This window comes from Carya illinoinensis, chromosome 3 (genome assembly GCF_018687715.1).
Source record: "Carya illinoinensis cultivar Pawnee chromosome 3, C.illinoinensisPawnee_v1, whole genome shotgun sequence".
Classification (NCBI taxonomy): Eukaryota; Viridiplantae; Streptophyta; class Magnoliopsida; order Fagales; family Juglandaceae; genus Carya; species Carya illinoinensis.
Genome location: NC_056754.1, coordinates 5592107 through 5664195, shown reverse-complemented (window position 1 = coordinate 5664195; position 72089 = coordinate 5592107). Strand labels below are relative to the sequence as shown.

The 72089-nt window shown below is 35.3% G+C and overlaps 4 protein-coding genes across 7 annotated transcripts; 2 read left to right on the top strand and 2 right to left on the bottom strand.

The window, feature by feature from the left end:
- Window positions 1-7665: 7665 nt before the first annotated feature.
- Window positions 7666-8870, bottom strand: LOC122302812 (ribulose bisphosphate carboxylase small subunit, chloroplastic). Its single transcript, XM_043114240.1, has 3 exons — window positions 8612-8870; window positions 8266-8400; window positions 7666-8151 (listed from the first exon to the last, which is right to left on the bottom strand). Exons 1-3 carry the CDS (start codon window positions 8792-8794, stop codon window positions 7918-7920), a joined length of 552 nt encoding a protein of 183 aa, XP_042970174.1. The 5' UTR covers window positions 8795-8870; the 3' UTR covers window positions 7666-7917.
- A 15785-nt stretch (window positions 8871-24655) lies between these two features.
- LOC122302811 (LOB domain-containing protein 41-like) lies at window positions 24656-26332 on the top strand. The gene is made up of 2 exons (XM_043114239.1): window positions 24656-25105; window positions 25301-26332. The coding sequence occupies exons 1-2, from the start codon at window positions 24916-24918 to the stop codon at window positions 26041-26043; spliced, it is 933 nt and encodes a 310-aa protein (XP_042970173.1). The 5' UTR covers window positions 24656-24915; the 3' UTR covers window positions 26044-26332.
- A 3249-nt stretch (window positions 26333-29581) lies between these two features.
- LOC122302810 (KH domain-containing protein At4g18375-like) lies at window positions 29582-44554 on the top strand. Of its 4 annotated transcripts, none has more exons than XM_043114234.1 (8): window positions 29582-29731; window positions 31376-32055; window positions 39780-40253; window positions 40418-40663; window positions 40796-41008; window positions 42928-42998; window positions 43082-43163; window positions 43920-44554. In XM_043114234.1, exons 2-8 carry the CDS (start codon window positions 31429-31431, stop codon window positions 44268-44270), a joined length of 2064 nt encoding a protein of 687 aa, XP_042970168.1. In that variant the 5' UTR covers window positions 29582-29731; window positions 31376-31428; the 3' UTR covers window positions 44271-44554. The 4 variants fall into 4 exon arrangements, with proteins under 4 accessions (XP_042970168.1, XP_042970172.1, XP_042970171.1 ...); XM_043114238.1 differs by having other exon boundaries at window positions 29583-29731; window positions 42943-42998; XM_043114237.1 differs by lacking the exon at window positions 29582-29731 and adding an exon at window positions 29750-29955.
- A 14816-nt stretch (window positions 44555-59370) lies between these two features.
- Window positions 59371-62709, bottom strand: LOC122303588 (cytokinin hydroxylase). The gene is made up of 5 exons (XM_043115427.1): window positions 62231-62709; window positions 61852-62078; window positions 61415-61656; window positions 60802-61180; window positions 59371-59952 (listed from the first exon to the last, which is right to left on the bottom strand). The coding sequence occupies exons 1-5, from the start codon at window positions 62508-62510 to the stop codon at window positions 59533-59535; spliced, it is 1548 nt and encodes a 515-aa protein (XP_042971361.1). The 5' UTR covers window positions 62511-62709; the 3' UTR covers window positions 59371-59532.
- Window positions 62710-72089: the final 9380 nt, after the last annotated feature.

Genomic DNA, 72089 nt, shown 5'->3' with positions numbered 1-72089 from the left:
AATTATGATAATAAGATGAAAATTTTAAATTTAAAATAAGAATCCTGCCCAATCCTTTCCTCCATCGGATCAATCTGCCAATTAGCAGAACGTGCAGTTCGGTACTTTCTGAATATCATGAACGACGTCGTTTGCAGAGCTAGTTACTTAATTCCTAAGTCCATGTTCATCCTTAATCATTTCCAAGGAAAAACAAAAATGAAAAGCAGTAACAGAAATTATCATCAGTGTTACTTTCTTAAATATATATTAAAGGAATTATAATTAAGGCTATATATAGTACAGTACCAAGTCAGGATTTGAACGATCTAGTAGTGATCACTTAATTATCTTTTTTTTAATTAATCGAACTTAAATAAAACTTTAAACTATTCTTTAGCTAGTCAGCTGGTACAAGCTTTCGTTGGAGTTAAATCATGTAATCTTCCTTAATTTAATTTTAATACTCTTGATATATAGTATTTTTAATTTCATAACGAGAGACCTGCATCATTTGTAAAGATGAAAAGTGTGGGCCGGGATGTCGACGTGGCAGTCATGAGGCCCACTACAAAGCAATTCACTCTTATGCATAAATTGTGATGTCTCAATAGAAGTTTTAAATTATATGACCTGTTATGAACTGAATGAAAAGAGAGAGTTTCAAGAGATTGAGAGAGATCGAGAAAGAAGATTCTCTTATTGATCTGTATCTCTTATAATATAAATATACCCGTATATATAGAGTTACAAAAGAGACTATGCTTTTGACGACTAGTACTGTGCGTTTGACGGCTAGTTAAATGTAGTTATACAATTCAAGATGGTTTATAACACTTCCCCTTTGGATGACCATATTTAAAGAATATGGTTCGTTAAAACATTGCCAAGGAAAAACCCTGTGGGAAAAAACTAATGGCGAAGGAAAAAGAGTACAGTATTCATGTGTATCGTCGAGTGCTTTAGGATTGCCTCATTAAAACCTTGCAAATGAAAACCCAGTGGGATAAAACCTTAGCGAAGGAAAAAGAGTACAATCAGCACAAGTCTTCAAGACATTACTTCCCCTGAAAAGTGCATGATAACAGGTCTTCAAATCTCCGCATTCCAATGTTCTGCATAATCTTCTTAAATGTTGCAGTTGGTAATGCTTTAGTGAATAAATCTGTCAGATTTTTACTTGACCGTATCTTTTTTATATCAATTTCAACTTTCTTCTCATGAATTGCAATGATCTTTTTGTGTGTATCTGAAAGATAACTCGCATCTATACATCCAACTAACTGTGGACTTGATCTATGTTGATAAAATAATCACAACTGGATCTTTCTGCTCATCACTACTCTTCTGGAGTTATACTCTTTTGGAGTTCTTGTAAATAACACAGTTAGTGGATAATTTATCAACATTAAACCGCTAACCTCATTTTTCAATAAAAAAAACGGTGGCCAGCCTTTTAAGATCAGACAAGTACATCGGATTTTCAACTCTTCTATAGGTGTCAGGCGTGCTGTCAGGCACCGCAGATGTCAGGTGTACTGTTAGACGCCGCAGAGCTATGAAGCTATATTCCATCTCTTTTCTCTTGCTTCACGAGAGATGCTGTATCATAATTTTCTCTATAAAAGAGATATTCAGCTCATCTTCATCCGCATCTCATCTTCTTCACTTTTCTGTAATCATACTACATTTTTACTCTGCAATCTCTTTCTGCATTCTTATCCTGCAATCTCTCTCTGTAATGGCTCAGCAATCTTCTCAGGGTCAATATATGAGGTATTCTGCACCTCGTTCATCAGCTGTTCCTGCTTCTACCACAGGTGCTATCATGCAATATAATGATCTGACTTGTAGGTCAGATAATGAAGCTATCTATGAGCTTGTGAGTCTCGGTACCCGATACTCATCATCCATTGTCGCATTTTCTCAGCGACTACAATCCAGAACTTGTGGAGTTGACAATCTCCACGAGAATATTGCTATACTTCAGCGACTTCTTCTGGAGTCCAACATGAAGATAGAATCAATAAAGAAAGAGAATATGAATTTAAAATCCTTACTTAAATCTTCTTTTCGATTGCCTACTCATTTAGATAGGGATGCCATGCAGATTCTTAAAGAACAAGAGCGTTTGAAGAATGAGGCAAAGTGCCTCAAATTTCTGTAATTTTTACTTCAAGATAATAAAATAATATTTCACAAATATTCATATTTGTGTTTCTATCTTTTGGTAGATGTTCTGTGTGCTCCCTTTTATTTCTTCTTTAATAATGCACACTTCATATCAAACCCATAATATGAATCTGAAATACTAATTGTATTAAAAGATGGCATTTCATGACTAATAACATCATCCATCTTCCCCTTGAAGCCGCAAGGGTTTCAGATTTATATTTCAAATATGTGCAGTTTTCATGAGCTCTTCTGGAGGCTCAATGATATTTAAATCATATATATAAACTGCAATAATAGCTTGTTTCCATTTGCGTTTGGATTGCTTTAGATCATATAAGGATCTCTGAAACTTGATAGAATACATATTTCCAGATGTATTCATATTAGAAGTTTCAGACATTTTCTATCCTTCAGAGATTTTCATATATATATATATATATATATATATATATATCATGATCCAATGATCCATATAAATATGCAGTTAATCATGCATATTCAAACTCTCGATAACTTTCAAGCTAATAAAAATCTCAATATGATTTCAACCACTTTAAAATCATATCAATATTGTTTCTTCGAGAAACTAACTTGTGATTTCTATATCATATTTTCATATTAAAAGTTTCAGGCTTTTTATATCATGTATATAAATATCTACTGATATTTAACAAAAATCACATCTTTAGGTGTTTGGACTTCAAGTCCATATTTATCACATTTTATTTAGTGATATCAATTCTGCAGGAATTGAGACACTGACTCGTGATTTATATATCACATTTTTATTTCTTTTCCATAAATACCCACTGACATTCAACAAGCATCACCTCTTTAGGTGTTTGGACTATAAGTCCCGATGCATCATATTTTACTAGTGAATCAATTCTGCAGGAATTGTTTCTTTCAAATTTGGCCAATATTTTACGTCGTATTCTTCGACGGTTCTTGATTCACTTTCTCCATTACTTCTGGTAATGTCAATTGCCATCTCATATGGATATACGTTGTCGACAACGATTTTATTTCTATCCATAATTTCTCCATTATTCATGAAATGTAACGAGATCTCGTTATTTTCAGGTACATGTTCCTCTTCAAGGGAAGACATTTTCATGAAAAACTTCTTCAGGAGGCACTCTTCAAGAGTTTATATAGGAGAATTTTATACAGAGAATTTGGATGAACTTTATTACTTGTTTTGTGGGAATGGCCTCTTTAGGAGTACCAAATTATTTGTGCCTTTTTCTTTTGAGATACTCTATCTTTTGTATCGATAAATCTCACATGCCTTTATACATGTCTTTAGACTGCTGAATTTCTTAATTGTCCTACAGGGACTTCAATCCTTGTTGGGATTTCAACAGCTAGAATATGAGACATTTTTATCTTATTGTATCCAAAATTTAATTATCATATGAACTTCTGGTTCAGATATGATAATCAAGATAACATCGAATAATTTCATCTTATTTATTTCAAGCAAATTTTTCTTTCCACTTCTGGTGGTAAAACTTTATAGTAAAAGAATCTTCTGGTTCTTTTATGGACGTCCATATGAAAATCATTCGACTTATCGTAATTGATTTTGGATGATCAAGATAACCATGAAAAGATACAAATATTTTGAATCATATCACCTTTTGATGCATCATAATATTTGATTCAATAATTTGTATAATATCATCTCAAAGAGAAAGCTTATAGCTTTTCCAATACGAGCTTCTGACTCGAAAATATATTCATTATCACGTCCAATCTCTTAGTTTCTTTGAATGAAACGCATCATTTTTTTCACTTCAGGGAATAGAATGATATAAATTCATTATCATTCACTTCAGGGAATGATGTAGATCTAGTAAGACGTGACTAATGATTCTTATCAAAAACTTATTATTTTGCCCAGTCACTGAAAGACCAGATTTAAATTTAGAATATATTGTGAACGTTTGCATTTCATATTGCAGGAGCATACTCGATATTGCTACTTCAGGAGCATATTCGAGACGTTCATTTAAATATATATTCTTTCCACAATTTCAATTATGCAACTTCAGGTGCATAAATCATAATGAGTTTTTGGTACACGTATCACTCATTTAAACTATGAGGTAATCAATAAAATTATTGATTTAGAGCGATCCTTCAGGGATGCTCCATTTTCATTCTAAGATAAATTATATCATCAATAATTCATAACAAGTACAAAAAGAATAAATAAAACTTGTATCTGAACTATGTGAATAAACATAGAATTTATCAAATAATAATAATGAATATAACCATAAATATTCACCTCAGCAATTATAAATAATATATTAAAAACTTATTTGAAGTTGAAGATTACTAATTTCAGAAATTTGAGTAGAAGATCATTTAATCATATCGTGATACCTGTGATCTCGGTCTTTAAATGCTCCAACGTAACCAAATGCTGAGGTGATACCTGTGATCTCGGATTCAATAATTTATCAAATAATACCTGTGATAGCTGTTGACTTTAATCCTCCAACGTAACCAAATGCTTTACTCCTCCCACCTGCTTTCTATTCCTCGCAAGTTGTTTGAATAAAAACAAAAAAAAAAACAAAAATAGTAAGGGTCCCATGTGTTTCTAAAAGTAAATCCATCCAAAATGAAAAATAAAGAAAAAAAAAAAAAACTTTGCCTTTTAATTTGAAAAACTCTAAATATTTTTTCTTCAGGATCACGTGAATATGTCTCCCATGGTGCCAAGCCCATCCTCGAGCTTTTATTATATTAGCCAAATCATTGGCCGCATTGACCAAATCATGAAGTGGTTCTAGGCCTTCTATCTCAACTAATCTCCCATGGTTTCTTAAATCCACAAGCACCCCCCACGCTTATTCTGTCTTTCCCTTCTAGGAAAATTCAACGGATCTGAACATCAACAGCGTAGCTTATAACCACGCTTGACCATTTTTCCTGGAAGCAAGCTTGAGTAATCCGAGTCCGAAGCTACAAAAAGTATATCGAGAAATGAAAAATTAATTCGCAGTAACGGAGGAAACTGCTTCACTTCTGGGAAATCCCAGCCGGAAGAGAAAAATCGTTCTGGGGCCGACGAAATGAACTTCGTCCCAAAGATCTCACAATTCTCTTCATCTGCGTGCTGTCAAATCTGAAATCCGGAGCTGCTGCGGGTACAAGACGGTGGCTATGCTTCTGCATCAGGCTGTTGACCTCTCCGGCTCGAACAACGGCATTTTTTTCTCGAACTCCGTGAGGCCAGCATCAATGGCCGAAGACCTCAAATCCACGTCTTCTGGTTTCTCGGCCATGAGTTCCTTCAGCTCCACCACGTTGGGGTGTCTGAAGGTCGACCGGCGGATTGGATAGACAACGAGGAATAGTCGCAGAGGCACGTTGCGTATCTCTCTCTCTCATGACAGCTTGAAATAAATCCTGACGGAAATGGTTCTATTTCCCAGGAGATTGATCGGGCAGAAGAAGGTCATGTGGATAAATAGGCTTCAGAGTCTACAGAATTCTCCAATATAGAGATCCAACCTGAGAAGAGGGAATTACTACACCCAGAGTCTGCGGAGGCGGCTTCAGATGCGGTTTGGATGCAGCAGAGGAAGGGAGAGAGAAGAACCGGTGGATTGGGAAGCCGAGATTGGTCCAGAGCTTCCGACCCTGGGAGAAGGCACGTATCCGGCCATCCTTCACCAGCAGTGGGTCTCATGGAGTCGATGTTCAAGCATGGCAGCCTGAACTTCCTCCTCAGTCACCTATTTTGAAGGTGCCGGAGGAGTTTGAAAGTGGGTTTTCTCTATTTGCAACCCAAACAACCGTTTTATCATGGATGTCTCTGTACCATATTCCCAAGTACCACTTTTTGTTGCCTGGATCGAAGAAACCCAGCTCAAAAACTTGGCCGGCGGACAAAAAGTTTTTGTCTTTTGAGAATGAGGCAGTGGCGAGAGAGATGGGAGCTGGGGGATGGAAAATTCTTCTGAATCAGAATACGGGTCTGGGTACGGGCGTTTATGCCCAGATCGTAGGTCAGCACCACCACCGAGCTCTCATGGTTGAAAAATTGGACGTTGGATTTTTATTTTTATTTTTTTTCACGCTTTTGATTTAGAGATATCGTGCTGATAACGTGTTATGAACTGAATGAAAAGAGAGAGTTTCAAGAGATCGAGAGAGAGCGAGAGAGGAGATTCTCTTATTGATTTGTATCTCTTATAACATAAATATACCCCTATATATAGGGTTACAAAAGAGACTATGCTTTTGACGACTAACACTGTGCGTTTGACGGCTAGTTAAATGTGGTCATACAATTCAAGATGGTTTATAACATGACCTATATTTTAAAAGGATTAATTAATGATATAATTGAAACTTCATTAAAATTTTATAAAGAATAAGAATTTTTCATTCTTAAGAAATATGGAATCTTATTCACTACCTATCCTTATTCAAATATAGGATATTACACAAGCTAGAGGCAAGCCTGTCTATATATATACATTGCCTTTAATTTCTTCTGTTACTATCATGATTATGCAAATCTTGCCTTGTGTCGACCATCCAGTTACTTTGATATGGTCTGATTTGATGCAAATCAACATAGAAATATTTTAATAATAATCTTATAATAAAAGTAAATCTATAAAGTAAAGTGATTTAATATGATACGTTAGATTATAAAATTATTTTTATCGATGTAAAGTAGATTAAACGTATTAATATATAAATACATATTAATTTATTAGTTTACTTTTATGTGATTTTTTTGTGATAGTAAAACTTCTCAAATTAATAAATTGAGGAAGAATCAGCTGCATGCTTAAACCGACTGCATGAATATTAATGCTTACAATAATGCCGTGGGGACAAGGAAGAAAGAAAACTTCTTATCACTATCTGTACTTTATCTGATACGAAAGCATGTCCACAACTGTACCTATCAAGGGTCCACCTTCGATTTTAACTATCATTAATGATGAGGGGGTTAGTTAGAAATTTGGCATGTAATTGCCATATATCTGCATGTCTGATATCGATCTGTTGCTAAAGGTAGTCCTCACATGGCTGATATCGATCTGTTGCTAAAGGTAGTCCTCATATGAATATAAAGAATCCTCTCTGCATTACTGATGTAGCACGGATCAAATAATTGAAATCAGATTATACCAAGTCAAACAATGCTAAAAACGATAATTAAAAATATTATAAGTAACATTATTATGTCGACAAAAAAACTTATTGCCGCGAGAAAGCGTACTTTTGAATTGTCAAAAGGTCTTTTTATTTTTTTTAAAGTGGGGAGTTACTCTTTAATATGCATGCCAAATATATATGAAGAGACTCTACGGGCCGGCTAGTTGCGGTTGGCTCACCATTTTGGAATATATTTATATAGTCATTAAACTAACTAATGAATCTAGTAGAGGATGAGAATTATATGGTCCTAAAATTCACAGATAAAAGTCATTGATCTATTCCTGCATGCAAGGGATTTAATTCACAGCAAAATTAAAGGTTCCACATGGAACTGAGAAGAAAATACCCTTTAATTTATTCATTGGTTCTCTCACCATTACATCAGACATCCGAGAAACGTAAATTCAAAACAAAACAAATTGTCTCGAAAATGATAAAAATAAAATAAAAAAAAATTGGGGGGGGGGGGGGGGGGGGGGGGGTCTAATAAAGCTTAAGGTACATGATTTAATGAAACCGACCCGGATCACTAAAAAGGGTACATTTAGAGAGAATTCACTAATATTAATTAAAGCCAGGAGGCTTGTAGGCAATGAAACTGATGCACTGCACTTGGCGCTTGTTATCGAATCCAATGATTCTGATAAAGGCATTGGGATAAGCCTTCTTGCATTCCTCAAGCTCCTTCAAAACCTGGGATGAGTCTGTGCATCCAAACATGGGGAGCTTCCACATGACCCAGTATCGCCCATCGTAGTATCCTGGCGACCTGTGGTTCTCACGGTACACAAATCCGTGCTATATATATAAACACAAATTTAAATTATTTAACCATCATCAGTACCACAGGAAATATCATCCTAATTATAAACTTATAAACAGTAAAGAAGGGGATGAAGGAGCGAAAATGACCTCCAACTCGAACTCCAAGCAAGGAATCCATCCCTTTCGAATAAGGTAATCTACTTCCTTGGCCAATGATGCGGTACTCAAGGGTGGAAGGTAGGAAAGAGTCTCAAACTTCTTCTTCCCAAGCGGAGGCCATACCTGCACTTGCAAAATTTTATCTGAGTAAACATTTGATCTGCAGATCACAATTTTATTAGCATTTTCGAATCTTGCTAGAAGTACAAATTAAGTGCACCTTGTTTGTACGAACATAATTAGTACATATGAGTCATATGACATGCAAATTAAGTTTGATGTAGTTTTCAAACCATGTACTTATATAATTCTAGCTTCATCACTAGCTTGGTACCTGCATGCATTGAACTCTTCCGCCGTTGCTTGCGATGGAGGTAATATCGTTGTTGGCCCTTTGGGTGACCGGGAAAGCTGCGGCAGACTTGAGGCCGGTGAAAGGTGCAACCATGCTGGCTTGAGCCGGGGTGGCACGGTTAACGGTGGCGACGGTGGCCGATGAAATCATTGAGGAAGCCATTACTTTCACCTTTATCTTTCTCCTCTAAAAGTACTCTCTTTTGCTAGAGCTGAAAACCTTGATCAGTTGATCTACTCCCACTCCATATATATAATGGTATAAACTGGATATTTCGTATCCTGTGGTTGAAGATTAATGGATTTGATTTCAAACAGCGTTGGACCGTTGGATCAGATAAATGATGACATTACGCCATACTGGCCACAGGAGGGATGCAAGTTTTTTGAACCTAGCCTTATCGTGAAGCACCACGATGACGGTGCCACGTGGAGGAGCTCCATAATCTTATCTCATCCAAGAGGGCATGCATGAATGAGTGATTGTGTGGTTAAAGAGTAACTTCTCAGTTCTCTGGTCAGTCTTTTCCTTTGCCATTTCTCTTTCAAATTTTGCCCCCTAACTGAAGCACTGCCCTTTGAGACCATTCCTTCTTCGGACTTACTCCAAGAAGAGAATTAAATATCACCAGTACTGGTCCCTTAGCTGAAGAAGTCCATTTTTATCTTGGAGAGTGCATGTTGGGGCTTAGGATTCCCAACTTACAAAGGAAGATGGGGGTAAAATATTACCAGTAAAATTAAAAACACTCTGGAAATGCCACTAAATTCCACGAATATTTCTACAAACACGTCCTGCCAAACTCATCTCACGCCACATGAGTACTACTCCCTCAACACCATTGCCACTATCTTTTAGTATTATTCTAGGCCTCACAAATCCTTTTCCCATTGTAATTAATTGTGCTAAGCAGCTGATCCGATCATCTTATTCCCCATATGCGTATGATCAGACATACTGCATGCATGGACAGTTATTCTTCCTGTTTATAAGTTCACTATTTATGGGGAATGCTTTGTTCAGAATTCAGATCATTTCACTCTTGATTTGGATACATTACCTTCACAAACTTCTTTCAATTTATGTGTGTGTGGTATGATTACTTTTCAATTTTTACATTGATAGCTTAGTGTACGTCTTCTGGGATCTAATCTAATTGCTTGTAGGCTAGAAGTAGTACTGAATTTAATTAGGAAGAATTACAACAAGTACCATAAGGATATATACGCAACAAAGAGAATTAACCTACAAACTACTGTGTGTTTCGGTACTTAGTAATATGGCTCAACAACCGAGCTTTTACATTAATTTGATCTTCTCGATGGCATTTCCTTGTTCTTCAATTTTCAAATCACATCAATCCACTCATGCATTTGACTGTACTTCTAAACTTCCAGATCGAGCACTACCATCCCACTTCCATGAATTTTACCAACAAGAATCTCGGCTACTTATGAAGTATATCTATCTATCTATCATAGACAATCGTGAAAATAAACACACGTGTACTGAATACGCAAACCAGAGCATGCTTGGCAAGGAAGCGCTATGTAAAGACCGCCCTCAAGGAATACAGTACTACTGCATGCTGACTGCCCCCTCCACCCACTTTTATAAACCCCCGTCTTCTAATTTGGGCTATATATGTAATAGCTTGAGACTACTTCTTATTTGTGACATGAATAACTCTATTTTAAGGCTTTTATATCGCACATTATTTACTTGGTATATATAATTTGATCTCGATGATAAATTTTAAAATTTAAATATTACAAATCAAATTATGTCATGCAGATAGCGTGTGATGTAAATGTTTTCAAATAGCACTACTTGCGATGATGTCCTCCTATAATATTATTGGTGATAGAATTTCTTTTAAACCGTATCACGAGAAATCATAAGATTTATTGCTAAAATCTTAGATAGGACATGTTCATAAATCTCTTTCCAATCCAATGCAATCCCATTTCAGATACCACATTTGTTGCTAAAATCTCTTCGCTTTCCACACTCGTCTTTTTTAACAACTTAATTCTTCCCAGCTCTTTGCTTTCTTCGTGGGCTGAAAATCGAAGTATTCCATGGTGGGCACTCTTGCAGGGCCCTTTGTTGGACTTTAGATGGTAGGGCGATGGGAAGACAGATTGACATATGTGGGGTAGGTGATGGAGGACAAATTGAAAAATGAGCCCATAAAGTCCTTGAAGCCCATGAGAACTAACCCGGCCCATCATATGGTTTTGTACCTACATAACATTAGATCGATCGGTGTTGAGCCCCCAAATAAATAAATAAAAGATCAATTCTTCACTCCTTTTGTCCTTCTAGTTATATACTTTTATCCTACTAATTTTGATTAGATCCTTCAATTATCTAGGCCCCATTAAAAATTATTATCAGAATTGGAATATAATCAGAATTAAGGAAATTAGGAAATATATGACTCGAATGGCGGTTTCTATATATATATATATATAAAATATGTTTTCCCTATTAATTAGCGATTCAATTTATAATGCCATGATACAGATAGAATTGTTATCCAAACTTCATCCCGATCAATCTACTGCGACTGATTAAGATAGCTAGCTGGTACTTTTTCTTTTTACTATTTAATATTTATTCTTGGTCTTATTCCCAACTTGTCTGGAATATACTACAAGAGTAATTAATTACCGTGTAACCCAAGGTTAGACCGAATATTTTGTACGTCGAAAAGTTAATTTATTGAAGCAATTCTCAACACTTCTCAATATATTCTACTATTATTTATTATTTTATTATTATTTTTTATTTATTTTTTACTACTATTCATTACTTGTTACTACTATTCAATATTATATTATTACTTTTTACATATTTTTTCATTATTATTTACAACATATTTTAACATTTCTCAACACCTAAACCCAACCTTAATCTTCAGTACGTTACTGAAAACAATGCTTATTTGTGATCAATTGTTTGTCACAAAAATGATTATTTCTAATCAAATGAACTCATTTTGTCACATATATTAAGTTTTCACAAGTGTATATACATCGGTACTTTTTCTTTAAAGGATTTGAGTATGATCGGCTCTAATTAATCTCCAGCACGTCACTACCAAAAAAAAAAACTTATTTGAGATCAATTGTTTGCTATAAAAATGATTTTTTATTTATTAAAATGAACTCATTTTTGTCACAAATAATTATTTTCATTCCAAATCATTTGTTGTAAATATGTATTTTTCTTGTAATTCATCTATCAAACAGCATATCTACGTCAGAGATCATATAAATATCATGACCTTTAATTAAGACCAAACATGAATGAATGAACTACGTAACAAGATATGCACATCTCTCTCATCTCGTTTTCTCTCCAGGCAAAAAATACCTCCCCCACCGTTTCGGTATAACCTATTCTCCTTCGGCCAGAGGGGAGTGGAGAGTTGGCTCCACCCTCCCTCCTCTTGTTTGGCTTTTGCCGAAGTTGTCCTTAGTCTTTTTTTTTTACAATTTTTTTCTAGTTTTTTGCTTATAGCACCAAAATGTGCCAAAATGCCATTCACCAGCCACCAACAAGTGCCATCTCCCCACTATCAAATCCTCTAGCCTCCGATCTTCTAGAAAGTTATAGAAAACTTTCCAAAAGAGTGCAGCTCATATCATGCGTGAGATTCATTCGCCGCCACGCCATCGGTGTCAGTGGCCTTGGATCCAATCTTGTTGGATTTGGGTAGTGAGAAGTATTAAGAAATGTTGTGAATAATAGTGAAAAAATATATGAAAAGTAATAATAAATATTGAATAATAATAATAATAAAGTATACAAAAAGTAATAATAAAGTAATGAATAGTAGTATACTATACTGAGAATACCTGAGATACTTTTAGTACCCAAACATAATTGCAAACAGTGGCACGTGAGCTACATGTGCCTCCACAGTCAGTAGTGGTCATTCCCTAGTGATTTAATCCATTTTTCGGTTATTACTTCAACCAAAGATCAAAATAAAATGGTCGTGAAAATCTACTTCAACCAGTCAAACCCAGCAAACTTCAGCACACATTTTACTACAGCTTCTAATTGTAGTTTTATAATCTGTTTATTAAATTATGTTAAAACCACTTTCCTTTATAGGAAATGGGTGAAGCCAAACTTTTGACTCCAAAGCCATCTTTTTTTATTTCATAAATATTGTATTTATTGATTTTATGATAATTGTTGAGGACTTTCACCCATTTAATCCCGTATCTAACCTTTAGTTTATTTATAAAATGCATTCTTAAAAAAATAAAATTGAAAGAAAGAAATACATTGCCCAGCTAACGTTGTATTAATGAAAGTTTTCTTTCGTTTAATGACTACGTATATTGATATTGTCTTGTATAAATATATATGTGTATATATATATATATATATATATATAACTGCTGATCAGCTAGCCCCATGTAAGTTGGATTCGACTGTTTTGAGGATTAGTATATAAGAATATTATATATAAGTGTATACTTTAAGTAATAGGACAAGCGCTCGTAGGTTAGGTCGAAGAAAAATGATGATAATCAGGTTGGAATTAGGTCTGTGCTCACAGCATAGATCCCCTAAACCATTGGCGCCGAGCTCTTTAGAATCTCGGAGTCAATATGCACAGGGGGAATGAACCAAAGAACAGACTATTAAAAGAATGCATGTTGAAACAAAAGGGATTAATTTATTTATAAAAGGAAAAAAGATAAAAAAGAAAAGAGTACGAAGGCAGTTTGGATTTTAGTAAGTGATTCTGCAAGTTGGTGAGGTAAAAGAATATTGAGTACTGGTTTTGATGGGAAAGAAAAAACGAATTTTAAGAAACAGTGCCGCCAAATTAAAAATAATTGAAAAATAGACAAATTATATATGGACCTACTCCTGTCCATAATTAATGCTGCATGCATGAATATTGAATGCATTCGTGTACGAATAATTGATATTTGAGGTGCGACATACTGATCAAATTGAAGCTAGCTACCATGGATTAAATTACTAGCTAGTGAAACCAAAAATATATTACTAACTATTTGAAAAATGGATTTTTATAAGGAAAAATCTAATTGTAAGTATAATTGTGTACTAATCTGTGTAATAATATGATGTGATTGGTCAAAAAGTAGATTTTATTAAAAACAGTGTTAATTTAAATTTTAAGTATAAATAAATCAGTATTGGTATACAGATTAGTGCACAACTATAATTGTATGTAGCAAAACTCTTTTTATAAACACTCATTTGAAAAATTGAGTAGGGATAAGTTACCACCTAGCAATGATCATAGCTGGATGTACCGTTTGGCACAAATGTACTTGTTTATTTTTTTTGTCTTTTTGTTTTCTATTTTTTTGTATATTTAAATATTTTAAAAAATAAAAAAATATCAATGCATTAAAATTACTTTTTTAATTAATAAATAAAAAAAATTAAATTGATAAGCAATCAAATGCGTATGATTGAGACGGCACGATAGTTTTATTTTTGAAAAATTATACCCTGCGGTTCGTACGCGGTACGTACTACTTTTCAGGCAATAACCTGAAATCAAATGAATTACGACTTTTCCACAAATTATATATAACTGAAAATTAGGCTAAATAGTAAGAAATTCTCACCCCTACAAAAATAATATATAAGGCTATTTAGCTTTGTTTGTTTTCGTAATCCATTTTTAACTTATTTTATTTTATTTTATTTTATTATTATTTTTTTTTAATTTTTACATAAAATAAAATAAATTATTATAAGTACTTTTTTAAATTTTAAAATAAAAATATTCTAGTAATATCTATTCAATTTTTAATTTTAATTTTAACCTATCTTATCTTATTTGTAAAACTAAATAAGTATATTATTACTATTCATGATGATCTGGCATGTTTGTTACTTTGTTTTACCGTAATATTTTGATGAAAAAGTGGAGTGTAGTGAATGCATGATGAAAATGTGTTTGACTACCGAAAATATTTCACTTATTCTCAATATATTTATTATTATTTATTATTTTATTATTTTTTATATATATTTTTACTATTATTTAATATTATATAATTAGTCAATATTTTATAATAAAAAAATATTATAAAAAAACCAGCGACCGATACATGTCTGTTTTTTTTTTTTTTTTTTTTTTTTATCCAATGACGTAAAGACGAGAATGGTACAAGTTTTAGCTCTCCGTTGTCTAAAGTGGTAAGTGGGCACTTTAGATTCCGGGAGGAACTGTGTACACACACACACATATATATATATATTATATAGTTTTATTCAAGTGGCGGTGGGAGTCGAGACAAAAAAACCTAGCTAGGAACGAACGCATAAAACAATAATTGGAAGTATCACGTTGGATTCTTTCCCAAAGTTGACCGCATAAGAGAGAATTAATTTATGGGTGAGTGTGTGTGTGTATATATATATATATATATATATGATGCACATTGAACCTAGATTTTAGAAAGCGAGCGAACCCTACACTATTAAATATAGGAAAATGCTATGGGTCTCAATAATGGATTTCGACAGATTTTTTTATTTAATAATTAAATATTTAAGGAGATTAAAAAAAATGCACGTGTCGGGAGGATTAATCCTTGGTAGCTGCATGTAGTGCTACGTACCCTTAAATATTCTTCAATTACCTGTAACAGTAAGTCAAAGGTCAATAATAAAAAATAACGTGAACTTTAATAGCTAGCTATATGGTAAAACCCAATAGAGGTATTGCATGTGGCTTCCAAATTCTAAACGACCGACCTGGTATTCTTATATGGCGTAAACCATGTTCTTTAGAAAAATAGCATGTGCATGAAATTCTAAAATGATATTCACACGATTTCATGTGTGCATGCATCTATATGATCAGTACGCGCGTATGTATCTCCACTTGCTTATAGAAAACCAATAATCCGTACGTACTTGGTGCTTTTATTAATTAACCTTTTACCATATTTCCTGTACAAGCAGGAGTCAGGCTAGCCAGGAGACAGATTGGCGTACAAGTTTGAAAAGCATATAGTATATACAATGACACGGTTTCCATCATGATCGACCGACCATCCTAGCTACTCAATTAACGTCTTTAATTTTAAGACCAGATAATTCAAGCAAGTTGATCAAGAAGTAAACAATTACTGTAACAATCTGATAAATATGAAGATTACCGTACGTACTCCCATCTTGACCAACATATTTACTGGGGTGTGTACGTACGTAGTCATGATAAATTAAAGACTCCAGCGGGCACTGCGCCCTAGCTAGCTCTGCTTAATTAAAGGTTTAAGCCGTATATCCATTGTTTTATTTTGTTAGCAACGAATGAAGAGAATTAAAACGGCCACTTACATGATCCATCGCACCAAACATGTTAATATTTACCTTAACTTGCAAATTAATTAAGAGAGTGATGCTTAATTAGTATTGTAGATCCCACCAACAATCGCCTTGCCCCTGGCTAGAATATCATGAGGTGTTTAATTTATTTGTGGTTAATCTCTAGATAATTTTTATTTTTTTATTTATTTTTGATACATTTGGAGATGAGATTTCAAACTTCAAACTTTTAGTTTAGAGGTTGAGATTAATGTCAATCAAGTCACAGGCTTTTGACAATCACTAACTTTTTTTTTTTTTTTAAAAGAATACCTCCAATTATCATCTCATTCCTTGATCAATTGGTTACAAGCTTTATCAATTACAACTTTTTGTATAATGTCAGGTGGAACACATTCCATTCAAACTAATTCATTATCAACAAGTAATCCCTTCTTTGCTAAACTATGTGCAACAATATTTTCTTCTTTATGAATAAACTATAAACTCCACCCACGGCAGCCCCTATAGCAAACCTCAAATCCCCCACCAACTGCCCTTTCCATGAAGCATCCTCTGTATTAGCCATCACTGCATCCACCAACAACTTTGCATCCCCCTCAAAGCAAGCACTTCTAACTCCCAATTCCTTACAAAGTTCTACAGCTCTCCATAAAGCATGGTATTCAGCAACAAAAGGGTGAAACAATAGAATTTTATACCCACTCAAAGAAACTAGAACATTCCCCCATGAAGTCCCTAATCACCACTCCAACTCCCATCCTTTGAGCTGTTTGGTCTAAAGCAGCATCAAAGTTAACTTTAACTTGGCTCTCATTTGGTGTTCTCCATTTAGTCTTTTGCAGGACTTGTCCAACTCTTCTCCTCTCATGGCCCTCTTTTTTATTCACTTCATGAAAATTACTCAAGCCAACCAAAGCTCTCTAGATTATATTAGCTGGACTTAGAATTTTTCCTCAAAGACCACTAAATTCCTTCTACCCCATATCGAATGCAGAATTGCAACCACACTCTCAACCTCTGCTTCTACTAAATTACTCAGGAACCTCTTCTATAATGCTTCAAAATCTTCTATACCTGAGTTTCACTTCTGCACTGGGCTATTTTCTACAGTCCATACGTCTGAAGCTGCTGGACAGTTTCATAAGACATAGATAACAGACTCCTCCTGCTGCAGACATATAGGACATATGGCCTCTTTAACAATTTTTCTCCTCTTTAAATTCTCCCTAGTTGGAAGGATATTATTTAAAATCCTCCAAACCATATGCTTCCATGCTCCTGGAATGTTTAGTTTCTACAACTTCTTCCAACAAATTTTTTCATCTTTTACCGAAGAGTACTATCCCAACTTTTATATACTCTTCTTATTTTCTGCATGGACAATCCCTAACTAGTTATGCGATATTCAATCTCTTACTTTAATTACTCATCCATATGGCGAATATATATATTATATAAGAATCTTCTCTTTAAAAGGTTATAAAATCCTGTTTCAATTAACTTGCCGATAAGATTTGTAATTATATATATATATATATATATATATGAAGCTATATTAATTTTATCTTTAAAGAAACAATTAGGTTTAAACGAATACGCTGGTTTCTTAATATATTAATTTGGTGATCATAGGGTATTTTATATTCAAAGCTAGAGCCCATGACCAGAATTATTTTGTTTAATAAAATATTTAATTACTTATCAATCATAGTCCCTTGAGCTGAAAACAACGTTTAACCAAAAATTGGAGATTAAATGGTGGGTCCAAATTAATGACTAATAAGAGAAAGTGGATAATATATTTAATTTGGAATGCCATCATTTTTCTAAAATGGGGGGCTATTGGAATCTTAGGCAGTTGGTGTCAATCTAGACTCCCTAGAATCGGATTTGGTTCATTCTATTTAAATCATAATTATAATATGGATAGATAAATTTTATGCATTTTTCTTAAAATAAATAGATAAATTTAAGATTTAAATGATATTTTTAACGATGGATTTATTTTTATTTTTTAAAGAAAGTGCAAGAGACTTACATACTCAATAACCGGCAATAATATGATGTCTTTTCTTTTAAATTCTAGTCGAAAAAATATAAATTAAACTTTATCAACTATCCACAACTCTTTATTTAATATTCAAATTATCAAGGTTAATAAATTGTGCCTTAAGTTTTAAAAAGTAATGTTTTATATAATAGACAAGTATCTAAATATCATATCGTTATTTAAAAAAAAAAAGTTTTATTATCAAAAAATAATTTCTTTTTATAAATTTATATCTATTTAATTTTTTTAAAATAAGTACATGTCACTAGACAGCGTTTGGTTATCAGGCTGAGTTCAATTCAATCCAACTCATCTCATCTAATCATTATAACTTTCCTAACTTCCAATAGAAAATATAATAAATAATTTAACTTTTTAAAATCTCGAAATAATAATAATATTAAAAAATAATATTTTTTATAATATTTTATTCAACTTTCAACTTATCTCAACTCAACTCAACTTATCATCCAAACCAAACAGAATTAGTATAATTTCTTCTCATTTTAATAATTAAAGATGCGTGTGAAGGAGCTTATCATTTGAACAAGAAAGTATAACCCAATCACCCCCCGTTTTCTTCTCTCAAAAGCGGTATTCCCAGCAGTAATACGACTTCCCGAAAAACAGGAGCTCGGTTTTTGTTTTTGTTATTATTTATTTATTTATTTTAATAAAAAATAATATTTATAATCGTAATTATGTAATTATGTAATTATATAAATATTAGTATATTCTATTTAAAAAAATAAATTCATATAAAATTCATATGAAAAATAAAATTAATTTTTAATTATAAATCTATTTTTTAAAAATAATTATGCAATATTTGAATCGTCTACTAACATTACTCTTTATTGAGAAATAATATTTATAGTCGTAGTTATGTAAGTGACATGCAACCGTTTTGAAAAAATAAATTAATATAAGACTCATATAAAAAAATTAATTTTTTAATTATAAATTTTATTATTTTTTAAAATAATTATGTAATATTTGTAATTTTATGATTATATATAACGTTATTCCTCTTTATTTATTGTTTTGAAAGTGGTGGGGTTTCCGTGATATGTGGCAGCTGAATAGTTCAATAATACTCTGAGATGTCAGGATGTGACCGCCACGCGCTTCCTTGGCCTAACTCATGACTATTTTGGATGCTTTTGCATGGCACATCATCTCGTTTCTTCTCATCCCAGCCACTTGGTGCAATCTCAAACTCCCCCACCTGAAACATCCTTGTCGTTTACCAAAGCACTAAATCCAAGGACTAGCACGTAATTGACCTAACAGCTTGACCCATTCGAAAACACGAAAAATTAAAAAAAAAAAAAATACAAGCAAACGTATTTTGGAGTCGAATTCAGAGGGGAAAAAAACATCTTAAACAGGTGGTATTCTTTTAAATGAATTGAGTGTGTGTTAAATATAAGCAATCCCCCAACCTTTTAAAACCGGGATTCCTTTTCTATAAGGCAGGCTTTAGAGTAGAGATGAGAGTTTTAAATTTAAGATAAAAATTTAAAATATTATTTTTAGTCATATTATTATTTTAAAATTTAAAAAAATTATATTAAGATTTAAAAAAGTTAAATTATTTATTATATTTTGTATAGAAATTTGAAAAAGATATAATAATGAGATGAGAATTTTAAATTTGAGATGAGAATTCTTTAATCCCAAACCTGCACTGCTCGATAGTTTTTGCATATCGTGTGGGATAAAATAAGTTAAAAAGATAAAAATTAAAAGTTAAATAAAATATTATTAGAATATATTTTTTTAATATTATTTTTATTTTAAAATATAAAATAGTTGAATTATTTATTTTATTTTATGTGAAATTTTTAAAAAATATAATAATTAAATAATATGAGATAAAATAAGAATAGTTACGAAAATAAATAATGCCTAAATGAAAAGATTTAAATAGTGAGTTGAGTTGAATTTAGATGTGATAAGATGAAAGTTGAATATAATATTATTAAAATATAGTTTTTCAACATTATTTTTATTTTGAAATTTGAAAATCTTGAATTGTTTGTTATATTTTATTTGAAAGTTTTAAAATATTATAATAATTGTATGAGATAAATTGAGATCAACTCATTATCCAAACAACCACTAAGAGCTAGTTTATCTCATCTCATCTCATATAATCATTATAATTTTTTTAAATTTTCGCTAAAATATAATAAACAATTTAATTTTTTCAATAAAAAACAAAACTAATATTAAAAAATTATATTATAACATTATTTTATACAATTTTTAATAAAACATTTAATCTCATCTATACTGCATAAACAAACGAGTAGGGTGTAACCGGTTCCGTTTTAAATAAAATTTAGGACTGAACTGGCATGAACCGGTTTTGCATTCTCAAGAACCGATTTCACACCTATTATTTCCCTAGACCAATTCTCTTGATTTTACCAGTTCAGTCTGGTCTTAATATACTAATATTATAATATATATATATATATAATATAGTATATTATAATATATAGTGAAATATTTTTTTTAATACATTTGGAGATGTGATTTCGAACTCTAGACCCCCATTTTGAAGGCTGGAGGTAATGTTAATCAGGCCAGAAGTCTTTGCAGTGATATAGTATTAGTATAATTATTAATATGCACTATATAATATTAATATAATTATTAATACAATAAACTATAGTGATATCAAATTTGATATTATATTAATTAGTAATTTATAATATAATACAAAATTAGTTTATATAAAATTATATGTTATATATAAAAATTATATACAATATTAAAAATTAATACATATATATATATATATATATAAACTGATCCAGTTCGGGTTTAGAAAAAGAAAATTCAGAATCAGATCGTTTTTGACCAGTTTTAAGAAAAATAAAATCGGTACCAAACCAAATCCAACAGTTCGACCATCTGGTCCGATCCAATTTACTAGTTTACTATTTTATTTTTTTTACACCCCTTCAAACGAGGCCTGAATATCGCACTTGAGTTACACTACACAACCACCCACTGTTCACTCAACCTCCGCACTCCAGCCTACGTGGCTTTTAAAAAAATAATAATAATAATTAAAAACGCGCATTTTGATCAGAACATTTCAGTTTCTCCCCCCTCCCCCAGTTCGTCTTCACTTTCTTCATAACTCTTCCCCTCGTTTTCTCCTCCACGCGCCCAGCTCGTGTCCTTCCCTGGCTTGACCCTCTCCCCGCCCCCGCATCACTACGAAACTGTGTGGGTTCATCACTCCGTCACGGTAGAACAAAATTTTCCCTTTGGGTGCACCATTTCTGTACGGATTCTCTAGCCTCACGGTTTTGGCACGGTTTCAATCCTCTAACCTCATGGTTTTGACACGGTTTTAATCCTCGACCGGGCAAATTTATGTCATTCTCGGATGAGAATATACCCAAACTCAACAACCATTAAAAGACAAAACATAAATCTAACAAACACAAAACTAATGAAGGAAAGAGACATTTTGGAAGGTAGAAATTAAAAATAAAAATAAAAATAAAGTATCTTCGGGAATGGCAAGAAGAGGTTGAAGGAAGGGAGTTAGATGGTCTTGGAATCCATCAAGGACGAATTCTTCTAGGGTTCGAGATTGAAGGGGGTGAGAGAGATGGGTCTTCGTTCAAGGGAGAGAGACGTGAAAGGCGATGGGTGAGAGAGAAGAGTCTCACGGTAATGGTGAAGGGTAGCTGCAATTAGGGGAGATGAAGAAGGGGGAGAAGAGTCTGAGGTGAGGGCGTCAAATTAAGGGGTAATGGAGGAGAGAGTGCGTAAGGAGAAGAGTAAAGGGTAATCCGATTTATTTTAATAATAAACCGTGACGTAGAAAGAGTGTAGCGTGCATTAGATGAACCGGAGACTGGATAGCTTATTTGGTGAATTTCTCGTTTCGTGTAGAAACCCAGTTGACTAATTTTGGAATTAAAATCCAAACTTAAACAAGCAAAGTCTATGGAATCAAACATTGAATGCTTGAGAGCGACCTAAACCAACAAATTTCATTTCAACAAGCGAATGATTGAGTAAGACGGAAAAAAAAGAAATCAATGGAAGAATAGTGCATAAATAAATTGGGAAAAAAAAAAAAACAATATTTGTTAGTTTCGGGTTAGATTCAGAAACGTGGACCTTGGTTCATGTATATAATAATATATCACCGACAGAGACAAATGAATCGAGTTAAGAATATAAATACTGAAAAATACGACTAATAATTATATATGAACATTAATAATATTTCTTTTGACAGCAGAATATTAATTAAGAAAAATTAAGTTTGGCTTAATTAATGCTAGCTCCTGGGAAATGGACTAACAGTATATAATTAAATCATTAGAGAGTTAATGAATTGTAATATTAATGTTGGGAAATTAGTGGGGGTCGTTTTCTTCTTCCAAATTATGAGCGGCCAACCATTGCATCAAATATTGTGGGAATCCTTAGTTTTAGGGAAATAGAACTGATGTGCCGTAGGGTGTGTAAGTACTGCATATTTTTTTTTAAATAAAATGAATAAATATAATATTTATATAACAAAATAAATTTTTAATACTAAATTCTATTTTTTTCAAAAATAATGCGCGGCACTTGCACAATATATAATTATATATAATATTACAAATAATTTCACATAAAAAAAAAATCATATTATCGAACGAGTTGAACTATCCTCACAGACTAGTTGCACTTGTAACAAAATCATTTATGTACAAAAATATAAAAGAATACAAATAAAAAATAAAAAAACATCTCTACATATCCTTATCAAAAATAAAATAATCTCAAACTTGCAAGGTTATTAGTATATTTATATTCGAGAAATTCTATACATCAACAATTGTTCATTATACACCACACACTTGATGTGGTTTTTATGAAACACACCTTTAAGGTTTGCATCTAGAAGATGGCCATTTTGAATTTGAGGACATCTTCCACCCCGCGTTCGCCTCTCCACTCCTTTGCCCTGAGTTTCCCCCTCCCTCTGATAATTGCTAGTGAAACTTCTTGTTTTTACATCCCCTATATCACATACTTCTTATTAGTCAAATTGATAAAAGGTTGTATAATTATCAACACAGAGTATGATAAAACACAAACATAGTACTATATCATATATTTAAAATTATTGTATAAACAATTTGAAGAAGATTATGTGGTTAGGAAAATTAATCTTGCCTTCGGGAGATGCGGATCTGGATGCAAGGGGACGTGTTCTCAGTCTTCAAATGTATGTGTTTATCCTAGAATTACAGAGAATAAAAAAAGGAGGGTGATAGAGTAAGGATCAGGTAGAATCAACTCTTTCATTTCAGTTATTGTGCATTGGCTCTTTCACTTTTGGCTGCTGTGCACAATGGAGTCCAACCCGGATGACATATACATACATATATATATATATATCTCAAAAATTTTCATAGAGAGAAGAGTGGAGGAGATTTTGGGACACAGGTCGAGTTTTGGGAAGTCTATACTTTGATTGTCTTATGAAGCGAGGAGAAGAGATTCGTAGCGGAGATGGGACTTCAATTCCTTGCGGGAGGAATAACTATGAATGAAAAATGGAAGATATTGAATTGAGGGAGAGGAGCCGATTCATTTGATAGAATCCGATTGTCACATAACGGGGGGCTGGAGTGTAAATTAAATATACCGTCATAAGTTAAAAAATTTCTCTTTATATATGGACATGTGAATGTTAAGTCCACACAATTAAAAAATAATGATCTGGTTTGAAGACATTTTTGACATTCTAGTAGATGCGCATATATCGGGGCCACGGTTAGTGATTGACATTTGACAGTAGTTGTTTTTTTAAGAAGGTAACCTACGGGGTAATTGCAGGTAGTTTTCACGTGGGTCTTGTTTGTTTAACCCCACGTAGGATAATCCTCAAGTTTGACCTCAAAGTAGGAGATAAGCATGAAATTAGAGAGGACGTTGATGAGAGAGAAAGCAAAACCGTTGGCTTAAATAGGTCTTCTACTGCGCCCGCCCACAGTCCCACAACCAAAACCTGAAACCGGTCACAGGTTTTGCTTACAATAGCAGTTTTAGACCCAATACGACTTCCCGGAAACCAGGAGCTTTTTTATGTTTTTATTAAAAAATACTGCTTGGAGCTCCAGGTGGGGCCAGGTCCCCCACGATATGTGGCGATTCGACCGCACCCTGACACCATAACGTGTCTGCCACGCGCCGCTCTCTTCCTTCCTAAATTTTTGTACCCACTTGCATGCCGCCCTCCACGACATCGCTCCAGCTACCCCCTTCCACTTTCGTCTTCTTTCCAGCCAAGTTACTATCTTACCCTCCTCAACCGTTACTCTCTCTCCCCTTGGTAAGGATTGCAATTAAAGTATCCAGCCAAGGTCAATCTTCGAGCACAAAGCCAAAAGTTGCTGTCATAAAAGTTTTGTTGCCAACTCCACTGGGTTTACGTCCCAATGGGGACATTGTTCAGGTTCCCATGATTGGGGGTTTGGATGTACGCGCCAAGAGTGAGAGCGGTACTATGAGTCATATGTTTTGTTTTTTATTAATTTTCTTATACTTCGTTTTTTTAAAGTGGTTCAATGCCCAACCTCCTTGAATGTGGAAACCAGTGTTTCAGGAAACCTAAAAACAACTGCGTATCCTGGCCAGGTCCTGAAAACCCAGCGGCCCCCCTACCACAACAATAATCTTAGAATCTTCGTTCTTTTGGCAACCCTACAATCGCTTCGCTTATATACCCACACATCCTTCTTGTTATTCTCCTCCAGATTCCCAAAACCCACAACTCTCTCTCTCTCTCTCTCTCTCTCCAGTTTCTATATATCCCTTCTGTGTTGTGCTTTAATCGGTTTGTACAAAAATGCGTATGAGCTGCAATGGGTGCCGGGTCCTACGCAAGGGATGCAGCGAAAATTGCAGTATCAGGCCTTGTTTGATGTGGATCAAGAGCCCCGAGTCCCAAGCCAACGCTACAGTGTTCCTTGCTAAGTTCTACGGCCGCGCTGGCCTTATGAACCTCATCAACGCTGGCCCCGAACACCTTCGCCCTGGTTAGCCCCCATGCCCCATTATCACTTCCTTTTCTTGTACGATCCAAAAAAAGATGCTTCAGAGTTGAACCTGTCATATTATTTTCTGGTCCATTATGTTTATGCATTTTTATTTTCCTAGAAACTATAGGGATTCATATATTCCCAATCACATTCGGAGAAGTAAAGATTAATAATATTTTTTTGGGGTTACAGCGATTTTCAGGTCCTTGCTATATGAGGCATGTGGGAGGATAGTGAACCCGATTTATGGGTCAGTCGGGTTGTTATGGTCGGGGAGTTGGCAGCTCTGCCAATCCGCGGTGGAAGCCGTGCTAAAGGGTGCGCCGATCACCCCTATCACCTCCGAAGCTGCGGCGAGCGACCATGGACCACCCCTCAAGGCCTATGACATTCGTCATGTGTCGAAGGACGAGAATTCGGCCGCGTCCAACGATCTCCACCGGGTCAAGACGAGGTGCCGTTTCAAGCGCTCCGTGATCAAGCCGAGGGCGAGCAAGGTTGGGCTTGGTGCCGCTGAAGACTCGTCTCTGGACGTGAAGCCCAAATGGGATGGTGGGTGCTGTACGCAGGAGTTGAACAGGTCGACCAGCCACGAGTCGTCGCTGAGCCACCAGTCCGAGCTGGCCGCTAACGTGGAGGGCGAGAGCAAAGAAACCGAGAGTATAATCTCCGTTGAGACCGCCGAGGCTTCGGTGTTGTTTCTTTCGGAGCCGGAGTCCGGCCCAAAGGCTAACGAGCAAGGTCAGGACAGTGAGATAGGCCTGGAATTGACCCTTGGACTCGAGCCAGTGTCGCGTGCCAATCACGTGGTTCCAGTGAAGAAGAGAAAGGTTGAGGCCTGTGTTGGTGGCTCCAGTACCGGTTTCGGCACATGTAAGATGGAGCTGGGGCTTGATTATCCGGTTTTAGGGTTGAAGCCAAAGCAAACAAATTAACGAGTCAAAAATTCCAGTTTTGACGGCTCAGATTGGCAATATTGTCCATTTACATAGAAGAGATCATGACCCTTCCTTTCCTTTTAATTTCTCTCAAATTATTGGGGGACTTTCTTTAGAGTGTAGTACTCTTTTCTTCTCTTTTCGGCCTGTCCTTTTACCCTTTGCATTGAGGTGTACAAATGTTGTTGCAAATATAGGAGCGGTAAATGAACAGATTGGAAAAAAATCCTTTGCTGTTGGTGAGCTTTTACATCACTTCTTAAATTTATCTGGCATTTAGGATCCCTATCTGGATTGATACCAAATCTTCAATGCATGTTGTTTCAGATTTTGGCTTTTTTTTTTTTTTTTTTTGGGTTGTTCTTCGGAGCGTAATACCATGCACACGCCTGTTCAGCAAAAAGTACTGTTGGAAAAAAGGTGTGCAGTAAATACTAGTACAAATTAACTGGATTGCGCATTCAAAGAGTTTTGTTTGTACTTGGTGCGTCGGTTCTGCACTCCCAAGGCAAGGTGACGAATGCATGTCTTTTGAGGGTGGCCGTATGGTTGTTGCCTGTTGACGAATGCATGCTTTACATTTGTAATTGTTCTTCATCTTCCTGCTGTCTTGGCAGCTGCAGATAGTTTTGGGAACCATCCCATTACTTTTTTGTTTTTCAGTATTTGTGCTTGTCTCTTGTTCAAGGTAAAAACGTCTTGAAATTTGAGTACCAGTTCAACTACACCTCTTGTATGTTTATATCATGAAATCGACTAATTTCTTATAGGAAAATTATATTCTCAAACGTGTTGAGTATATTTAATAAAATGTTTATATTACATAATTTAATTTAGTATAGAGTATATTTAATAAAATGTCATAAAAGATAAATCTTAATATATAAATCTCATAAATTAAATTTTATCATTTATGTGAGCTTTAGCCACTAAGTTAAAAAGAATAACTGTATATGAGAAATTATGTATATGAGAAATTATAATTACAATGTAAGTATGTAAGTGTACTAATTTTAAATAAAATAAATAAATATAAAACTGTTTTTAAAAATAAATTAATTTTTTAATAATAGATTTTATTATTTTTAAAGTGACTGAATCATGTTTATACACTTTAGATTATATATAACATTATTAATTTATATTTATTTAGATTTTCTTTTCATATTGATGTGACGTGAAAAATGATATCGGTCTCCTTAAAAAAACCTAGCATTTTGTACCATAGACGTTTGGTAGTGTAAGTGTCGATAGTTGTCGAATTCAGTCTAGTTTGTTTATTGTTTCTTTTCTTTTATTTTTAACTAGAAGCAGTTAGGCCAAATGTGTATTGTTAGAAATGAAAGTTTAAATCGGAAAACTGAAAAAAGTGTCTGGACCCGTTGATCGACCCAATTGAAATTGATTTCTATACTGTAAAAACTGGTTGGAAGTGTAAAAATATATATATATATATATAAATTAAACTTTTAATATTATATAAATAATAAAATACTTATATATATATAATATATATATAATTATATGTCATTAATGAAATACTTTTATATTATAATTAAAACATAAAACTCTAATATTAAATATGAATTTTTGTAATTTGTTTGATCATATGTTATTAATATAAAATATTTATATTAATTAAATTTTATGACCTAATAAATTTTTAACATATTTCTTTTGATATATATATAATATTTATAATAATAATTTCATAATATTAATATACATTTGTGGTTTGTATATATTAGCCAAGAAAAAGAAAATCAAGCTTTTAGAAGCTGAACAAATAAAAGAAAAATAGATTATTTGTATGTTATATTTATCCTATCCGTTCTTGTTTTTCAAGCTAATAATATTACAACATATATTAACTTAGTACTTTTAGACCTTTTTATTTAGGACTTGACAATTTTATAATTTTGTCAAAATTTTAAACTTGGTTACTTTTTTTCTTAATTAATTGACATTCGATTAAAACTGAAAAATATAAATATATTTCAAATTATATAAATATGTTTCATCATTACTTCTTTACAGTTCTATAAATATAGACCGGTTATCAAACTATATAAATTTTTAGTTGCAACATGAAGCTGGGATCGTGTCTACTTCAGGCACGTGTTCTGTTTTGGAGACGTGAAAGTTTAGATCGATTCATGAAATATTTCAACTATTTAGGGGTGTCAAATTGTGTTAACGAGTCGTGTTCATGTCGTGTCAAAACATATATATTATACTATATAGCTCAACCCTAACCCGACCCGTTAAGCTTATCGTGTCAAAATCTTAAACCCTAACACGACCCGTTAACATAGCGGGTCGTATCGTGTCAACTCGTTTTAACCCATTAGTGAATATTACGAAATAGGTTAACACAACACAATATGACCTATTTCAAACTGTTTATATAAATAGATTAAATAGGCCCGAAATTAACCAATTTGACTTGATTAAATTTAACATAATTTTATATAAATTTAAAAATCACAATATTTATAAAAATTATAAACCTAAATACAAGTCCAAAATTACAATCCAAATAATAAAAATATCGATATTGAAATTCTAACAATTTTACTTTTATGTATAAGAGTATAATTATAATTTTAACTTTCTTAACGTGTCATAACGGGTTGACCCGTTATTAACCCGTTAAGCAATCGTGTCTTAACGGGTCAACCTGTTTTGACTCGAATCCGTTAATACTAAACCCTAATTCGCTATTACTGTGTCGTGTTCGTGTTGGGTTAACGGATCGTGTAAGATATTGCCACCCCTACAACTATTTAATTAATTCTTGATTTTGATTAATTGCGGATCTAAAGGATGTTGAAGTGGAAATCTTCGTCGCCGTTTACCGACAGCAACTTCAAACCACAATTTCATACTCCACCAGGTGGAATACATGCAAGCTGCTTTGTTGGAACGCTAGTTTCCTTCTTAATTTGGCCTAAGAATATATCCACCTTTTAACTATTTTGTGATACCCATTAGACCTTTTTTATTTATTTCTGCACTGCGACTCTAGCGAGTTTTTTTTTTTTGTTCCTAACTGTCGTTACAACTATACTCTAAGAGCTTGATGACCTTATAATATACGATCCAATTTTTTAAATAAAATACCTGAATTCGAAACCTCCTCTTCCCTATATTAAAAAAATAAAAAACTATAGTTATTAAATTTGAAAAATAAAACTGTAGTTATTAAAAATAACATTATTTCTCTCATCAGGGTATGTATTTAATATATATTAAGAGTAATGCCGTTATGCCAGATACAAATTTAAAGCATGTAAATTCATATAGATTTAGAAAAGAGCAGGATCCAACATAAAAAGTATGTTTTTTCAAGTGAAGGCCACTTTTGTTTCGAAATTCTTACTTAAAACTGCTCTCATCCTAAATTTATAAAAATTATTTTCTTTTAATTTATAAAAAAAAAAATGGAAGTTACTGTAAATTGGTACCTAAAATTATGTTGGTTTCATTTGTTTTTTTAGAGCGGCCCATAATACACACAATTTCGGCCTTCATGCAGTATAAGCATGAAAATGGGCCAGGTTCCATTCTTCACAAACGTCACCCCAATTCGCTAGTAGAAAGCCCTAATAACATCTTTCTCTGTCCCTCTCTCTCTGTCTAGCGAGGGGCACTGACTTTTTACTCCGTCTGTGTCACGCCCCAGGTACTTCTCTCGCTCTCTATCCCAGAACCCTAACTTCTTTCTATCGTTTGTTTATTCGTAACTTATTTATTTTTGCAAAAATTGATTTATTCTGTTTTCGGAGCTCATTGTTTACGTAAATAGATATTCTCTAATTTCTCCCGATGGCTCTTGAAAAAATGGGTTAATTTCAAGTGGAACTTCAAAGATTTAGCTCAACCTTTGTTCCATTCAATTTTCAATTTGTAATTTCTGAATCTTCAATTTGTAATCTCGTAATTAGTACCGACAAATTACGAGCATTGCTTCTTTTATATCCATCGCCAATCGGTATCGCTGTGATTTATGGTGCTTGAATTTGCTTTGCATATTCAGTTTTTCCCATTGTGTGGGGTGCATGTGATTTATAATACTAAATAACGGGCAGTGTCTGTATGTTTATATATATATATATGTTTGTATTCATTTCTGGTTTGGTGATTGAATAGGACAAGTCCAGAAACTAAATAAAGCCCTAGGACACGGGCTTGTAGTAGAGACCACAGCTGATAGGTTTGTTGTACTTATCCTTTTCAATCTGTGGAACTCCACGGATGCATGAACGAGGTTGCAGTGTTTAACTAGGATTGCGGAGTGGTAGAATTTGTATCCTTATCAAAGAATCTATTGGCATATAATTTTTTCTTGCCATTGTTTAATCTTAGCTATTTTTCTTTTCAAATGGTGGATTTTCTAACATTTTTTGTGCAATAATGTTTATTTTGCATTTTTGGCAATGATATTAAAACAAATATGAAGTGGCTATGGCATCAGGAAAGTGATGTTATCTTGCTTTTAGTTTTTTTTTTTGTTTTAAATAGAGCCGATAAAAGATATAATACTGAGTTAGAAACCCTGTTATGCGAATCTTGATTATTGTATCCTGAAAGCAGACTTCCAATGACCCAAGCTAGTGTGTTAGGCTCAATTGTGTGGATTTCAGTCTCCTAGTGATGAAAAATTATGAGTTTCCAGATTTAATTATTTTCTTTTTCTAGCTGTGTATCATATACTTCATACTGATAACATTTCACTTATACGAAAAAAAAAAAAACTACCATTTGTTGGAAGTGGCAAAGGGTGGATTGGAATAAAATGTTGACTTTGTGACATAGTATGGAGAGAAAGGAAGAAAATTGGGGCTGTTTGGGTTTTATGAGCAGTAATCCAAGAACAGTGTTTTGTTGCTCATTGATGGGAGAGAAGTTTGGGGCTTTTGTTATAGGAATGCTTAGGTTTAGAGATTGAAAATGGTTAGACTGAAGGGTATAAAAGCAAAAAGCTTTAAGATATTGCACTTGTATTCTCTAAGCTTCGTGCATATGGTTTCAATGGCATCACACCCTCAGAGAAGGATTGATAAAAATAGTGTACACTGCGTTTACACACCCACCCCCACCCCCCCAAAACACACACAGAGACCCTTACACACACACAAATATATATAGATTTTAATGGCCTAAATTTCATGAATTTCTTGTTTCCACTACCTCGACCTAGATAGGTCCTATCTCTTGTATGTCATCTTGTGTACTTGGGCTATGCCTATCTTTATCAATAAACTTCGATTACTTAATATATATATATATATATAATGATCATGATATATTTTTGGTTATTTTTAAGGTATTAATCTTGTTCCAGTCGAGTGCATTTATAGCATCAATTTTGTTGGGAGTATGGATGGGAACAAACGAAGTTTTTTCAAGAAAACCCCCAGCATCCAATTTAAGAAGAGAGGAGACAACAAGAAAGGAAGATGGAATAATTCAAGCCGTGAACAGTCTTCAGGGAATTCTCAACCTGTGGACACTGTCTACCGTATACTGTGTCCTTCTAGAAAAATTGGTGGTGTTATTGGAAAAGGTGGCAGCATAGTCAAAGCCTTGAGAGAAGAGACGCAGGCAAAGATTACAGTTGCTGATTCTGTTCCTGGCTCCGACGAGAGAGTGATTATTATATATAGTTCTCCAAAGAAAATTTCAGGTAAGCAGAATGGTAAAGATTCATCTGGGGAGAATGAATTGGAGCCCTTGGAGCCTCTATGTGCTGCCCAGGATGCCCTTTTAAAAGTTCATGACAGGATTATTGAGGAGGATCTCTTTGGTGGCATGACATTTGATGATGATAATGATAACAGTGTTGTCACTGCACGGCTTTTAGTTCCAAATCATATGGTAGGATGTCTTCTTGGCAAAGGTGGTGATGTTATTCAAAGATTGCGGAGTGAGACGGGTGCAAATATTCGTGTTCTCCCTGCAGACCATCTTCCTGCATGTGCTATGGGCACCGATGAATTGGTGCAGGTAAGGTTTCTGCTGTTTGCGCCTTTCATTTTATGTATTCCTTCTATTTTTTAGCATATGAAGCAAATTTGATGTACCAGAATTGACATAGTAACATGCATTTTTTTATGAGTAATGCGAGGTACAAGCCTAAAGCATGCAAGCGCTGCGCAAGGCCTTTGTAAAAAAGTGGGTCCCACTAAAAAAGAATAGGTTTTTTACACTTTTTCATGGTGGGGTCCACTTTTTTACAAAAGGATTGCCTAGGGCTTGTCTATTAGGGGCTTGTACAATCATTACTCTTTTTTTATTGGTTACAATAAGGGGTTAGTTGAATGATATGGCTCTATCTGGTTCTTCCCTACAAGGACCTTAGTCAAGGGACCGACACGGAGTAATGACCTTAGTTAAGGTTTAGCTTGTTTAACTCGATTGCGAATTGCTTTTTCTCTTGTTTAATTTTTTAATTAATTGAGGTGATTTGGCTCAATGATAATAAGTTGTCTTTTCTTATAGGCTCTACAGAGGTGTCCACATTAACAAGGCAGGGATTATAGTATTGTATACACTGCATTTAATGATCTTTACAATTTAAGTTAATACCAAGAATAACAGGAAATTTTTTACTCAAACAGAAAATGTGATATGAGTTGATTTGATGGAAAAGAGAATGAAACTTACCTTTAGTCTCTGATACATGATTGTGATGTAAGTTTAATGTGCCAATCTTTATGTATGGCATGTGTTGCTTAATGGCTCATCTTTTATGGATGTTCCTCTAACCCTTTTGACTAGATATGTAGGAGACATTTCCTTCCCTGTACTGGTTGACAGTGTGTGGCTGTTTTAATTGTTTGGAATTTGTAGAAGTTACTGGAGATATCTTGCCTTATGCGCATGCTGATTCTCTCACCAGTTAGGACAGGGTTTCCTTATCAGAAAAATAGCCTTTTGATATTGGGAGTCAGATGAACTAACTGGGGTTCTTGCTTGTGGTTTCAGAATTCCAGAATATAGTCTCAATAGTTATTTCTTAGCATCACTTTGTTTGACTGTGTTCTAGGCTGTGGATTTGTTGTGAGTTACACATCGGGCTTGACAAAATAGTGGCATGGTTGGTTGTCAATGGGCTTTTGGCATCGTGGTATTATCTATTAGTACTTGGTTTGCTGCTTAGATGCCTTCTTTTTCCCCAGCTTTGGCTGAGGCATGAGTTTGTTCCTCCTTGCCTTTGCTGTTTACTCTCCAAAAAAATATGTATACCTGACTCTCAGGTGCCCAAAATGTTAATTTGGAGTAACAAAAACTATTTTCATGTTTGTTTTAGCTTTAGAAGCATTAGTTCTTTGGGTCTCAAATTGGGACGATACCAGGAATGTCATTTAACCTGATTGTTGGGCGCCAAATATGACTCTTTGGTAGTTTTAATGTTTCTTTTTCTCTCATTGTTTTTTGAAAATGATAACATTTTGGGGTGGCAACTGTGGCTGTGCTCAATTAACTCTTTTTTTTTTTATAAGTAAATAAATTTTATTGATCCACGTAAATAGGCCAAGCCCGAGTACACAGGGAGTATACAAGAAAGAGCCTAGTTACAATCTAAGTGCTACGGATAGTAGCATAAAAGTCATGTAGACTCGTTCTAGTCAAAACAATAGTAGATGCCCAAAGGAGTAGAGTGTGAAAGAAAAAAGCTCGAAAAGCATCTGAGCGTTCCTTATTCTCAAAACAGCGGCCATTTCTTTCGGTCCACGTGCACCACATTAAGCATAAATGTACCATCTTCCATACAGCTGCAATCTGTCGATTCCCTCTTAGCCTTTGCCAACAAGACAGTAAATCGATCACCCTTTGTGGCATGACCCAAGCAATGCCCAGCCTCGAGAGGATCTCATCTCACAAAACTTTAACCGCGTCGCAATGAAGGAAGAGGTGGTCCACTGATTCACCATTGTGTTTGCACATGAAACACCAATCCATTATGAACAGTCCACGTTTCCTTAGCTTGTCCACCGTTAGTATTTTACCATGAGACGCCACCCACCCAAAGAAAGCAACCTTGAGGGGAATCTTGCTTCTCCAAATGTTCTTCCAGGGGAAGGCATTTGGTGTGTGATTTAATAAGGCCTTATAGTACGAACGGACTGAAAATTTCTTATTCCCTGTGCACGTCCATAATAGTCTATCTTCCCCTCCAGCCCTAATCTTCAAGTCATGTAGTGCGCTGTAGAAGTCAGTGATGCCCAACTCCCAATCCTGTGCTGCTCTAGAGAATCTCACAGACCAATGTATGGAATCAGCGGTAGGGCACATATTGTCAGCCACTGAGGAATTCTGATCAAACGCTATCCTATAGATGGAAGGGAAAGCGTTTTTTAGAGTGACATCACCACACCAAATATAATGCCAAAATCTAATTTGTGTGCCCCTTCCCACCACAAACCTGCAATGACCACGAAAGTCGTCCCATCCGTTCCGAATAAGTTTCCATACTCCCACACCATAAGCTCCTCTTACTTCCTTTGTGCACCAGCCACCCCACACGCTTCCATATTTGCATTCTAAGATATTCTTCCATAGAGCGTCTCCCTCAAGATGATACCGCCATAACCACTTACCCAGGAGAGCCTTATTGAAGGTTCTCAAATTCCTTATGCCCAAGCCACCGCAAGACAGAGGAGTGCATACTTTATTCCATTTGATCAAATGGAATTTCTTTGTGTCCTCTAAACCTCCCCATAAGAAGTCCCGAAAAATCTTCTCCAGTCTATTCGCCACTCCTGCTGGCACAGGGAATAAAGAGAGAAAGTACGTTGGAAGGTTAGATAACGTACTTTTTATAAGTGTGATTCTCCCCCTCTTTGACAAGTAGATTCTCTTCCACCCTGCCAGTTTGCCTTCAATCTTCTCAATAATCCCTTCCCACACTGTCTTAGATTTATGAGGGGCCCCCAAAGGGAGTCCAAGATACTTCATAGGCAAGGATGAAACCTTGCAGCCCAGGATGGTTGCCACCGTACTTAGGTTGTTGACCGAGCCCACGGGGACTACTTCCGACTTGGATAAATTCACCTTAAGGCCTGATATAGCTTCAAAGCATAGGTGAAGTGCATGTAAAGAGCGGAACTGTTTCTGATCTGGGTTACAGAAAATCAAAGTATTGTCAGCGAAGAGGAGGTGGGAAACTGTCAAGCTGCCATGTGTGGAACCACCCACCGTGAAACCAGAGAGAAAACCCCTTTCCACCGCCCTTCCAAGCATTCTACTTAGCACATCAATGACCAGAATAAACAAAAGCGGGGAGAGAGGATCCCCTTGTCTCAAACCCCAATAAGTGTTGAAGAAGCCTTCAGGTGTGCCATTGACCAAAACAGAGAATCTGGCTGTTGTGATACAGTGCTTTATCCACTGACACCATCGTGCCCCAAAGCCGTACCTACCAAGGATATACAACAAAAAATCCCAATGCACATGATCAAAAGCCTTTTCCATGTCTAGTTTACATAAGATACCTGGAATGCCGGATCGGATTCTACTCTCTAGGCACTCATTGGCGATAAGGGCTGAGTTAAGAATTTTCCTTCCCTTCACAAAAGCGTTTTGGGACTTCAAGACGATCTTTCCCAAGACTTCACTCAGCCGCTTCGCTAAAACTTTGGAAATGATTTTGTAGACCCCACTTATCAAACTTATGGGATGGAAATCATTCACTTCCACCGACCTTACCCTCTTGGGAATGAGGGCAATGAAAGAGGCATTGAGGCTTTTCTCGAATTTCATGAGAGAAAGAAATTCAATAAAGACCTTCATAAGATCCTCTTTAACAACGTCCCAACAAGCATAAAAGAAAGCCATAGAAAAACCATTAGGTCCCGGAGCTTTATCTTTATTCATACCTTTTAGCACTCCAAGAACCTCGCTTTTATCAAAAGGCCTCTCCAACCAAGCCGCACTTGAGTGGTCAATGGTATCGAATGCTAGCCCGTCAACCTTGGGCCTCCAAGTGTATTGCTCTGTCAATAGCTTCTCATAGTACTAGACAATATGCTCCTTGATGACGTCTCTACCCAGTAAGACTCCGCCATCCGCATGGAGGACCTCTATAGCATTATTTCTTCGATGAGAATTTGCAACTCTATGAAAAAACTTTGTGTTCCTATCCCCTTCCTTCAACCAAAGGGCCCGTGATTTTTGTCTCCACATAATCTCCTCCATAGCAGTAACTTTTTTCAGTTCAGCAACGACAGTCAATTTTCTTGCCCTATCATCATCTGATAAACTCCTTTCTACTTCTTTTTCATCAAAAAGTTGTAGTTCCATGAAGAGTTTGTTCCGCTGGTCATTGACGTTCCCAAAGACTTCCAGATTCCATTTTCTTAGGTCATTTTTCAAAACTTTTAGTTTCCCAGCGAGTATAAAGCTAGGAGTGCCTGTGAACTGGTAAGATGCCCACCACGCGCTAACTTTCTCAACGAACCCATCCGCCTTCAACCACATGTTCTCAAACTTAAAATAGCAGCGTCCTTCTTGAATACCTCCACAATCTAGGAGAATGGGAAAATGATCTGAGCAAAGATGGGGGAGCCGCTTTTGACAAAGAGTGGAAAAGTGGGCTTCCCAAGAGGAAGAAACGACGAATCTGTCTAAACGCGACCATGCCCTTCCATTTGACCAGGTAAAGTCTCCCCCTGCCAAGGGAAGATCCACCAAGTCTAGATCAAACAAGAGCGTGGAGAAATCCACCATGGCTGTATCCGAGCTAGGAACCCCTGATCGCTCACTCGGAAACCGAGTGATGTTGAAATCACCCTCTATACACCACGGTATATCCCACCAACTGCAAAGGCTAGCTATCTCGTCCCAAAGAAATTTTCTGCTACTATCAAAGTTAGGCCTTAAACACCTGCAAAACCCCAACAAAATCCATCATCCACATTAGAGAAAGAGCAAGCTATTGAGAATTCCCCAACATATTCATCTACGAGATTAAGAGCTCTTTTGTCCCACAACACCAGAATTCCCCCTGAAGCACCCTTAGAGGCGAGAATGGTCCATCCCGCATACGAACAATGCCACAAGCTTCTAATGATGCTTCTATCAATATGTTTTAGTTTCGTTTCCTGAAAACAAATAACATCCGCCTTCCATTCCCGTAAAAGATTCTTGATTGTGAGACGTTTTTTCGGGTCATTTAAGCCCCGAACATTCCAGGCTAGAATCTTTGGCTTCATGGATCACCAAGATTCACCCTATCTTTAAGTCTTCCCCTACACGAGCTGCCCTCCCTTGCATCATAGTTTATGGAACAGGCCAATCTTTTAAGTTCTCTGTCTTTCTTAACAACAGATTTAGCCAAAGAAGGCTGACCCGCGCTTATGGCGATGAGTAAAGCTTGCAACTGATCCTCAAAGCCTTCGCAGGATATACCCAAGCAATGCCGCATGTCGTTCACCTTCTTGAGGACCCAATCCGAATGTAAATCAGATGAAGAATCTTCTGGTGGCAAAGAGCAAAGTGGGCTAGGTAGTTCCTCGGATTCATCTGGTACAGTGGACAAAAAGCCAGCCCCTAACTCCTTGCACACTAGCTGTAGTTCCTCGGATCCTAAATCTGAAGACCCCCCTTCCAAAGAAGAGGCGTCCACCTCATCTTCCACAGTGCACGACACCCTGGACAAGGTCTCAGAGAGACCTAAAGAGAGGAAATGGTTTTCGGGAACTGCTCCTGTGTCAAGGCCAGGCGTGGACGAAGGCCCCGCCCCTTTGGATCTGCTTGCCACGATCTGAAACTGCTCCGGAGTGCCACGTATGGCTTCGTCTGAGGCCGTCGGCCCGTTCTGTGGCGGCCGCGAGGTGGTGGTAGCCTGAGAGGCGTTATCCATGGTCAACCCGTGCGTGTTTTCTGGCGAAAACAGTGGAGAATGAAGCTCCGTACCCACGTCGGAAGGTTCGCCAGTGGCCGACGAGACGTTCTGCGCCGGTGGGTGGTCGGCCTGAGATGCCGCCGGTGGGGGAGCGTTGATTGAGTGAAAAGCAGCCGACCCGTTTGAGAGAACCGGGTCAAAGGCTGTGTCGGGTGCCTGAGAGGGGCCGACCCGCCTGTCTGGGCCCTTTGGGCTTGAGGCCTGTGGAAGGGGTCCAAAGGCCCGAGGCTGAGGACAGGTAGGGCCTGCCTCAGTTGCAGCTGACCCGCCCACGAGCTGGGCTTCGATGGAGGGCCTTACTGAGCCTTGTGGGCTTACGGCCTGTGCAAGAGGCCTTTCGGCCCGAGGCTGAGGATAGGCAAGGCCTGCCTCAGTAGGAACTAGCCTGCCCACATGTAAGGCTCTGTGGGCTAGGCCTTGTGACCCGTAGCTAGGGCTTGCAGCCTGCAAACGGGACCTTGAGGCCCGATATAGAGGGCAGACAGGTTCCCTCTGTCCTATGGTCTCCTCTATATTCACTGACCTTCCCGATAATTCCTGCAAGTCCTTTTTAGCACCATGCTTTCTGCCCAGCTCAACCACCCTACCGTGTCCCATCATCATGCTCAAACCCAGGTCCACCTTTTTCACCAAGAAGGAAACCTCTTCTAAGACCCCTGAAAGTTGAGCTCTGACAGCCCATAAAATTCCTTCTACATCCCCCAGGTTTGTGCACTCATCAGAAGACCCCCCAGCAACTGCTGGGTAAGGGGAATGTCCACGTTTTGGCGAGGAGCCAACCAGGACCGATGCATAGGTTGCTGAAGTGCTTGGTTCCAGGTTTGGACCAACGGTCCTTCCCTTACGCGACCCACCCTCCAGGTGCCCCACCACCTTCTGGTGTTTTGAGGACTCAACCACCGTAGACTCTGCCACCTTCTCAAGGTGATAAGCAAAACCCTCCAATCCACAGCCCTTATCTCCCTCGGGTATGATCAGTGAGCCCTTTCTTCTATCATTGTTAAATTCCTCCAACAAGAGATAACATCCCCTTGAGTTTTTGAGGAGTTGCAGAATGAGAACCCCGCTGCCTAACCTTAACTTTCTGAAAAAACCTTCTTGCCGACGAGAAACAGTGGCCTCCATTACCATTCTGACCACCCATGTAGCTGACGTTCCGTTAATGAGTAAAAATAAGGCCATACGTCTGCTTCTTTCGGTAATGCGAAAGAGGTTGGCACCCACCTTTGCGAAGAAGAAAGTTTTTGATTCAATCGGAAAATGCCTAGCCGCATCCATCATAAACAGGAAAGAAGTAAAAGAAGAAGAGAAAGAAATTTGAGGGAGGAGGAAATGGGAGTTAGAGGAAAAGAGGGAGATCAACTCCGGCGAGGGGCGCCGGAGAGAAGGGTGTGTGCATGCATGCAGTACGGAGAGAAAATAAATCCAATAATCATTTTTAACAGTAAACCAAATGGTCCTCAATTAACTCTACTAATTGAATCTAGTGTCAGGTTGCCACAAAAGCTGGTAAAATGGCTACAGTCTTTCTTCCGTATACTCCTTGTGTAATTGGATGGCATCTTAATAGATTTCGTTTATAAATATGATTACTTATTTATATAAAGAAAGGAATTGAATTGGTAAACGTGCACGTATGCACATTTGCACACGTTGTGAAGTGAAGTTTTCCTTGTTCATGTACTTGAAAATAATGTTCAATTTGTTGTTTCTTTCCTCCAGTTTTTACTCATGAACATGCTCATATTTGGAAATTTGTTTTAGAAAATTCCAATATTGCATGGACCCAACAATTTGTAATTTTTGAAGGTATGTGTTGCAGATATCTGGAAAACCAGATGTAGCAAAGAGAGCGCTTTATGAAGTATCGACTCAATTACATCATAATCCACGCAAAGACAAATCTCCTCTGACTTTCTCTATGCCTTTTGGAGGCCAAGGATTTCATCCTCCTGGAGGTCCCATGCCTGGTATGCTTCCACCAGGAAATCCAATGTGGTCCCATCAGGACTCTAGTCCTCACCGTATGCCCCCCAGGCCGTGGGTGGAGAGATATGGAAACCAGCATTCTGGATTTGAACCAATGGGTTTCAATGGTGTTCCTCCTGGAGCTGGAGCTGAAGCGTCAGCTGAGTTCTCTATGAAAATTTTATGTTCAGCTGGGAGAATTGGTGGGGTGATTGGCAAGGGAGGTTTTAATGTAAAACAGTTGCAGCATGAGACAGGAGGCAGTATACATGTTCAGGATGCATCAACCGAGTCTGATGAACGTGTGATTCGTGTCTCTGCTTTTGAGGTCTGCCTTTTCTGTACATGATGACCATCTCCCTCTCTTACATCTCTTCATATTATTTATTGGCATTATTTACAAGGGCTTCCTGCTGTATACGAACTGTTATTGTCAATGGGGTTTTGTTGGAATAAAATCATTGGTGGATCATTGTACTTGAAATTTTTCAGGCTCTCTGGAACCCAAGATCACAGACCATTGACGCAATTCTTCATCTTCAGAATAAAGTTAGTGAATACTCTGAAAAAGGCAATATTATTACCAGGCTTCTTGTCCCATCGAGTAAGGTTGGTTGCATTCTTGGACAAGGGGGTCATGTTATTAATGAGATGAGAAGGAGAACCCAGGCAGACATTCGAGTTTACTCCAAAGATGACAAGCCTAAGTGTGCCGCTGAAGATGAAGAGCTTGTCCAGGTGCAGTGTTGCAACATGCATTTTTACAATCTATTGGTTTATATGCTATTTTTTGTGAACATTGCTCTGATTAACTTGGTTTTTCTGGGTATGCAATCATCCGCACTAATTCCTGAGCTTTGGGTCATTCAGGTATCTGGAAACTTTGGTGTTGCCAAAGATGCACTGGCAGAGATTGCATCAAGACTCAGGGTGAGAACTCTGCGAGATGCAACTGCCGGAGCAGAAACTGCTCCTGTTGGGCCTGCCCAGAGATATGGTCATGCAGGAAACATGCCTAGTAGAGGACTCCCACCATCTGGCACAATGGGAGCTGGTAACTCTGGTAGATATGATCCGCTAATGGTACATTTTTTCCTCTATATTTTTAGAAGTGATTTACTCATTTGTAAGAAGATTTTTTTATTTAATTTTATTTTTAATTTTTTTATTTGGTCATTAGTTGTAACGTGTATAAAAATTATGGCATAAAAGAGTCTGATCTATAATATATTTAGAGGCATAATGGTAAGATTGGGAGAATAACTTGTTAAAGGTATTACTGCATCCAAGTATTCAGCCCACTTCTTTTATAGGTCAGTGGAATCTTTAAGCACAAAAGCTCGATTTGGGTAGTCAATTTTTTTTTTTTGGATAGGTAAAAAGTTTATTGATCCATGTAAATAGGCAAAGCTTGAGTACACAGGAAGTATACATAGAAGAGCCTAGTCATTTATTGGTACCTCCTAAGGAGCAGGACTGCCATTTAGCCCTTCTGGGGGGATTTCCTCCACAAACACAGTTTCTAACTAACCAATGTTGCTCATCATCATTTAGCTATTGCATTTCCTTTTCTTCTTGTTCCTTGCTTCTTTCCTTGCTCCTTCCGCATCTGAATGGCTGGCAGTGATGGAGGAAGCTACTAGGCGATTTGGTTGGACTGAACTAATTTGGATCTGGAGTCTCTAATAGTGCCGTAGCATAGATGCCTACCAGCTATATCCAACAAGCATAAGACAAGAAGATGAAGGGATTACAAATGATATATGTATATTTTTGATAGATAATAAGAGAATATATTCCAAGTAAATAGGCATAGCCCAAGTACACGGAAGTATACAAGTGAGTACACCTAAATACAAGCTAAAGCAAAACAGAACTAAGGCAAAACATTACAAATATTCCCATCCCTTACAAGGTTTTTCACCAAAAAACTTATAGTGCTAAAGAAAAAATCCCTGAATTCCCCCATAGAACATTCGCAATCTTTGAAACACCTCCCATTTCTCTGTAACCATAAGCACCAAAACAAACACAAGGGGATCATCCTCTACACTGCTGCACTGCCTCCACATCCCACTGAACCTTGCCAGCTAGCCAAAAAGTCCGCCACATGCAAAGGCATCACCCAAGCAATGCCTATCCTTGCAAAAATCTCATTCCACAGCTTCGTCACCACCTCACAATGAAGGAAAAAATGGTTAACAGATTCGCCTCTTTTTTACACATAAAGCACCAATCAATCACAAATAAACCTCTTTTCCTCATACTATCCGTGGTTAATATCAATCACAGATGATATTTTACATCGTCACAAAGGAAAATTTGGGGTGTAAGAAAAAGGGGAAAACATCCAAACATTAGGGAGAGTAATTTATTCTTACTTTCAATTCTAATATTACTTATCAAAAAAAAAAAAAAAAAATTTATTCTTACTTTCAATTCTCATTTTGTACTTACTACTTAAAGAAAACTCAGGCATTTCCTACAAGAGTAGGCTGCTACCTCTTTACTTTCTGTTGTAACTTGGTGCCATTTCCACTGTGCCACCCTAGCTACCCCGCTCCCCTATCTTCTGTTGAGTATGTCTAGTTGTGTACTACTTGTCACTTCATTGATGGTTAAATGGGTTTTTGGAAGGTTTTTTATTTGTCCAATTGGACCCAATCCCATGCATAATGTTTCTAGTTTAGCCGGTTTAATACTGCATTAAGGTTGATTATGTCACCTTTTTTTTGTGTGGTTGATTGTATTACGATGGCCTTATTGTTGAAATCAACATCAATGATCTCATTAGGATTGTAGACATTCTAGAAAGCATTTGCTTGATTTGTAATAGTAGCTTTCTTGAAATGCCTCGTTGTTATAGTTGTTGTAGTGGAGTAACATTTGATTTGTTCTATTCTAAATATGTGATCATAACTCATGAACAAGTTTCCCCATATTGTTTATTACTATTTAATATACTTCTACATATATGCCCGCCTGTGATAACTGAATTACAGTTTATGCTCTTGAAGGTTGAAGGACATGAATATGAACCTCAGAGCTATACGGTTCCGCCAGCTGCTGCTGGGTATTATGCCATTCAAGTTTTTATTTATGTGAACTTCATGATCAATAAGCATGATTGAGATGGTGGTCATCTTTTTGTTTCAGATACCCAAATATTAATACTGCTTTGGATGTTAAGATTTCAAATATTGGATCAGGAGGGAGCAACATTTCCAATGTTGGTGAGGTATGTTGCCACGACCCTACAGCCTAATAGAAGGGTAGAAATTTGGTATAACCTCTACAAAATTGACTGGGGGTTGTAGAGTACTCCTAGAGCCATTTTTGACTTGAACAAAAGCATTAAAGTAGATAGTTCTAGATGCTGAAATTTTGGTGTGGTTACTGCATCTTTATTTCTTCCATACCCAGAAGTGTTGGTTTCCTATTGGTTATTGCTTTGCTGCTACTCGCTACTCACCATGCTATGCTGTAGCGTCGGTTTTGTCTTGTATAACTAGTGCAGAGAAAATTGGATGAAGTAAAAATTGAATATCAGGACATTATCCACCCTTATCTTTAGGGTGCATTTGGACATGCCATGGTCCGTTGAAATAAAATCCTGTTGTGGGGGCCTCACCCTCCCTGCCCGGCTGCCCTCTCTCTCCTTCCCCTGATTGGTTGTGATGTTTTTTTGGATTGGTTTTTGTTGTATGTAGTTCGTTAATAGCTGGTTATTACTTTGTAAATTGATTTCGTACTCTTGCACTTCCCCTTTTCTTTGTATGTTACCTTCCTGTGATCTATGGATGTAAGATTGAAAATATACATAACAACTGACATTAGCTCTGCTCTCTTACCTTTTTCAGTTTTTTGTTTTTGTTTTTGTTTTCTCTTTCTGTTATAAATGGCTGAGCTCAAATTTAATTGCACTTAATTTATGAATTTCCAAGTGTGAATTTTGTATCTAGGAGTCTTAAAAAATTTACTACTTGTTGCTCAGGTTGGTGGAGCAAGAGTGAATTACCAAGACTCTCAAGTTGGTGGCTCCGAAGGTATTGCCAAGATCCGGGGTTCTGAGCATTCAAATGCAGCACAGAGTACTCTTCAGTCTTTCATGGGTTCTGCTGGACAAAGTATGAATTATCAGCAGAACTCCTACCAGAATAGGAATGCCCTGCATGGCTCCCACCAAAACATGAATGCTCAGCAAAGCTACCAAGGCTCCCACCAGAACCTGAACGCCCAGCAAAGCCCCTACCAATTGAGTGGTCAGCCAGGATCCTACCCCAACGTTAGTGTACCTCAAGCCGCATACCACAACATCAGTGCGTATCAAGGTTACCAGTACTAACTGCGAATTCGGCAATTTTGTACCATAATTAATTCTTATGTTTAAATTTGTTAGTTTTATTCCTTAAAATAGGATTCTGACGGGTGCTTATAGAGGTTCACTTACGAGGAGATTATTTAGATGTAAACTGAAAGAAACATTTCTGCTTTGCTGTGCCTGGGGGAGTTGTAACTTGTAAGCATCTTCAAGCAGTACAAGAATATTTAAAAAATTGTTGTTCAATATTAGGATTCCTGTATAGACAATTCACCTTGAGTTTAAAATCTTTAAGATTTGTTCACAAATCCGTGTTGTAACGCATTGTGGTGTATTCTCGTGGTTGGCCACAATTCTAGTCTGATTGAAAGATTCAGTCTGAAACCAAGCAACGAGCAACCCTTTAGTTATGGTACTCGGAATTTCCAGGCAACTTTTTATGTAATTACCTCAAAACATTTTTTTATTGTAGTTTGTATTTTGTGGGGTAAGTGAAATACTGATTGTAATTGGCCCTAAATTTTATTTTATGGAGTCGGTCATCGGAAACATTTGGTTCTTTGTTAGAGCAGTCCAGTTCTAAAGCCCGAGTCTGAGCTATAAAAAGCCCGATCCGTGCTGGAAAAGAAAGACGGTCCATGTTGATAACAATGGTTTTCTTTATTTATTTTTGACTGGGGAGATGGATGCTCACGAGTTGAGAGAGAGGTTTTAGCTGACAGAACTGATTTTCTTCTTAACTAAAGCTACCCTAGCAAATCCAAATATAAAGCAATATTGCCATGTTTTAATCATTTTACTCAAAATACTTGTCATTCAATCTTCTAGAAAATCAATCTCGAGAAATTCTTTCTCGTACACTTTGCACCTCCCAAATCAAATATATATATTTTGTCGGCGTTCATCAAAGTCCTAAACGCGTTCGGCCGAGTTTTTAGAATAAATATACGTTAGCATGAAGCAGCCCCTTTCCATTCCAAGTCTTCCCGTTTCATTTGGGTGAACTTCCACAAAGAAGATCCATTAATTTCTTACGTAGGTAGTGTGAATCCAAAACTGGGCTAAATCTCCGAGACGTCGCGTCCAACTATGCAACTTTCAAGAATTACCACGTACGACAGGCATGGCAGCAAAGCACTTGCCGACTCGTGGTTGACCTGTATTAATATATATAATTAATGGGGGGTCTGCTTCTGGCGCTGTTTGGAATGCGGAAGTAAAAGTTCCCATGATGCTGTTTCATCACGAGGTGGCCTTTCGAGAATTTGAGACCATTTTAAACATGGGATACGAAAATGGATAAGCGTACACTCAAAAAAGCACAGATGAAGCACAGCGGTTTTTCCGACAGATGGTAATTTCTCATTTTCTCATCATGCTCAGTCAGCACGAAAGTGCTCTTCCCACTGAGCCTAGCCACTTCTTTAGAGATCATGGGTGGTGAGCCCTGTGGAAAATCTTGTTGTGTGCGTTATCATCCCCGGTATATCAATTTCATGGATTTCGATCTGTGAGACCACACGCTTTCCATTTTATCCATAAAAGGATTCGTTGATCGTACAGCCCTGTGGCCAGCTTGTCATTTCATGAGTGATATAGGCAACTGATCTTGCATCACCACAGGAAGATGCACCATGCTAGCCGCTTAACCACTTGAAAGTTTTTGAGTGCTCTAACTATACCATGCAACCAAAGATTGTCTACTCACCTACTGAAAATTTTGGGAAAAAAAGTACTTAATTCCTGCTGGGTGGATGTCTTCTGAAATTTTTTCTAAAGAGAGAAAAAATATATCATTCGTAACATGCATAAAAAGTGATTTACAAGTTTGTTGAGACATTGTGTCTTAGTATTAATTATCAGACGCCATGCGGTCTCTTGTTCTATTCTTTCAGGAGTTAAGATGATTCCTAGTTCTACATATAGGTCAGCGTCGCCGCCGGTTCTTCAAAAAAAAAAAAAAAAGTTCTTCTGGTCAAGTTATATATTCACATGATGGGTTAACTTTACAAAAGAAAAAGGAAAAAAGAATGTTGGTACACTTGCAGATGCGAAAATTACGGAAGTTTTCATTACTCGATAACTAGAGTCAATATGTATCGGCATGTATTTTCATTTTGGAGAAGAAAATAAGTACCGGCCGCCTTAACCAGCAGCTAGTACTTCAGAAAAATTTATAAGTATAACTATATGTTAATATGTACATTAATTTAACGTGATTGATTAAAAAATAAATTTTATTAAAAATAATATTAATTTAAATCTTAAATATGAAAGAATCAATATTGATATGTAAATTAGTACGCGACTTTAATTATATGTAATAAAATTTTTAAGAATTATATGGTACAAGCCTAATTGATCATTCTTTTGAGAAGAAAATTGCAAGCTCACGAAACCATTATTCTTCAGTATCTTTTGATAGGATTGATTGGGTCAATCGGCTGGATAACACTTCTCATAAAGTAGAGAAAGATCAATTAGTTGAAAAACAAAAAAGTCTTCGTATTTATGGGCTGAAAATGGGTAAAACTGTTCCCAGTAGTCAGTAGAATAGATCCTCATCAGATACAAACAACAAGTCATTGGCCACTTAATTATGGCCACAAGTATAGGCGTTGAAAAACTATAATGCAGACTGCATGGAAAGTGGTCCAAAATCCATAGAAAATTTAGGAACACAAGGAATGTATGTGTATATAAATGAAACGAATGAATTGAATTGATCGATGATATTTTGACTGAAAGAATTGTGATAATATTATATATTTTGTCAAATGGAAACTGTGCAAGTTGATCCAAGTTGTCACCGTGCACTCGGCCGCCTATTAGCCTATGCGAATGAACTCACGTGGATTGTGAAAGTGTGGAAGTACTAGTTGACGATTAAGGTGTGTAAGAAAAGATGGCTTTGACAAAGGCTATCATTAATTTTATAGCAATAATGTTAGATATAGTTTACAATTATCACGTGATTTTTATTATTAGAAAATTAATTTTTATTTTATATAAATTTTATATTTATTTATTTATTTTTAAAAAATATTGTCCATAAATTATAAATAAAATTTCTGATTTTATATAGATATACGAGCTAGTAATGCGTTTCAGCTTCAAGGCTGATAATTATGGCATCCATCCGCATGTAAAGGTGCATGCTAGCTAGTAAGGGTACTCTCACTCTGATTATATATATATATATATGGATCATAGAGTTCATTATTATGTTTGCTCCTTGTGATTGTGGATATTGCACGTCCTCCTCAATGTTAAGGATCTGTCTCGTTATCCCCAACTTGCAGTGTGACAAAAAATAGGAAACGTCTCTTGATAGAAGGAGACACATTTAATGCGGGGCTTGTGGACGACTAGCTAGCTAGCTAGGGGTTACGGGAGTGGGATCAGCTCCGGAAAAGAAAAAAGAAAAAAGAAGAAAGAAAATACAGAAATTATACAAAAGAGAAACTACTGAAAGAGTGCTTAATTAATTATTAGTAGGAGGAAATTCTATATATATATATATATAGGCGGCCTCCAGGTTGGTTGATCTTCCATTAATCAATGAATCCAGTTTATTAGATTTGCCAGCGATAAATCGATCTAAATATATCTGTCCAGAACATATTCTAATTAATCTAAAGGTAAAATCGATCGACTTCTTCAAAACAAAATCTTGCAAGTTCTAGTAGATTGGTTGGTGAGATTTGGTAGGATCTTTATATATATTGCTTGGGCTTCAAGAATATCGATTTCCTTTAGCCTAATCTTCCTGCTTTTGGAAATATCGCTCTCCATTAGTATAACTTGGATATATGTTTAGTTAAAAGAGCAAATTAAAGTCATTTAATCATCAAGTACTTCATGAGTTTTTAGTAGACATGTTGATTAATGCAGCAGTAGTAGTACGACTCCTCCATCGATCACATGATAAACTGGCTGGCTTCTACACGCCCACCAATAATAAGATAAGGTGCAAATATCAGTGATGATGATATACTTTGTAAGCGCGCATTAAATAAATAATAATGAATACTTGCATGAATCTAAATTTCAGAGGCATTCTGATCATCATGTCAAGCTAGCTGCCTAACTCAAGATATAAACTAATGATCACTAGCTAGCTGTTCAAGATCGAACTTATGTAGGAGCTGGTGGGGCTGGGCCGGCTTTTCATATATTATTTATTGAGTTTTGCTACGTATAAGTAAAGTCGTGTATTAATTTACGAATCAATACTAATTTCTTCATATTTAAAATTTAAATTAACATTTTTTTTAATAAAATTTACTTTTTGATCAATCAAATTAGATTAATATACATATTAATACATAATTATACTTATAATTAAATTTTTCTTTATTTATTTTATAATAATATAATGTCCACACGAGGTATATATAACATAAAAGTAAAAGTATAATAATGGTTAGCCACTCCAACCGGCAATACTTATCAAAGGAGGAAAAACGGATTAATTAATAAATTTGATTAATCCAATTTGCCAATTGGCGTGCAGAGACACTTTTTTAAAATATAATTTTTGAGATAGAAGCAGTGTCTTTAGTCAAGTAGAATATATAATTTATAAAGCACTTCTTGATTAGATCAAAAATAGAAAATAAATTTAAGTACTTTTCATCATGTACTATGAGGGGAAGAGAGTGGTGGAGAGGAGGTGGGTGGGGGGGGTGAGACTAATTGAGAGTAATGGTGTGTCTTAGTTTAATATGTATGCAATAATTTCCTTTATTTTTAATTCAACAGAAAAGAAAATGTTATGGCATGCATATATAAGATCATGATTTAGTACTAGCCAGGGGTTTATTTTATTATTTTGACTCTCTAAGCTAGCTAGCTCTTTGATCATGAGTAGGGTCTTTCATTTGGAGTTTTAGACATATGCACAACTAGAGAGAGAGGGAACCCACCACTTTTTGGCCACTATAAGATCACCCACTCAGGCGATGGAGCAGAGGACAGAAGAAAATGTTTATATATATCTAATCCTAATCATAGGATAATCTCTTTTATATGTTTGTGTGCGTGCGTCCGGAAAAGCTTTTTATAAATATAAGACACCATGATATTATAATTATTAATTCCGTATGGCTGACTTACTATATACTATCTCCTACAAAGTATAAAGCATATTTGTACAGTAAAGATCAGTGCTCAAAGATATTACACGATTCTGATTGGAGTTTGTGCAGCTTTTAACTGAGTTTGGTTTATATATATCTATCCTATCATAATAAGTCGCTATCTAACTGCTAAAGTAATTTTTTTTTTTATTTTTCTATTAAATCCATTACTTTCTTGTTTTAATAATATAATTGTCTTTTTCTACCTCTCTTTCATTCTGATTTCCTCTCATCTTGAACTTCTCTCATACTCTCCGATGTCCGCCTCTCTACCTACCTCCCTTAAATCCACCCTCTCACACATCTTCCTAAAACACCTAGATTTTAATCTGAATATAAATATTCAGATCTGTAGAAAAAAAAGAATAATAATAATTACAAAATGAAAAAAAAAATCTCCAAAAAAAAAAAAAAACACACTAACAATATTTGTTCAAATATGTCAAGATTAAAAAAAAAATTATATCAAAATATATGATTTGGATATATTGTCCAACATCCCAAAAAAATTTCAAATCTTATACGTTCTTTGAGTGTGGTGGTAATATTTATTGTGGTGGGAATAATACTATTTTTATTTGTCTATATTATTCTAATGTATTTTGACTTTAATTTTAAACTAATCTTTTTGTTTTCTAATGTATCTAAATATATAATTATTATACTTACCGACCTATCATTATCTAAAGATATTTGCTAAAGTTTGCTTTTTTGTCTCTATGTATTAAATTATTCATTAATCAAGTTTTTTTTTTAAAACCATATTATTTTTATAAAAATCCTGTTTAACCCAACTAAGCAAACGTTTTTTGTACGTGCTCCTGACCTTGTATATATGTGTGTGTGAAATATGTAAGAAATTATTCTTTCCAATTAAGCAGATTGAAGATTGTGATTTCTAAGCTCCAATGGGTCATTATATATATGTTCTCACTCTCCAAAGGCAGAGGGTTAGCTTGAGACCCACAAGTGATTTCTAAATATTATATATGATATTTGTAATTTTAAGGTATTTTACTATTTTTTTAAAAAATAATTTAATAAATCTGAGACCTACTTGAAAAAATAATTTTTTTTAAAAAGAATACGCAAGATTTACATATCCTAATTAATCTATATTTATTATGTATTATTCGATCAGAAATAGATAGATAGCATGAAGAAAGACAAAATTTTATGAGAAAGACTTTAGTTGTAAAAAAGATTACACAAAAGTAATCTTATAAATTAAATTGGCTTGATGTGGTTTGTTAGATTATAAAGTTACTTTTATTGTAAAGTAGATCTAACGGATCATATAAAATTACATCAATTTGTGAATTTATTTTTATAGAATCTTTTTGTGTCTCCACTTCTCAAACTTTATATCTTTTTTCTTTTTTTTTGGGAAATAGACTTTAATTCAATTCATAAATGAAGAAAATTACAGTTATGACCAATAAGTCCGGGTACTAATCCTGATTACAAGTCAACTACTCATATGTTATAAGTTCCCCCTGCACCTAACTTTTATTGTGTCAGACATTGTCTAAAAAATTTTAAAAACTCTTTAATAACACAGCCTTTCTAAAATGCGAGACTCAAACTTTATATCTAATCAAGTACGATTGGTGCAGCAATATATATATATATATATAATACTCGTCCGCCCTGATGCAGATTGCAGTAAACTTGAATTTGTTTTGTTTTGCAGCATATTGTTGGAATTGATTTGATCGACTGATATGCTAGCTAGCTAGCTAGCTGCTATATAATGGCCCAAGTATGGTTTGATTTTAGTAAAACCCTCAAAATTCTAGAGAGATTTTGGGATATGATAAGTGGAATTAAACAGTACGTGAATTCATAAGCTAGTGATCAGAATATATATTTATAAACAACATCAAATCGCGCTTTCACACCGCATTATACATTTCTTGCCAAGAAATATAGCATGCAAGCTTCCTCAAAGGCTTGAATTCCGGCACTAAAATTAGTTGACATCTTGATAACATATATCACGATTTTCTTTTTCTTGATCTTTTATAAACATGATGATCAAATATCATTTTCGACACAATATTAACTACTAATTTTTCTTCCTACTTTTATATATCATCAGTCAATGTGATTTATAAGAAAAGCACAAACTATACATTTTTTTTTTTCTCATCTTAATCTGAGGTTTAATTACGTTTGAAGCTATATATATATCCTTATAAAAAGGGTATTTATTCATGATGTCCGACGAATGGAGATTGAGATTGCAATATCGCTCACTCATTATGCGGAAATTCACAGCTAAGAGATAGTACAGTCGACTAAGTCAACCAAGAAAACATCTCTCATCATAAGCTAAATTATGGCTTTATTTTTCATTCAATATTAATACTCAAAACTATTTGTACAGTACTTGGAAATTAATTTATCGGAGATCAAGCACACGATCGAGTTCTTGCCTTCTTATAATCTGCTTATATGTTCGGGCTCAAATTGAACATCTCGGCACGTGTATGATCACTTACCTAAGGGCAATAGCTTCTTTCCACAAGTCATGTGGAATACATGACTAGCATATAGCTGTTTCTATTTGCTTTATAAATACCAACGCATAAAACATGGTTAGCTTTCACGTTAAAGGACAAACTTCTCCTTTTTGCAAAGGATCAGATCAAGTGATCATGATGAGGATCGAGGTAGTATATATGATACCAAGCTAAGTCAATATACGCTAGTCTTTTTCTTCAGATCCACAAGATCATACATATCAAAATGATATTCTAACTCCCAAATCAAGAAACATGGATTTGCATGTTTCGATTTTCTATGTTTTCAAGTTCCTATTTGTATAATCACCATTTATCTAAAAAATTTAAGTCGATGAGAAGATGTAGATTTTATTATTTATTTTATATTTTAACACTACTCCTTACGTGTCGGATAGAATTTCCTTCAGTGGGTGGCCTAACTTGTAAAATATTTAATTAAATAGAGTAAAGTGTTGAGTTATAATTCATTTGATGCTATGTACCAAATATATATCCAGTTTCTGTAAAGTTTAGACAAATTTGAACTATATATATATATATATTCACATTCACTATGTGAATATTTTGATAGGATTTGTTTTGTGGTGGCGAATATTTTGATAGGACTTCCATCTTGGCATTCGAAGCGCAACTAATTGACAATATATCCACTATGGTTATAATGTATATTTAAGTGGTTTAGTTATTATTATTATTTTAACTGGTGATCATGAAGTGGTTCTTTTTTTATTATTTCCACAGCAAATTAATGGTCGAGTGATAAAGAATTAGAAACTTTATGTTTAGGTATAAAATACGCATACGGGTGCATAACATGTGCTAGATAATTAGGACTACAGATCATTATCATCTGTTTCTGCCAATCTCTAACCGGCCTGCCTCAACGTACTTGCCCCCAAATCAGTCTGATCAGACCCTTAATTTCCTATTCAGGTTGCATATATGTTTGCCCATTAACGTGGACTCCTGTTTCCTGAAGTCTGCAATTTTCAATATATACTCTTTTTGGGGCGGCATGGTAGGAAAAGGGTCTCCATCGATAAGATTTTAACCAAGTTCGTGCTCTCGCCTTGTTGCTTTACATCTACTCATTTTTCCATTTTATTTGTAGTGCAACTAATTGACAATACATATTTCTTCATTTCATGGTACCTAAAGTTATTTTCATGTGTAGCACCTGTTTGGAAGATAAATCTAACTTAACTCATCTCAAATCAATCATTGATAGGATTTACTACTTTTTCAAGTATTTCTGATAAAAAAGTTAAATCCATTTCAATGAGACCAATAAAATACTACTATTTGCAACTCAACTCAATTTATTTTAACATTCAAATACAGTCCTAAGATCACTTTGCTTCATAGCTCATGATCGTATGTTCGGAAACAAAATATTAATGTACTCATGACTTCTTTGTTTTTAATACGTGATCAACTCTCAAAATAGAAAAACAAAAAGAGAAAATCGAATCATGAGCAACCTCTTCTGCCTAGCTACTACGATTGTTCCTACAAGGGAAATGCTACTGGCCTCACTCTAATGTCCCGTTTTGATATCGGCACTCCACGTTTGACTATTTTATTCATTTTAAAACACAAAACATCAGTACTCTACTTTATTCCTTTTCTTTCTTCTCTTGCGCATCGCCATAGCATTTTTTTTCCTCTCCAGCCCCATCGACTTCGTCCTCTCCAGACCCACCATTTCACCGTCCCCAGCCCCACGAGTTCAAGCCCCACCAATTTGAGCACCTGCACTAGAGATTCGAGTCTCACCGTAGAGGAGGGGAGAACACTGCGCGACGACCAGCTGGATGCGGCACGATGGCAGCTGACTAGAGATTTTTTTAGCTAAATAGCTTGCCGAGAAGTTGCTTGAGATGTTGGTAGTCCATGCAGGGAAAATTGGGACTGGTTTTCTCTGTTTTTGAGCAACCCAAACAGAGGTTGTGGCTACCGTAGCCTTGGGTAGAGTTTTGGCGTGGAAGACGTTATGGTTTACTGGTCTCTTCTTGTCGGGAACGATTTCTCCCAAGTTTTCTCTTCTTACGTCGATGCTAAGATTGGTTATCTTTGATAATAATCTGACAGGCATCATCCCCTTTGAGCTTATGAAATTGCCTAATCTTTAGTTACTGGATGTTTCAAATAATAAACAACATGGTGATGTACCATCTTTTATAAGTGTGCTTGTGATTATGAATGGGAACCCTGATATAGGAAAGGATAGTGGTGAACCTTCACCACCTGGCTCTTCTAATGCAGATGGTGGAGTTGATGGAAATAAGGTTGAAATCATTGTGGGTGCTGTGGTCGGTTCTGTTGGTGGATTGCTATTAGTTGTAGCGGTGAGTTTCTGACTTTTAAGCCGAAAACAAGGTTCAGGAAAATTATGAAGTCCACATATGGTGGTAATACATCTGAGACATTCTAGGGACCAGGATGCTATGAAGATTACAGTTGCAAGAGGTAATGTCAATGGCGATGCAAATGATGCTTTCCGTCCTAGAAGAAATGGACCTATTCCTGGTGACATTCACTTAGTAGAGGCTGGTAGTATGGTCATTTCCATTTAAATTTTGAAGAATGTGACTAACTATTTTAGCGGGCAAAATATATTGGGACAAGGGACATATAGAGTTTATGTCTGAGATTGCTGTTCTTACAAAGGTTCGGCACCGACATTTAGTTGCTCTTCTTGAGTATTGCTTAGATGGAAACGAGAGATTTCTTGTCTAAGAATATATGTCTCAGGAGACAAAGCGTCGAAAATAGATCGGAGATGAGGTTGGAGATGGAGATGAGGGTAGACGAACTTGATGGGAGAGGGGAAGGAAGTTAATAAGAAACGAAAGTAAAATAAAAGAGAATGAGAATGCTTGGAGAAATGAGTTTCAGCGGAAAAAAATAATAATAAAGAAGGCAACGTGGAGGATCCATGTCAATCGGAAAGAAAAAAAGGGACCCCGCAGCGGGTCCCTAGCATTTTCCTTCCTACAATTGTCATATTTCTCCATTTAATTTAATTTTATTATTACTTTTGTAGGTTTTTTTTTTTTTAAATAGACTTAATTTCATTTATTGAAACCGAAGTTACATCTGTGATTAATCAATACAGAAAAATCCAGATTATCAGGCAAACTGCTCATCTGTTAGGGGCTCCCCCACCAACAAATTTCTTTATGACAGACACTGTCTAAAACTTCTATACCTTCTCTTCTGACAACAGTCAGTAGAAAAAGCGCTATGTTAAACTAGAGCTAAACGACATTTCTTCTAAAGAAGAGAGGTACAACCACGCTCCATCCTCCTAAGGAGGAGGAGTACAACCACACTCTCTCCTCCCGAAGAGGAAGAGTACAAACACCTACCTTCTTCTAAAAGAGGAGTTGGACACTAGCCTATTTCTTTTTTATTTTTAACAACAAAAACAAAAACAACAACTGCAAATACATAAAACAAATAAAAAGGCAATGGGATGTAAAAACAAGTGGGCCCAGACAAAGCCAAAAGGCCCAGCTAGTGTGCATGTGGGGCCCAGCTCGTTAAGGTTTCCAGATTTTTCTTTTGCCGCTGCCACCCGTCTTCTTCTCGTTTTTCCTTTGCATCTTCCCGGTTGCAGAGTTCCCCTCCACCACCAGTTGAGCATGCCGCCGCTTCTCTCCCTGCTTTGCCCCAGACGAAGTTTCGGATCGCTGCGCAGGAAATCCAAAAGCAGTCCGGCATACGTGCTTCTTGGACCACTAGCAGACGGCTTCGGATTGACCGGTAGCATGCTTCAGAATGGCTGGTAGCGTGCTTAGGTTTGGTTAGATCGATCTGTTCATGCCGCCCTCCTCCTCCATCCTGGACGTAAAACAACCCTCTGTTTTTCTAGATGAAACTGAGCTTGTGAGCTCATGCCGAAACTCGGCTTCAGAGGCCAGCCAAACTCCAACACACAAATCAAGGAATCCCAAAAAGGCTGGTAGCATGTTTCGGTTTGGCTGGAAGATCTGTTCGTGCCGCCATCCTCCTCCGTCCCGGACGTGTTTCAGCCCTCTATTTTTTCTAGATGAAAACAGAGCTCGTAAGCTCATGCCGAAACCCGGCTTCAAATGCCTACCAAACGCCAATACAAAAAACCATCACCCCAGAGTAGAGGTGGTTTCTAGATCCACTGCGTGAGAGACACACCAAAACAGCCCTTAAGCCATCGTTAAAACAGCCACCTCAAACCTTTTTTTTAGTACTTAAAATAACTTAAAGTAAACAGAGAGATGAGAGGGAGGGGAAGGCTGAGCTCCCCTCTTGGGAGGAATATCAGGCTTTGTTATCTTTTTGGGGGAGGGGGGGGGGGGGGGTTTTGGATTTGTAGTTTTTAATTAATTAATAAATCGGCAACTTTTGGCATACTCGTCTCGGACAACAACTTCCCCCCCAATTTTTTATGATCGGATATTGGACGTACAGCATTAAAAACTGAGTGCAACACAGTTGGTACCATTGAAACATTTGTCCATCGAGTGCCGCAAAAAATATACATACAGCAGCTTTGTGATAAACAACATGACCATTCTCCATTTAGTGCTGTCCTCATGTTTCGATCTACTCAAATGCATGCCCCAACAGGCGAGCTGAGCAGGGCCGGGGTTGTTGACTGGTCTACAAATATTCTTCGGCTCCTGAGCATAAAGGCAGAGTGCTACTACTATTGCGTGACCTATAGCATTTAACATATAAAAATATACTATATTATTGTCGGTCATGGGGCAAGATGATAATTGGAAGGGCATTCTTCGACGACCATATATAAGTTAAATAATGATTATATGTGAGTAATCCCCTGCATTGTCGCAATATGATTTACTTAATGGTCCATATTAACCATGGCAAACCATCATGATTAGTTTTTATTACATGCCTTTGTTCCATTTAGGCTTTGCAACGTATATTCTAATATTTCCAAGTCCTTAATCAGTACTACTATTCACTGAATTAGATATGTTTTTGGCCTTTTCGCGCGTCTGTCGATATCATCAATGGTGACGCTTAATTAGTTCTATTCACTGCTAAAATTGAAACTTTCAATTTTTTCAATTTCAATTCAGTTCGATTCTATTTTATGAATTATATATGTTAATAATAATATGATGTTTATATATACTAAACTATTATTTCATTTATATTATAGTATATGTATATTATTTTATAATAATTAACACATACTAGTATAGTACGTATTGAATTTAACTATAGTCTATATAAATTTTAAACTTTTTATACAAGAATATATGATCAAATATGTAAAAATTTATTTACAAAAAATATATATATTATAATTTATTATATCATAAATATATTTATAATTGATATATATATATTAAGGGTGGGCGGTGGGGCTAAACAACATTTTTTGGAAGGAGGGGAAGGGGGTGTTCAGCGTTTCCTCTCCCTGCATAATCACTTTTCTCTCTTCCCTTTTTTTTTTTTTTTCCTTTTCCTTTTTGATCACTGAGATCTCTCCTCTTTGTCGTGCACCGCTGCAGTGATTTCACGTTGCCCTACCTCTCTCTTGCAATCACTGCAACGGCACAGTCCACGTCTCCATCTTCTCTCTTCCCCCCTCTCTGGTGGTGCAGGCGACATTTTTTTTTCTTTTTTCTTTTTATCCTTTCCGATCCCTAGATCCTCAAGTTTCTAGCCATTTTTTTTCTTATTCTTTCTTTCTTTATTTTTTCTAGTTTTGGTTTTTTATATGTGTTGTTGTGGATTTGAGATGGTTTTATAAATGTATTATGGATTTGAATTTTGTTATGTGTATTTTTTTTTTTTTTTTGGTTTGGGACAACTCACAACCGTGAGTGGCGGTGGATGGGGGAGCAGACGGATGAGGGGTCTACCCCTGCACCCGCATCATGGAGACAGATTGCGAGGATGCAAACCCCACCCCCGGTCCATGAGGGGGCGGGATGAGGGCAACTCCCCCACCCCCCCCCCCCCCCCCCCCCCCCCCGCAAAAAAAAAAAACAAAAATAGGGTACAGGTAGTGCCCCTAATATAACTTAATATTAATGTTTATGTTTAAGATTAAAATTTTAAATTATATTAATTTTATATTATAAGATTAGAATTTATATGTTATATCAAATTTTACATTAAAAATTATAAGATTAATTTTATGTTATATCACATGTTGTATTAATTTTATCTTATAAGATTAGAATTTCATGTTATCTTAATTAACAATTTAGCATATAATACATATAATATAATATAAATACAAAAAATTATAAATATATATACCGGTCCAATTTGATTTAAACCAATTTTCATATTAAATATGATAATTGGTATCGCACCGGTTTATAACTGGTTTTGGTTCTTAAGAACTGATACTGCATAAGACTGCTTACAAACCAGACTGAACCCACCAACTCGATCTGGTCCGATTTGATCGATTTTATTATTATTATATTTTTACATCCCTAATTACAGTATGCCCTCTAGTGGAGAGTGGAAAATGATTTTTTTGTACATAACATAATAGGTAGTCATGACTGGAGAAGAAAAAAAGAAAGATGTTAAAATTAGAGAGAGAGGGAGAGGGGAGAGGGTAGAGGGAGAAATTGAGTAGTGGAGAAGCAGAGAATCGCAGTAGTACTGCTGTGAGAAGTGGCTAGGAAAGCACCCTTTGATCCCTACCCTACCTTTGTCTACTACAACTTGGCCATACTTGAATGTTGAAAGCCGAGCCGATAAGAATAATTTATTAGTGTTATAGAGCATCGAAACCCTTTGTGTTTTGGTCTCTTTAGGTCTGTTTGGATTGTGTTAGGAGTTTTAAAAATTGTTTAAATATTTTTAAAAGTTTTTTAATAAAAAAAATTAAGTTGTTTGTGTGTTACATATTAAACCACTTTTAATCTCAAATAAGTTAAAAAGTACGTTTGAGGAAAAAATCATTTTAATACTTTTTCTTAAACGTGTTTTTTCCGATAATACGGAACATAATTTAAATTTTAAAAAGACTGTTAATGGATAAAAATATCTATACAACTTTCAAATTTTTAAAGATATGCTCATAATTTTTATAAAATTCAAATAATCGTCATTTATCTCAGAAAGTATTTTTTTTAGAATTTGTTTTCAAACAAACATAACATGTTTGAAAGTATTTTAAATATATGATTACTAAATAGTAAATAACTTTTTAATAGTAGAACTTATAACTTAAGTTATAAGTTATATTTTTTATCGCAATTCCAAACATGCATTCTTCTGTATACTGGGACGTTAGGCTTATCTAAATAGACCCTCGATTTGTTTGCCCCCCAACTATTTATTTTTTGACCCCTAAGTAACTTGACGGCCAATTTACAAAATATATTAAAGTGCCAAAACAAAATCATCAGGGTTCTTCCAATTTTCTCTAACTTCCTATTCCTTCGTGCGTAACTATTATGACAAGCATAATTGCTTCTTTATCTCATCACCTTTACTCGATAATGTAGGGAAAAAAAAAATTACAATGATAGTCTTTATAGAAAGATTAGAAAAGCCCATGTATCCTAGACCCCCAACAAAACATAAGCTAGCTCACTAACTTCAAAATCTGTATATATATATATATGCATGTCAAGGGTTTAAGGGCTTCAAACATATTTGAACCCCATACTTAGGCTTTATTGTGAGAACGGTGACAGGAGCATGACGATAATTCTCTGAAATGGTGAAGCTAAACCGGGAGATCAACATGGATAATATGATCTTGGCTTCCATCATGGCAAAACCTTGGCCAACACAGTTTCTGGGGCCAGCAGCAAAAGGGATGAACCGCCCAGGTGTGAATGACTTGGAAGCAAATCTTTCCGGGTTGAACTCGTTTGCATCTTTGCCCCATAATTCTTTACTATGATGAATTGCAAGCACTGGGATCCATATTGATAGGCCCTTTGGAATATGCAGATCACCTAGTTTAATATCTTCCAAGGCCATTCGAGGGAGAACAGTTGCGGGCGGGTAGAGTCTAAGAGTTTCATTTATCACCATATTTAACTGCAAATATGCAAGACAAAACCAAAGGTAAGACGTTTACCATTATTGGAAGCAAGAACTCCATAATATAAAGAATAACATGATGGGACAAAGACCAAGGTAGGATTTTTGGTAATGGAACTAATTTTGGCATTATATATGTCATTAGAATATATATTTATCTTTAAGACCTCTGCCAACAAAGCCAATGCCAAGTCCGTGGACGGTTTCTCGTCTTTTGGGCATTTGACTCTCTGTTCAATACCAGCTAATTAGCCACTAAAGAATCATTCTGATTCTCCAAATTTTTATATAATGTTTTCCCTCTAAGAAGTTGAGCACTTTGAAAAAATATTTTGAAGTGGGGAGCAGCAAGTATTGGAGTGGACTCGGTTCCATAAATGCTTTCCCTTTTGGTTTTTAGTTTACTTGGGAAAGAAAAAGCGAGGCTGTGCATGTCTACCGCACAAATTTTACTTTTGAAGACCTAAGCTTGACTTTGATGTTAGCCCAAAGAAATCATAATAAGAGTGTGCCAAAACCATAATAAGAGGTATCTAAATTTCCTTTTTTTTTTTTTTTAATCTTTTACGAAGTTAAAATGGTTGTTATATTGCCTTCGATTCAAAAACGAATATGCTTGAGTTTATGATTTAAGATTGCTACTGCTGCTAGAAGTAGGATCTGGTAGGTATAAATTTTTGCAAAAAAAGCCGTTTTTGGTTAAAAGTATTGAAAGCATTTTTTTTTTTTTAGTGGCAACTGACAAAATGCCCCTACACCTTCCCTTTTAGTATTCCTCACAACCCCAACCATTAAAAAATAGTCATGATAATAAAAATAAAGAAAACAAAAATATCTTGCTCTTACCACGCTAAGCTTGGAGAGATGATCAACTGAGGGAGTTCCACCATTGCAGACCTGCTTCACCTCATTACGAACCTTATCTTGCCAAGAAGTGTTGCTTGCTAGTAACATTATGGTCCATGTGAGTAAGAGGGCAGTGGTTTCATGTCCAGCGAAAAAGAATGTTTTGCATTCATCCATGATTAGTTGTAAATTTATGCTGAGTCCATCCTCTCTCTTCTTTTGCATCTCATTAAGCAGCATACCAAGCAAATCACTCCCATATGAACTGCTCCGACCAATCTCTACACAGTCTTTTCTGCTTTGAATTATCTCCATTAATAGCCTCTCCACTTCCATCTTCATTACTTTTATTTCTCTATTATATTTACTAGGAAAAAACCTACAAAAAAAATTTAAATTACCGGTGATCAGTTAATTTGCAGAGTACCAGAACTAGCGGCTTCGAAGTTAAGCTGGAGCCAGAAATAAAAGATTACATGCAGTAATGAAACCCGAGTACTAGATTTTAATTTCCCATTTATATCAGAGGCAGAGAATCGTAAAAAAGAAAATACACATGCATATATATATATATGGATCATTAGAGAAAATGCGAACAGATGAGTTAACTCACCGGCTTCCGGGAAGGTACAACTTGCGGGTTGCTTGGGCACAGAGACGCTGCAAAACTGTTAGGAGGTGGAATATTTGCTTTCCCTTCTCATAATTACAATCGAACTCGGTTCTAGAAATTACGTCTGCAGTGAGCTTAGTCATGTATTCACCAATTTCGAACTCAGTTTGGCCTGATTTTACAGCATTTTGCAGTGATTGGAGTATCTCCTTAGTGCATTCCACCATGTACCCCGCATAGCTCTTTGCAAAAATTAAAAAAAGAAAAAAGAAAAACAACCATTCGTAAATTTTAACAGCGCTCTTATTGAGAACATTAAGAAAAACGAACTAGAAAGAACAAAAAATTATATAGAACATGATAAGTGAAAGCTGAGTGATGGCAATATTAATAATGGCCGTATCATCATGATCGAGCTAGAAAATTCGATCTTATACCTTGAGTTTGTCTCCCATAAAGGTCGGGGCAACGATATGACGCTGATGATACCAATCTTTGCCGTTAGCCATTAATAAACCTCTGCCAATAAAATGTTTTGACCCTTGTTGCTGTTGCCATGATCTACCGGACGTCGTGCTGTACTTTGACAAAAATTCTTTTATCAATTCAGTCTCCGTCAAGCACATCCGGGGCTCCACCCCATTCCAAAATATAAATCTCTTTCCTGGTGCAAAGAATGAGCAGAAGGTAAACGAGAAGAAGAAATAAACAAGTTTAGTGATTAATATCAAGCATATGTGTGCGCACGCGCTCGAGAGTTTGAGGAAAAATATATGACACGATCATCGGAGAGTAATTGAGGAATTAGAAGCTAACCGTATTGTTCGGACCAAGCTACGTAATGCGGTAAAAGGCGTCCAACGATGTCATGGTTGATGGATTTCATGTCTTGGGAGGTAGTTTGGGCAACAAGGGAAGCCATGTCCAAGATGTTGCCCTTGAGAGGCCGGGGTTTTGGGCCACGCACTCCTTGCCTCTCCATGACTTTCTTGATGCGTCTTGGGTTTATGAAGTAGCACGAGAGTGTGTCGTGAGCAATTTTGAACAACAAAGAGAGGAATAGAACCAAGAGAGTTGTGAGCACCACCATGGCCATGGTGATCACCAAGCAATTCGAAGTCCCTGGCCAGTCACACACACAAAGAGAAGCGTAGCAGATTTAGACACTATGTCGATCGCACCCACGAGAGAGAGAGAGAGAGAGAGAGAGAGAGAGGTTGGTTGATTAGTGAACCGAGAAGGCTGATTTATAATGGAAAGAAGCCCGGCCAAATATATTATACAGAAACGCACAGTACTTAATTTGATGGTCTCTCTAAAATGGAAGGTGAAAGACTTTATAAGCTACATTATGTATCTGTGCAAAAAGAAAGGTAAATAATCTCGAATTCAATCTTTACCAAAATTGGAAGAAGCTACAGATTGGAATTGATTCTTTTTTAAGTTAAGCTGCAAGTAATTGCTGGGTTAAGCGTTTACGGCCAAAAGTAGATATGTAGAACGTTTCCACGAATTAATGTACAGTTCCTGACCGTTGTAGGTTTGACCCTCTTTATTTCTGCTTAGGAGGAGCGAATCACAGTAATTGGGCAGCTAATTAAATGACCAGTCTCACATCACATGCATCGTGCCATTTATATTACCAAAATATATCTATTTATTTCTGGAAACACTCAACAAACCATTATATAATAACTAACATTAAAAAAAATTAACTTTTAATTTTTAATAATATAATGAGTCATGCAATAAATACCCTGTTAAATATATCTTTATGATTTTTTTACAATATTTTTGCAATCATGTCATGTATTGCACTCTACAAAAAGTAAAAACTCTCTTTTGGCAGAGTATTAATTTACTGCCAACATATATCCAAGGTATCTTACCCAAGAAAGAAAAAAAACATGCATCCAAGGTTATAAATTACTTACCTCAAATAATTAAAAGCATATATCCAAGAATTAATTACCCCAAAAGAAAATAAACAAACCTATATATTAAAGTACAATATTATGTGCAACTAAGAGCTTAATGACCTGATGATAAATGATCTAATTCTCTAAATAAATTTGAGAAACCCTCCACCCATTATATATATATATATATATATAAATATTATGTGGATATAAAAAAGGGCAAAATCCTAGTCTCGATTGTTTTATATTTTAAATTTGAGAACTACTACGTTTGTACAAACTTTTCATAAAGAGCTTAATTTGCTACTTATCATCCCACACACCACATTTTTTTTTTATTTTTTTTAAATTTGATTTTATTCTTCTTAAACTAATTATTGAGTGTTTCTACTCATCATTTATGTAACGCTTCAATGGAAGATCCAAACTATATGACCTATACTCTAAAATAATTAGTCAATGATATAACTGGAGCCCTATTGGAACCTTATAAAAAGCAAGAACTTCTCATTTTTAAACAATGTGGGATCTCATACACCACATACCGTCAATCTTATTATATGGGGTATCACAATCCAACTTCCTTAAATTCCCGACATCTTTGTCGGGCCTATCTGTTGTAAGTGAGTGTGGTCAGATGAGGCACTTTACTTGTGGGTGCCCTAATCGGATCCAAGGAAATCGAGACGGTCATCGCGGTGGTAGAACTAACAAGAGGCAATTAGTTCAAGCTCGGGTGTATGTGATGACTCCTGGTTATGTTGTCGGCGAGGTTCCAGAGACTCAGAATGCCGGAGTCATGGCAAGTAAAGGTCTAACCTAATTTTTTATAATGAACGCCTTGTGTGGTTTATTCTCGTATTTGTGGAAAAGTTGTGCAAGTTGTACCTATATCTGTTGGGTATTGTTGGTCGTGTGATTTCCTTAAGCGTGTTCTGGGTTGTATCATGTAACTGCCTTAGCGTTAATATTTAACTTTGCAAATTTCGAGGATAATTTATTTTAAAATGGGTAGATTGTGATATCCTCATATGATAAGATTGAGAATATGTTGTTTATGAGATCTCACATTACTTGGAAATGAAAAGTTCTTGCTCTTTATAAGATTCCAATGAGACTCTAATTGTATCATTGACTAATCATTTTGGAGTATAGGCTATGTGGTTTGGGCATTCCATTGGAGAGTTACAAATGGTATCAGAGCCTATTTCAACAAAAAAATGTGGGACTTGAGCCATCTACAACAGACAGGCCAGACGAAAACGTTAGGAATTTAAGGAGGGTAAATTATGATACTCCATATGATAAAGATAATGGTAGGTGGTGTATGAAATCCCTTATTGCTTGGGAATGAGATGTTCTTGCTCTTTATAAAATTTTAATGAGGTTCCAATTGTATCATTGACTAATCCTTTTGGAGTATAGGGCATGTGGTTTGGATCTTCCATCGAAGCGTTACAATCTATACACTATATATTTAGTAAGAAAAAAAATTAAAAAATTATATATGATGTGTGGTGTGTGATGTGTAGATAATTATGAGTAAAATTTTTCTTGCATAAGAGAAAAGTTATGCACTTACTTGACAACTACTTTTGATTTAATAAATTTTTTAATAAAAATTCAATTATAAAAAATTGATTGACGTATGAGAATATAAAGTCATTTTTCTAGAATTCCGGTTTAGCCAGACAAAGTAATTAATTATCTTTAAATTTTGTTCTAGAATATTGGATATAGAATTATATATGTTTCCATCCCAAATTTGTATCTATAAAACGGTTTTTAAATGTAAGTGGACTAATTAAGGGCAAGATAGTACTTTCCTCAAATTTTTAATGATGACTCTTAATTTTATTTGCCAGCTCATTTTTTGCTCCTTAGCTATTTGTACCTAGCTTGCATGCTCTTAGATAATTTTGCAGTTACGAAACAAATCGATGGATCATGAGGTTACTCGTGCTCACTGATTACTTGTGTTGAAGCGTACGTTACAGGCAAGACTCTTGCACGTTATCCTTTCGTACCTCCGTTCGGACCCCTTTCACAATGATTAATGCGCAGTTGATCACTTGACAAAATTAGTACCAACGGCCCAGAAATGAATAAATAACAAATTATATGAGATTTTATGTTGTAAAATAGATCTAATATATTATATTTATAAGAGGTTATATCAGTATGCAAATTTTATTAGGTAAAACTTGTGTATGAACTTAACGGTACTTCTCGTGTTTTTATTTTTATTTTTTATTTTTTGATAAACAGAATAAATTCATTCCAATAAATAAGCATCCTTACATAATAGCATGATCAAATCATATGGCATGACCAGCAAACTCAAGGACAGTGCCCCACCACATTTGAACATCCAATACATTCCATGCATATCTAGCTAGACTATGAGCCACATCATTGCCCTCTCGATGTACATGCTCAATTATCACTTCATGGAATACATAAGCATCCTTACGTAATAGCATGATCAAACCATATGACATGATTAGCAAACTTAGGGACAGTGCCCCACCACATTTGAACATTCAATGCATTCCATACATATCTAGCTAGACTATGAGCCACATCATTGCCCTCTCGATGTACATGTTCAATTATCACTTGATCATGAAAAAGGCTCATCAGGCTTTTTACTTCCATAATTCAATTTCCATTAGCCAATGAAGACTCTTGTGCAGCTTGCAATTATTGGACAATCAGTAAACAATTAGACTCCTCAATTAGATTAGCAAATGCCCAATGGAAGGCACATTTGCAACCCATTAAATAACAACTCAATGGTAGATGATTCATTCACTTCATGTTCGTAAGCAATAGCGGCCATCACTATAATGCCATTGCTATCACGTAAACGGTAAAACCATCCCAATTCCAGCCTTTTTATACTCTGTGAAGACCGCCTCATCAACATTGAGCTTTAAGAAATCTGGATGAGGGGGTTACCAACAAATTCTTTGCATCAGTAGCCTTTGCAAGCTTTAAAACTGAGAAGGACCTGTACAAAGAAATTGCCATATTTGCTGCTGCAAAAGAAGTGATGTTCTCATTATCCATCTTCAGCTCGTGTTATTTATATATAAAAGCAATAAATCACCCTTTAAATTACAAACCAAAATGGACAAACAAACTTGGAGTGAATTAAAAATCTGAGAAGAGAAATTCTACATTAAAAAATATATATTCATTTTTTTAATATTAGAAAATTAGACTCAACTTTTTTTAAAAATGAGTATGCGGAACTTATACATTACCCTAAGACTTTATTTAGTACTACTTAAAAATCTACAAATAGTTGTTTTTTCTTGGATTTTAGTGCGTGGTTTATGAATATTACTCATATAGCATCCATAACAATGAATGAGAATCACCGAAATTTAATGGATAGAAATCAACGATCATTTTAATGGATAAATATTGGATTACTTGATATTTATTTATTGAAAATGATTTATTAGAAAAATTGGAAAAATTAGTCACTATAAGAAAATCAGATTTTGTGATCAATTAATTGCAACTAAAAGACTGTTTATAACCAATTTTAACTGAAAATAGTTATTTTGTTGAAATTAACTGATCACAAATAAACAATTTTCTTGTAATGATTTCGATCTCTTCATCACTCCGTTGCCCAAACTTGAGGGTTGTTCTCAAGTACTGGAAGACAAAAAGACACATTATTGGCCGATCGATGTGTCCTTCTCTCTCCCACACAAAGGCAGCTCTCTAGTTTGATAAGAATTAAGAACTTAAGGAAACTTCATATATATCCGTGTTGTGCTATGTTGGTTTGAAGGGAGATGATGATCAACTTGATCGTCGTAACTGTGTTATTAATGGTGTTAGTCCGCTTGTATATATATATTACGTACGTATCATCGTTTTGATGATCTGTAGCACTGAGTTTCTTCATGTATATTTTGTATAATATTATAGGGGGCCGGTGTCCCTTGATATTGTACTTTGATATTTGTTTTTCATTGAAACTAACCTCCAAAAAAATTGAATACAAAGATATCTATGGTTAATATATAACTTGACATTTCAAAAATCCAGAAGATCACTATATATATATTGTTCTCTAATGATATTCTAGATTGATATCTTATGTTAAGTTTTTATATTATTATTATATCAAAACTAATTACCGTATTAATTGAACTTTTCGTTTTTATGGATTGATTCATATGGACCGGTCTTCCCTCGATCCTCACAAATAGATAATTGGCAATTTTATAAGTAATAAAAAAGTCGTAATTTTTTGTGATCATTGATAAAACCAAATTCAAAGCAAGAATATACGAAAAAAGAAAACAAGACTATACGGAGGGGTAGGGGTCTCAATAAAATTTTATTATTAGAAAAGGTAACATAGTTAAATAGTTAGGATCGGATAAATTACAATGGTTGTTGTGCACCAAAGTACGTCACTTGCAACTAGGTGTGACAATTCAGGTTTTCGGATCATATTTGTATTACGTCAAATCATAAATATTTAACTATATAAGTCAACCTGAATCCTAATCCAACCTAATCTAACCCATTTAGATGACGAGACGTGTCATATTACCCATTTTGATCCGTTTAATAATTAGTTTAAAATAGGTCAGCATGACACAACTTATTTAAACCAATTTCATATAGATGGATTGAACTAATACGTATAACTTATTTGAATTTATTAGCATAATTTCACATAAAAGTCCAAATCGATATTTATTAAAAGTCACAATATTTTTATTTATTTTTTAAAAAAGGTAGACAACCTCCTAAAAAATATCAATATTTTTCAAATTTTAATATATAATAAAACCAAAAAAAAATTATGAGCATAAGTCCATAATTAAAATCACAATAATAAAAATATAAGTATATTAAGAAATATCAATATTACAACACAACAATAATAAAATTATAATTTTAAAATAAAATATAAATGAGTCAAAACGAGTTGGTTTTGGGTCAAGCGAGGTGACCTATTTATCAATTATGTTTTAATGGATCAACCCAATCTGACTGAACCCGTTAATATCACATCCAAATTTAATAATTTCGTATCATATTCGTATTAAGTTTATGGATCGTGTCACATATTATATTCACCTCTACTTGCAACAATGTTGGCGTGTTGGACAGGTTGGGATGGATATGATCAAAATACATGGTGCTAGGGAGTCTAGCTAACCAGATTGAATGTGTGGCTCTTGGAGGCCGGCGTACATGGGTCATTTATCAGCAATTTTTGAGTATTCTTGAAAATCGATAACAAAGGAGTATTATAGTGTACATTGTCATGTGTAGAACGTTTTGCAGGTTGATCGAAGGTAATGGTTAAAGCACATTTTGAACTAGAAAAGGCGTGGTTGTACTTATGTGTTGCTGTGGATCGAGTGTATCCAACTCTCTGCATGCAACGAGGTACTATCTTCCTCGAGGTTCAACTTTCCGAACCCTTCCCCCAAATCACTCATGTCGTACTCTCACATTTAGAAAGATATTGTTTTTAAATTTGATCAAACCGCGCTTACAATCTTAGGGTAACATATACGATACATGCATTCACTTGATTTTTAGTACTTTGATTAGATCTACAACTCTATCTATCTTTTTAATTTGTTTCTAAAAAGAGATGACATATATGTCAGTCGAACTACAATAAAAGCTATGTATGGAGTCCAACCTGTAATATAAAATTAAAATGTTATATAATTTGTTTAAAAAAAAAAAACCTAAAACTCAACCGTCCAATACATCCGATGATCAGTGGCTCTTTCTCTATCAACCACCCAAATATCTGGCAGCTGTTGTTCCCATCCTGTGCGCAGTCCCACATTCACTAACACCTGTCGGATCATTTTGTACCAATCACGCTTTTTGCTATTAAAAAAATAAAAAAAAAACCTTTGAAAGACCAATTTGGGAAACTCATTTTTTATCCATCATACTCTTAATAAAATGTTTATTTTTGTTTTTATTGACAAAAACATGTGCAGAAAGTGCCGTACGCATTTTGAGAATAGATATAAAAAAATTATATAAATATAAATTTATAAATTAACGTAATTTTATAAAATTTATTAGATTTATTTTATAATAAAAGTAACTTTATAATCTAATAATAGTACATCAAGTCATGATAATTTATAATTTTTTTGTGATTAAAATATTTTCCTTTTGAAAGATCCCTCTCTATATTTCTTTATCTATATATGTTATAAAGATAAAATGAGATGAAAAGAAAGAGAAATCAAAGTCTTGATAAGTAGACTATATATATATATATATATTTATATAAGCAGTGCCCAAATTGCGGATGTATGTACTTTTAACAAGTTTCAGTCACTTTGCAACAATTCGGGGGTTAATGTCTGATCTAAATAAGACATATTGCACATTTTACTGCCCTAAATTCGCGTTCATGTCATGTAAACTAAACAATTGTAATTAATACAAGACGTATATATATGTGGTTCTAGATTAATGTAAGTGATCCAATGACGGTGAGTGATCATGCATTGAGAAAAAGACTTATTGAGGCAGGCAAAAGACTAAGGATATTTGAAAACATTATTGTTTAGAGAAATAAAATTGTTGATGTGAGGAATCCAACTTTGGATTTTTCATGCATTTAGAGGGTGTATGGATGGCCACTTAAGAGAGGAATCTTTGAGTCAATTAGTTCTAAAAGCCAGATATGCCTTTGACTTTACATAGATATGGAGGACATGATTCACCTCATAAGATCTTCCACGATTCCAAATTTCCAATAACACTTTTTATCACCACCTGATCATCTAGCAAATGCTGTCTAGCTATTTCTAGTTTTATAATTAGTTTTTGTTTCTCACACCACAAAATTAATTAAAAGGGTTTAGCTCTAAAGCACTTCGATCTACTTCGAAAAATGCATTTTAAAAAAAAAATAAACTAATTATCTTGAACCTTTATTTTGCAAAATATCTTTCTCCACCTTCCCAATAATATTGGTGGGAAAAAAATCAATAAAAAGTATAGATAAGATTTGTTCTTGATCATTAATATGTTAGATAGTAAGTTTCACTGTTGTTATTACATTCTTAAGATTTCTGAATATATTGATCTAGAAGAGTAGTAACTATATGTTATATGGTCAACTAAATTGAAACAGGAGGTGGAGCAAGCACCTGCTAGTGTTATACTTTTTTTAGCATCATATCACAATTGACAAACATGTCAAATTTATCCATTGTAATATAATGCTAACTTTGGTAACACTTCCCTTGATTATATTCTAATATATAAACTATCCTGAGTGCACTTCACATGAACAGTCCTATATTGAAGTGTGTTTATTGTATTTTATGTAGAAGTTTGAAAAAGATGTTATAATGATTATATGAGATTAAATGAGATGAGTTGAGAAACTTCTTGTATCCAAACAACCCCTAAGAAATATTTGAGCAGTAACATCTTAATTCTTGACTCCATACCAGGAAATATGGGACTGACTTTTAGTAGTCATTTTCGTTTGTTTGTTTTGTATATTTCTTACTTTATATTAACCAATTTGATATGTTTGTTGGGATTCTCTACCCATATCATTTGTACCATATATCTTTTATTTTAATGTTACCATTTATCTTGCCCATAAAAAAGTATAATATATATATATATATATATATAGATTGGATTCACTAAACTTCTGGTTTTGGATCATACACATCTAATTTGGATTTGAAACACACGGACTTCTTCAACAATTTTAGAGAAAAAGAAGACGCTTTGAGAAAAAGTAAGGCAAACTTATGACTCAGATGTAAAAACTCATTTTTTTCATAATAAGCTCCACTTTTTTCAAATGTATTGATTGCCTAAGACTTAGGACCGGTTTGGATGCCCAGATATCTAGGTTGTACGACATAGAGATTCTGCCTATCCAAACGGTGTATTTCATCTCTAAGTTTTGAATATATCCACTAACATAAACAGTAAAAACTGAACCATATATCTTTTATTTTATTGTTACTATTTATCTTGCCCATAAAAAAGGTATAATAATATATATTGGATTTATTAAACTTCTAGTTTTGGATCATACATATATAATTTGGATTTCAAACACACGGACTTCTTCAACAATTTTAAAGGAAAGGAAGATGCTTTGAGAAAAGGTAAGGCAAACTTAGGTCTCAGATGTAAAAACTCAAATTTTTTTTTTCATACTAAACCCCACTTTTTTCAAATGTATTGATTGCCTAAGACTTAGGGCTAGTTTGGATGCCCAGATATCTAGGTTGTACGACACAAAGATTCTGCCTATCCAAAAGGTGTATTTCATCTCTAGGTTTTGAAAACATCTATTGACATAAATAATAAAAAGTGAAATAAACAGTATAAAATATAGAAAATCTTAAATGAACAGTGCAAAACTAACAGAAACAGTAAGTGAATAGTACAAAACAGTAAGTGAACAGCTGCTATCCAAATAGTGGGATCCATCCCTTTATTAAATTTCAAAAAGTAAAAACTATCTCATCTCATCCCACTATCTAAACACACACTTTTTAACAAATCATCTCATCTCATCTTAACTCAAAAATCTCACTACTATTCAAAATACAAAAATTCAATGTGCAGTCACTTTTGCGTATTTTTTTACGCACTCCATTGTTGTGATTAGTTGTGTATTAAAAAAAAATTGATTCAGCCAATCATATCAGTGGAGTGCGCAAGGAGTACACAAAAGTAATTGTATGTAGCAT

Excerpts from the sequence above, each read along its gene's own strand:
- LOC122302812 (XM_043114240.1), bottom strand. The coding sequence starts at position 8,794 with ATGGCTTCCTCAATGATTTCATCGGCCACCGTCGCCACCGTTAACCGT. Across the intron at positions 8,401-8,611 it reads GAAGAGTTCAATGCATGCAG|GTATGGCCTCCGCTTGGGAA; the intron begins GTACCAAGCTAG and ends TTGCAAGTGCAG. Across the intron at positions 8,152-8,265 it reads GCTTGGAGTTCGAGTTGGAG|CACGGATTTGTGTACCGTGA; the intron begins GTCATTTTCGCT and ends TTATATATATAG.
- LOC122302811 (XM_043114239.1), top strand. The coding sequence starts at position 24,916 with ATGCGTATGAGCTGCAATGGGTGCCGGGTCCTACGCAAGGGATGCAGC. Across the intron at positions 25,106-25,300 it reads CCCCGAACACCTTCGCCCTG|CGATTTTCAGGTCCTTGCTA; the intron begins GTTAGCCCCCAT and ends TTGGGGTTACAG.
- LOC122302810 (XM_043114234.1), top strand. The coding sequence starts at position 31,429 with ATGGATGGGAACAAACGAAGTTTTTTCAAGAAAACCCCCAGCATCCAA. Across the intron at positions 32,056-39,779 it reads GCACCGATGAATTGGTGCAG|ATATCTGGAAAACCAGATGT; the intron begins GTAAGGTTTCTG and ends TATGTGTTGCAG. Across the intron at positions 40,664-40,795 it reads AAGATGAAGAGCTTGTCCAG|GTATCTGGAAACTTTGGTGT; the intron begins GTGCAGTGTTGC and ends TGGGTCATTCAG.
- LOC122303588 (XM_043115427.1), bottom strand. The coding sequence starts at position 62,510 with ATGGCCATGGTGGTGCTCACAACTCTCTTGGTTCTATTCCTCTCTTTG. Across the intron at positions 61,657-61,851 it reads TTATGGGAGACAAACTCAAG|AGCTATGCGGGGTACATGGT; the intron begins GTATAAGATCGA and ends ATTTTTGCAAAG. Across the intron at positions 61,181-61,414 it reads TTGTACCTTCCCGGAAGCCG|GTTTTTTCCTAGTAAATATA; the intron begins GTGAGTTAACTC and ends TTTTTTTTGTAG.